Source organism: Hyaena hyaena, unplaced genomic scaffold (assembly GCF_003009895.1).
Source record: "Hyaena hyaena isolate Hyena2069 unplaced genomic scaffold, ASM300989v1 scaffold_316, whole genome shotgun sequence".
In the NCBI taxonomy this organism is placed as follows: Eukaryota; Metazoa; Chordata; class Mammalia; order Carnivora; family Hyaenidae; genus Hyaena; species Hyaena hyaena.
The window spans coordinates 1,487,766-1,555,864 of NW_024080946.1; the positions used below are offsets into that span (position 1 = coordinate 1,487,766).

Consider the following 68,099-nt stretch of genomic DNA (forward strand, 5'->3'; position numbering starts at 1 on the left):
GCCCAGGCTCTCTGAGGGGCCTGCATGCAGGCCTGGGCCGCGCCCGCGGGCCTCATGGCGGGGGGGAGAGCCCGGCTCCAGGCCGCAGGACCCCCGGGTGGGGGGGCAGACCAGGGCGCCCCGGGGGGGCGGGGGGGGCAGCCCAGGGTGCCCCGGGGGGCGGGGGGGAGAGCCCGGCTCCAGGCGCAGGACCCCCCGGCGGGGGGGGGAGGGGGGCGACAAGGCCCTGAGCGGCGGTGGCAGCACCTGGAAGCGCCCACGGGAGGCCACGTGCCCCCGGCCGGGGTTACAAAGCCCGAAGAGGAGGAAAACCGGCTCCTGAGGTCCGGGCGCTGTCCCGCCGCGGGGGGGGGAGGGGGGGACACGGCGCGGGAGGAGGAAGTGGGGGGACGCTCTGGAGGGCAACCTGGTCGCAGGTCACCAAAAGTTGGCCATTGAGAGGAAGCCCGCCTACAGGACGAAGCCGCTAGAGCTTTCGGGGCTGGCGGGGCAGGCTGGTCCCAGACGCGCTGAGGCAGCGCCGCCCGGGGCTCGTCGCCCGCCCTGCGCGTCCGGAGCGCGTCACACCTGGATGTGCGGGAGGCGCGGCGACGGGGGGGCCGCATCGGCCGCGGGCGGGGCCACCCTCCCCTCTACACCGTTGGGTTTTATACCACGAATAACTTGAGAAGAAACTAAAGTTTAACGAAACGGGGGGCACGGCGTCCGGGGGCAGGGCCGCCGGGGCGACGCAGCGCCTGGGCCTCCGTTTCCTGTGCCCGCGGAGGCCGGACAGAGGGAGGCGGCGCGACCCCGGGCACAGGCGCCGGTGTCCCCTCGGCCGCGGCCACCCCCTGCCTTCATGCGGCCCCCAACGGAAAGGGCGCTCGTGCCGTGGAAGTGCCACGAGGGGCAGGTTTGCTCCACGAGAAGAACCAGTTAGTGATCGAGACAGAGCCCGACGGGGGAGGGGCAGAGACACACGATCCGCAGCAGCTCCAGGCTCCAGCCGGCAGCGCAGAGCCCGACGCGGGGCTCGAACCCACGAACCCGAGATCCTGACCTGAGCCGAGGTCGGCGCTTCTCCGGCTGAGCCCCCCGCGCCCTCACCCACCTCCACGGTGGAGACAGTGCGGGCCGTGTCGGATCTCCAGGACCCTCCGCGGGGCTCGCGGGCAGCTGCGCTTCCGAGCCCGTCGCGCCCCCCGGCTCCTCCTCGACACCCCCTCGGCCCGGGGGCGAGCGGGCTCCCTCCAGGCGGGGCCTCCGGGAGCCCCAAGCTCTCGGTCCCCACGTCTTGCACCCTTTCAGCCGCAGCGGCGACCGGTCCACCCCTTTGATTTCAGTCCGACCCTCAGAGCCCTGGGAGCCCCGTGCCCGCCCGAGGGCTCCCCAGTCAGGGCCTCGCACCACCCACCTGCAGCTTAAAAGCGACCTTCCGCGCGCTGTCGCGGGTGCGCGTCCCTTTGCCCCCCGCACCCGCAGGACAGGCTTCCCGCCTCCCCCCGCGCGGCCGTGGCCACCGGCGGCCTCGCCGTAAAACACGCCCTGGGGAGACCGGTTCTTTGGGCCTCACCCGTTGCCCTCTGCGGCCCCCGGCTCAAGGCAGGGAGGCCTTCCCGGGGGAGGGGCCCCGGGGGGCGGGGCCTCAGGGGCTGGCGACCCCCCCCCCCCAGCTCTCCCGAAGCCCACCCGGGGCGACGAGCTCAGCGCGGGGGGGCCCCTTGCACGGAGGACACCGCCCAGGGCCCCGGGGCCTTGCTTCCTCCACGCAGGCCGGCCCCCTGCCGGCGCCGGGTCTGTCCCTGTGTCGCCCCGTCGGGGACAGACGGCCGTCCGTGCGGACGCAGACGCAGACCCGCAGCTGGGAGAGGGGCACGCGACGCGCACCCGACCCTTTTCCACACTCTGGGGAAACCGTGGGGGGCGGCGGAGTGCGGGGGTCCAGGCGCGAGGCTCCGGGCCACCCTCGGGGGCTGCAGCCGCAGGCAACGCCGCACGGGCCTCAGGCCGCGGCGCAGAGAGCGGTGTGGCCCGGCCCCCATCTCTTCTGACACTTTAACAGGAGCAAAGCGACACAACAGGGTCAGACGATGAGGGCGCTGAAGAGAAGAAAGCCGGGCGACCTGATGCGGGAATTCCGGGCTAGGAGGCTGCCCGGGAGGCACTCGTGGACTGCGGTGGAGATAAAGGCAGGCAGCCACAGCGCACGTGCAAAGGCCCTGAGGCGGCACCTCCCTGGGTCTGTGTTAGGAAACAAAAGGCCAGTGTAGGGGCGCCTGGGTGGCTCAGTCGGGTCAAGCGGCTGACTTCACTTCCGGTCACATGATCTTCAGCTCAGGTTCATGAGTTCGAGCCCCGCGTCGCGCTCTGTGGCCGGAGCAGATTCTGTGTCTCCGTCTCCGTCTCTGTCCGCCCCTCCCTGACTCACACTGCCTGTCAAAAAAATAAACATTAAAAAAAAAAAAAGGCCACGTGGCGAGTGCACGCTCCTCTCAAGTCTGATGAAAAGCCACTGGAGGCCTTTTCAACAGAAGCGGGAGGCAGGGACCAGACTTCACCTGCTGCCGCAGAGGACGGGGGGCCGGAGGGGAAGGATGGGGACCGCGGGGGGGGGGCTTGGGGAGGTCCTGTTGGGGGGGGAGGATGTGACGGGAAACTATGGGTGAAGGAGACGGTAGAGGAAGAAAACAAACGAGTCTGTGCTTTGGGGCCCGCGCTGCCGGGAAACCAGGCGGAAACCAGGGCCCTGTTCTAGCCGCGCCCCAGGGCACAGGGGTTTGGACACCCCAGCGGGGTCGCGGCGGCGGCTGGAGAGATGCAGAAATGAGGGCCGACAATGGGGGGGAGGCCCTACTCACCCCGATTCTGCCCCCGGCTTCTTGCACAATGACCTGGCCCTGGATGGACGCAGGGGGTGGGGGGTGGGGGGGTCGTCTCCGCTAGGCCCTGGCCACTTCCAGGGGTTTCTTTTTCCAAATTTGGTCAGTTTTCATTGGTTACTTGCGGCCTTCCCCACCTCCGTTTCCCTAGAGGGGCGACGGGGGTGGGGGGGTGGTTTGAGAGGCGTGGGGTTCGAGAAGCAGCCCTGAAGGCCGGCAGCGCCCCAGGCCTAGAACCCTGGCTAACTGGGCAAAGCCACTAACCTGTGTCTCCCAGGCCTCAGTTTCCTCATCTGTACAATGAGGCCACTGGGCAGAAACCACCTGCGTCTCCCGGGAGCCCTGGGCCGCACCCCCCGCCCGGGGCCTGGGCCGCACTCCCACCCCTGCACGTTCCCCCCCCACCCAGTTCCTTCTCCCCTGCAGTCNGTTACTTGCGGCCTTCCCCACCTCCGTTTCCCTAGAGGGGCGACGGGGGTGGGGGGGTGGTTTGAGAGGCGTGGGGTTCGAGAAGCAGCCCTGAAGGCCGGCAGCGCCCCAGGCCTAGAACCCTGGCTAACTGGGCAAAGCCACTAACCTGTGTCTCCCAGGCCTCAGTTTCCTCATCTGTACAATGAGGCCACTGGGCAGAAACCACCTGCGTCTCCCGGGCCCCCCCCCCCCCCCCGCCCCCCCCCAGCCTGAGCCACACGGCCCTGCCTGCACGTTCCCCCCCCACCCAGTTCCTTCTCCCCTGCAGTCAAGGCCAGGCCTCCCCCAGGGCTGGAGAACCTTCCCTCGGCCCGCCCTGGCCACGCTCCCGGGGGGCTGGGGGTCTAGGGGAAGAACTTGACAAAGCCCCCACTTCTGCCCCCGCCCCCCAGGGTGAATCTTCAGATTTTTTAAAGGGAAAGCACATTCTTCTCTGAAATCACCTGATTTTCTCTAACCCTGGTGTTCTGAAAACACTGGGCCAAACAGGCAGATAGGGGGGTGGGCGAGGGCTAGACGCTTGCGGTCTCCTCGGCCCCTCTGACCCATCGATCCGGCTTCTGAATGGGCCGCATCGCGACACACCAGCCCTTTCTTTCTTGAAACTCTCTCCTCTAAGCTTCTGCGCCCCCAGCCACAGCTGGTTTCCTCCCTCCCCTCGGCCCCCTGTGGCCACCCCTCCCCTCCCCCTCCCCCCGCGCTGACCCCAGGGAGGACCCCCTGGCCCAGCCTGCCCCGAATTCAGTTTTCCAGCAACCTCGTCTCCCGCGATGGCCTGAGGCTGCCCCGCCGGCCACTCGGGGTCCCCCAGGCCCCGCCCGCTCTCTGCTCTCGCTCTGACCTTTAGAGCCCCAAGCTCAGGGCTCTCCGGGCCAGTCACCTGGCTCCCTGCCCCATGTCCACGTCCCCTGGGCCACCTCCCCCGCGTGCCCTCTGCTCATTCTAGGATGGCTCTGGGTCCGGACAGACAGACATTCCTGGGGGGGGGGGGGCAGCTCCGTCTTCCTGCTTCTCGGTCACCGAGCAGCAAACAGCCCAGCCCGAAAAGCTCTGCACTTCCGGAACCTGTGGGTTTTGCTTAAGCTCCGCAGTCGCTGCAAGATCTTTCTGCTCCCGGGGCTCAGCCCGGGGCGCTTTCAGAAACCCACCCCCTGCCCCCCCCTCTCGGCTAGGAGACTCCCTCACCTTGGCCGAGGTCCGGCAAGGTTTTCCTGGCCCTTGATGTCCACTCGGGGGGTCCTCCTTCCTAGGAGAGGGGCCCTGGGCTTACCTGCCGTCTCACGGGCTGCACCCACTGCCCTGGGAGTGAGGCCCTTCCTGGCTCCGTGCGACTGACACCCCCTCCCCCATCCCCCCAAAAAACCCCACCCCCGTCTCACCTTTTCTAGCTTCAATTTCTTCACTGGCTTGTCCGAGGGTGAAGGGGTCAGTGCCCGCTCCGGGAAAAGGGCGCGCGGGGAGAGGAGGGGACTCTTGGGGCAGAAGCCCGGACACCCCTATCCTGATTCTGCGGACTTCGGGGCCTCCAGCCCTCTCCCCCTGGAACCCCGATTTTCGACGTCCCGTCCCACCCACCCCTCCATGCTCAGGCCTCAAATCGCTTACCCCAAAGGGGTCGGCTCTCCCCTCGGGTGTCTCCCCGTGGCCTCAGCTTCCCAAGTAGAGGTTTCTTCGGCTTCGAGAAAGACTGTCCGGCGGCCCTTCTGCACCCGCGACGCTGGACCCCGCCCAGCTCGGGGCCCCCAGACGGGCACGGGCTCTGCAGGGGGACTCGCCTGAACCAGAGTCGGGGGTCGCACGCGGGCGCCGAGAATGGGAGGGGTGTGGCCGGAGCGGCTCCCCTCCCCCCTCCCGACTCAGGACTCCCCCTGGGGTCGCACCCCGACTCAACCCGCTCCACCGCGGAGCCGCCGTCTGGCCTTGGGGACAACGGTGGCGGCTCGTGCGCACAAAATGGGGCGCTTGGAGCATCACGCCCGTGGGGGTGGGGGGGTCGGAAACGTCCTCGGGGAGACGCCTGCGGTCGTCCCGCGCTTCAGCCCCGGCGGTGCCCAGGCCCCTCGGGCAGGAGATCCGGGCGCACGGCGGGGGGCGCCTCGGACCCGGGCGGGGGTCCCCCTCGAAGACGCCCTAGCTCACTTCGCGTTGCCCCGGCCGACCGCGCGAGGGCGTGCCCTGTGTTAGTTCGGACGAATTAAAGCTGGGCCGGCGGGCCGGCCTGGGGCCCCCTGGACGCGCTCGGGGCGTCGGCGGCCGCGGCGCACTCTCGGCTGCCGGACGCAAGGCTCCGGGCCGCGCGGCCTCCCCCGGGGCCCGCGCTATTGGCCTCCGCAGCGGGGGCCCCCCTCCGCTCGCCTCCCGCAGCCGAGGGTGCGCCTCTCCGTCCCCGTCTGCCGGGCCCTTCCCGGGCGCGGGCCGCCTCCCCGCTGCGCCGCAGGCTCGGGCCCTGCCCGGGGCGCTCGGCCGGGGGCTCGGCGGCGCCCGGGAGGCGCCGTCCGGGGCGCCAGAGGCCGCGGAAGGGGCTCCAAGAAGCACAAGTTGGCGCTGGCTCCGCACCAGGCTGTTGTTGTTCTCAACGTGGTCCGCCACGGCGCTATAAAGGCGGAGCCGAGCGCCCCCCTCGCCAGAGCGCAGCGCGCACGCCCAGCGGCTCCGGCGGCGACGGCGCTCCCTCGGCCGCTCTCCCCGCTGCGCCCGGGCCCCGGCTCCGGCCCCCCGCGCCCCGGCCCCCCGCGCCCCGGCCCCCCGCCCCGGCCGGCCCGGCCCCCCGCCCCAGCCCTGCCGCCCGGCCCCAGGCCCGGCCGCGGCCGCTCCCGCCTGGAGCCGCCGCGCGCCCCCAGCCCCCCGGCGCCCCCGCGGCCCCTCGCCTTCCTCTTCCCGGCGCGGCCCCCGGGCTTCCGCGCCCCGCCCGCCGCCAACCCGCTCGCCACCATGTCCGTGGAGCTGGAGGAGGCGCTGCCGCCGACGACCGCCGAGGGGGCGGCCCGGAGGGCGGCCAAGGCCGGCGGCCCCGCCGCGCCGGCCGCGGCCAAGAAGAAGCGGAGCAGCCGGAAGAAGAGCCAGCCGGGCAAGTACAGCCAGCTGGTGGTGGAGACGATCCGCAGGCTGGGCGAGCGCGGCGGCTCGTCGCTGGCGCGCATCTACGCGGAGGCCAGGAAGGTGGCGTGGTTCGACCAGCAGAACGGGCGCACCTACCTCAAGTACTCGGTCAAGGCGCTGGTGCAGAACGACACGCTGCTGCAGGTGAAGGGCACCGGCGCCAACGGCTCCTTCAAGCTCAACCGCAAGAAGCTGGAGGGCGGCGGCGAGCGGCGCGGGGCCTCGGCCGCCGCCGCCCCGCCGCCCGCCGCGCACAAGGCCCGGAAGGCGGCGCCGGGGCCGCGGCGCGCGGACACGAAGGCGGCCAAGGGCCCGAAGCCGGAGAAGCGCGCGCACAAGAAGGGCGCCGCCGCCAGGAAGGACAAAGGCGCCAAGGCCAAGAAGGCGGCGGCCGCGGGGGGCGCGAAGGTGAAGAAGGCGGCCAAGCCCAGCGTCCCCAAGGTGCCCAAGGGCCGCAAGTGAGCGCGCCGCCCGGCCGCGCCCCCGGGTGCATGTAGGGTTCGTGCGCTCGCCCGGCCGGGTCCCCCGCCGCCCCCGCTCCGAGCCGCGCGGGGGGCCCGGGCCCCCCGTCCTCTCCGCCCCCCCGCCCCCCCGCCGCCGCCGGAGCGGGATTTTTTGTTGTTGTTTTCGCTTTAGATTTTTGAAACGGCCTGGCGACGCCTCCATTGGCTCGCGCCCTTGGCAACGGCTGTCTCCATGGTAACCGGCCCCCCGGCGCCAGTGGCCGAGGCCGCGCCCGCCAGCCGGGGCGGGGTCCGCGGGGCAGCCGGGCCACGGTGTCCCGATGCGCCGCCGCCGCCGCCCCCCCCCCGCTCCTCCCCGCCCCCGGGTGCGCGACCCGCAACCTCGGGGCGCGGCGCCGCGCGGCCTCCCCTTTCTCCCGGTGGCCTTTTTGGGGCACAATAAATTGTTTAAACCTTTGAGCCGCTTTCGTTTTCTTCCGAGTGGAGGAGGGACGGGCGCGGTCGCCGAGCCGCTTGGGTTGGACGGTGGGCCCCGAGGGTCTTGGGGGCCCCGGGTGCTGGCGGGGTGGGGGTGGGGGTGGCGGGGCCGGGGGGGGCGGTCCCGGAAGGCGCCTCGAGGCACCGAGCCCCCGTGCGCGGAGGTGGAACCGTGAGGGAGATGGGGGTCCGGTACCCCGGGAGAGGCAGCCATGGCCTTTCGGCCTTACGGGCCGGGGCCCCCCAGCACGGGCCCTTGCAGAGCGTAGTGAGCCCGAATTCGCGGAGCCTCGGGGTGAGGGCGCTGGGACGGGGGCCTCGCCGGCCCCCGGGGCGCCACCCGAGGGTGGCCGGTCCAGACCGCACACACCGGCCCCGGAGGACGACGGGACACGCTGGGAGAGGTGACCCTCAGCCCCCGGACACCCTGGTGTCCAGCAAATGGTACTTAAGCCCATTTGAGCCCTTGACAGATGTTCTTAGGAGGACAACCCTGCAAAAGGAGGGCTCTGGAAGCTAGAGAACGTTCTAGAACAGTGTGTGCACATGTGCCAAGCTGGGTAAGCCCGGGCTGGGGTGGGTGGCAGGTGGGGACGATGTCTGTGTTCCTGCTAGATTACAGGTGGGGGGGGGGGAAGGCAGGAGGGGAGGGGGCCCCCGCTGGAGAAGCACCCCCCCCCCCGCAGGGCCCGGCAGCCACTCCCCGCCCCCGGCACACAGCGGGGGGCACAGGATCCATCAGCCTGCAGAGCCTCCACACGGCACGTGGCCACTCCACTTGCTCTTCCAGTTTGGGTTTTTTTAATTTTAATTTTTATTTTTGAGAGAAAAATAGAGACAGCGTGAGCGGGGGACGGTCAGGGAGAGAGGGAGACACAGAATCAGAAACAGGCTCCAGGCTCCGAGCTGGCAGTCAGCACAGAGCCCGACGCGGGGCTCGAACCGGCGAACCGCGAGATCATGACCTGAGCGAAAGTCGGACGCCCAACCGACTGAGCCCCCCAGGCGCCCCCATCTCTTCCAGTTTCTCAGAGCCTTGCTGGGGGCCCCTCCCTGCTGCCTCCTGCCTCGGGGGCAGTTCCCAGACAGGAGGGTTTGAGGACACGATGCCCCGCCACCCACCAGCCTGGCTGTGACCGTTCTGCCTCTGGGGAGCCAGGGGGGTCCGGGAAGCAGGCAGGAAGCCGGGGTTGGAGACCGCGGGACCCTGGTGGCCCAGGGCTCAGCCACCCAGCCAGCGCCCTGCCCTGGCCCCCTGCTGACCGGTAACAGGGCACCCCTTCTGCAGCTTTTTCCGGGCGGCATGCCCAGTGCCCTGCTACAGGGCCGCCTGCAGCTAGCGGCCACCCGGGACTGGGGGGCCTCCTGACCCGCTGGACGTGGTCCCTGATTCCACGCCCACCCCGAAAGCTCTCCGAGCCCTTCAACCACAGCTTCCCCCCGGCCGCGGGCCCTTCAGCTCCTTCGTGTCCGGCGCCCCCTCTCCGAACTGCCCACCCAAGCCCACCCTCTTGCTCATGCCGTCTGCCCCCTCGGGGGCCGCCCCCGCCTCTCCGGCCTCCGGCGTCGGTCCCACGAACACGTGGGCCCCCGGGGGGCGGTCTTACCCCCCGGGCCAGCCCTCCATGGGCCACGCCTCCCACTAATAGTTTTCTGGTGGCCGAAGCCACCCTGCTCTCAGGCCACGTGGCTCCGAGGAGCTGCTCGCTCGGGACGGTCGTGTGACTGAGGACCTGGCCGGTGAGGAGCGTCCCCTTGGTCACCTGGCCGCAGCCATCGGGTCAGAGACGGTTCTCGGCGGCAGTGAGGCGGGCGAGCGTCGGCGCTGGCACGCTGCGGCCGCTGCTGAGAAAGGGGTGCCGTCTCCCCCAGGTCGGGGCGGGAGGCCACTTTCGTCGGCGCACAGGGAGGGCCCGTGCGAAAACGCCAAGACCGAGGAAGCTGGCACCGCCGAGTAGACGCGGGTGACCCGAGGACGTTGGCGGGGCCCCCGGATCCAGCCCCGCTGCCACGGAGCGGATGCGCGGCTTTCTACCCAAGCTCGTTTGAACTGGGTCCTGCCGCTTGCAGTCTGGTCTCGCTCCTTTGAGCCACTTTCCCCTCCATGGTCACATCCCGGACCTTGTCATCCCTTTAAACTGCTCTTCTCCGCCCGAAAGGACTTTCCCAGCGTCCCACTCTCTACCCACAGCCCCCCCACCCCGTGCTCACTCAGACCCTTCAAGCGAGCGTGGGGCCCACGTCCCTGCCCTGCACCCCAGCTTGCACCCCAGCCGTGGCCGGTGTGCGCCCGGCACTGAGGCCGCACAGCCTCCTCTCGGCCCTGCGACAGCGCAGCCAGGAGGGCGTCCCGAGGCTCGGCCTGCGGGTCTGGGGCCGCGACGGGGGAGCCCGGGTTTGCCTGCTGGACGCCCGCTCAGCTCCCGCGCCCCCGGGGAGGCTGGGCCCCCGCGTTTACCTACCGGGTCTTTCATCAGGCCTCGCATCCCAGGTGGCCCTCGGAGGCTCGTGACACTGAGGCCCTGGAGGCGGGTCCCCTGGGGCACGTGACCCCGGGGCAGCGAGGAAGCAAAGGGCCAGGTGTACTTGCCTGTCTGCAAAGTAGGGGCTTAGCAATGGCCCCAGCCTGGGCTCCTCTCTGCACCCCCTGATCAGGCGGGGGAGCGGGGTGCGCGGCGGGACCAGGTCCCCGGAGGCTGAGGCCAGCTCTTCTGTTCCGGGCAGAACTGTTCTCCCGGTTCCTCGGCTTCCTCACCTATAAATGGAAGCAAGAAGGATTTCTTTTACTCACCCATCGGCTAGCCGGGTCTCCGCGTGTTTTCCTGGCCCCCTGTGACCTCCTCGGGCACTCGGGTCTGCCCCCTGGCTCCCCAGAGGCGACTTCTTCCTGCTCCCGGGACAGCCGTGGGGCCTCCACTGGGTGAACAGCCCCCTGCGCCCGTCCCTCGGCCGGGGCAAGGCGGGTGCGGGCACAGAGCCTGGTGGGGGTGGGGCGGGAGCACTCCGCACGAGGTGGGGGCCGCCACCCCCGGCCCGGGCATCGGACCCCGGGTGATGTGGCCAGGGGGCCGGGGGGCCGGGGGGCAGGAGCCGCAGAGAGGCCCCGGGTCACTCGCGGGCCGGGCAGAGCCAGGGACCCGCTTCCCGCTCTTGAGGAGGACGGACGGGAGGACGGCGACACGGCAGCTGCGGGGGGTCAACAGTCCAGGCCGGGCCGCGCTGACACAGCCACCCCCCCCCCCCACCGGGGTGACCAGAGCTCATCTCAGTCTGGGGAAGGGGGGAAGCGGCAAGTCCGCTGACAGGCGGGAGGCAGGGGGAGTCGGGGCTTCGGGCCCCGAGTCAGCGCGGTGGGGAGCAGCGCCGGAGGCCCGGCGGCACGGGCGCACCCCTGCACGGGATCCGGGCCCCGCAGGCGGGAGCCCTGTGACGAGGCTGGAGGTGCCCGCCCAGGAGGGGGCGCTCACGAGCAGGCTGCGTCCGCACAAGCCGGAGCCCAGGGCAGACCGAGCCGCCGTGCGGGTTCTCGGTGCCCCTGACCTTGGTCGCGGCCGTTGTCCTGGGGAAGCTGAGAGCCTTTGCGGGAGCTGACCCCGCACACGCCGAGCGGGCCGAGCCGAAGAGAATCCAGGGCGCGCGGAGTCGTTGGTGCTGCTCCACACCGAGGGGCGAATCGGCACCCGAAGTGACGGCTTCCTTCCCAGTCGGGCCAGAATCCACCTTGCCTCGCCCGGTTCCCCGTTATAAAGCGGGTGGGCCTGCGTGGACGGGGTGAGGAGGGGCGGGACCAGGGGTCCCTGACACACACGTGCATCGGCGCCCGGCCAGGCAGGGGGTCCGGCCAAGGGGAGGGCGCACACCCCGCGGGCGGGGGCTGACCGCTCCCCGTTTTCTCAGACCGTGAAAATGTGAACCTGTGGCCTGGGCCGCCCACCCTGCCTGGCGGGGAGTCCCACCCAGCGAGTGGTCCCACGCGGGGCTAGGTCACCACAAGCATCTCTTGAGAATCTTTTGTGCAGAAACAATGCACTTTTTTGGTGTGAAACCTCCCACTCGTAAAATGCGGGCTTACAAGAGAGCAATACTCCACCTTACACGCACCGAGACTACTTGAAAATAAAGCGTTGGCAAGAATGCGGGGAAATTGGAACCCTCGTACACGGCCAGTGGGACCGGGAGATGGTGCGGCTGCTGGGGAAGATGGCACGGCGATTCCTCGAAAAATTAAATGGGCCGTCATCACATCATGCAGCGATTTTGCTTCCGGGTGGGGGCCCAAAAGAATTGAAAATATCAACTCAGAGAGATGCGCGCAGCCCCGTTCATAGCAGAATTTTAGTTTGGCAAGCTGAACGAGAGCCGGAGATGGGCCGCGCAGCAGTGTGACTATACGCAATGTTACGGAGATGGTTAAGATGGCAAATTTCATGTTCTGTGTGTTTTATCACAGTGGAAAACACATTCCACGCGGCCAAACTCCCGTGTGAGCTCCGTGCGGCCCCCTGCTGCCCGGCCCTTCTGGCTGCTTCGCAAGACAAGAAGTCCTGAATGGCGGGGCCCTGCTGGAAACTAAGCCAAGAGAAGCTATAAAGCGGCGAAAGCCAGAGACCCAGCCAGCCGCTAGCGCGGGTCTGCACCGGGGTAATGACCGCTCCGAGCAGAGGTATGTCCTGGCCTCCCACCGGCCAGCATCTGCTCCTCTGGAGTCCTAGGTCAACTGCGAGTACCCACTCTCCTGATTCGCAGATGGGCAAACTGAGTCTCTGAGGAGCCAAAGGACTGTGTCAAACATTTGAAAGCATTTCTTAATGTTTATTTATGGAGAGAGAGAGTGAGCACGAGTGGGGGAGGCGCAGAGAGAGAGGAGACAGAGAATCCCTGGCGGGCTCCACCCCGTCAGCACAGAGCCCAATGTGGGGCTTGAACCCACGAAACTGTGAGACCACGACCTGAGCCGAGACCGAGATTTGGACGCTTAACTGACTGAGCCACGCAGGCGTCCCTGGACTTCGTCAGAGTTTCACTAGGGACCCCCCCATACAGCGGAAGGCAAAAAGCTCCTCCCCACCCCCACCCCCCACCCCCCACTCCTACCACCTGCTTCTCACTCGGCTGCGAAGGGGGAGGGAGGGTATACAGGCCGAGGGGAGGACCTAGGAGTGCGGGGCCACCCGGTGTCTCTGGTTCCCACCACCCATCCCCGCTTTGCAGCAGCAACAGGAGCTTGTCCAGACTCCCTAAGTGTGAACGCCCGTCCCAGGCCAGGAGGCCCTCGGGTGCGCCCCGCACTCGCTGTGTCCTCGGCCAGGCCCTTCCCTTGCCCACGGCTCTTCCGCCTCTGGGCGAAGCACGCCGGCCTCAGGAACACGGGCTTTGTACCGGGAGATGGATCTAGATAGACTGCAGATGGGGGCAGATACCTGTCTGTCAGGTCCCGGGGTACCGGGGACCCCCTGCCTCTTCCAAGGCCACAGAGGAGAGGAGAGAATCTGCTGAGGCCCGGGTCCCAGCCTGCTCACTGCACTGGGAAAGCAGGGGTGGGGGCGCTGCCATCTGGGGCCCAGCCAAGGGACCAGACAGATGGTGGGGCCGCCCCGCCTGCCCCGGGAAGCAGCCGGGGCCCTGGGCGGCCTTGGCCACGCCAGCTGGCAGGACCCCCAGACTTATTCCTTAAAAGCAAAGGACAGGATGAGGCGCCCCACTGCCCTAAGCAAGCGAGCTAAGTCCTGGCAAAAGGTGGGCCTCACCCCCCCCCCCGATATCAGTGCAAATCTGTGGGGAGCAATTTGTCAGCACCTGGTAAAGCTGTTGACCCAGCTGAGAAAAAAATTGCAGAACGAGATGCCCAAGATGATACCATTTTTGTAAACCTGAAAATCACAAAATAGGTTCTCAGGTACAAGAATGCGCTTTGCACATCACATTCGTTTGCAAGTAAACCCGAGTGAAAAGGATACAGGCCCCTGAGGACATTCTGTCCCTTCAGGTTAAAATGGAAAGTCCCTGGGGCGCCTGGGAGGCTCAGCTCAGGTCGTGATCTCTGTGGGTTCAAGCCCCGCCTCGGGCTCTGTGCTGACAGCTCAGAACTGGAGCTGCTTTGGATTCTGTGACTCTGTCTCTCTCACCCTATCTCGCTCGTGCTCTCTCTCTCTCTCTCAAAAAAAAAAAAGCAAAAAGGGAAGTCCCTACCCCAGTGATTGCAACCCTGACAAATACTGGAGATGCTAATACGAAACGAAGGGGATTTCATTTTTGCTGCTTATTAAATTTGAAGCAAACATGACAAAATAAGCGTAACAGTCAACCGCTGGTAAGTTACATGTATTTTTAAGTTTCTTGGTAACACTAACAACCAAAACCCCGCGCAAACCAACCCAAACAAAACTGGAGGCGACAGTGAAAAGGCCCCCGCCTCCAGGGAGCAGGAAGCGGGGCGGGGGGCGGGGGGGGGGGCCTCCGTGGGCCGACCCCGCCCCTCGGCCGGAAGGGAGGGGCGCCGGGGAGGAATTTGCGGAGCAGGGGAGGGCGGGCCCCGCTGCGGCCCGGGTTCGACCACGGGGGCTGGCCCCGCCCCCCGGCCCCCCACCCCAACTCAGGGGGTGCCGGGCGCTCTCATTAGCGGAACGGCGCCGGAGTCCCTCTCTGATTGGTGAAAATTGCGATCCTTGATTTGCATAGGGCTCCGAGCCGGCGCCCCCGCCCGCCGCGGCCGCGTCTGCGCGGTGGTCGGGTCGCACTGGGGGCCCTGCCGCCCCGGACTTCCGGGCCCGGCCCGGCCCGTGGCCCGCGTCTCCCGGGCGCCCAGAGAGGACGTTGCGGAGCGTTCCCGGAGCTTCTCCGGAGCCCCCTGCTGCGCCAGGCCCGCCCCTGCCTCCCCCGCGCCCTGCGCTCGCCCCGCGGCCCTGCACCCTCTTCCCGGAGGTTTGCGGGGACTTCGCTGGAGGCGCTGCTGACCGTGGCCCTCGGGCTGTTCCCATCCCCTCGACGTACACGCGCGCATGCACACGCACGCACACACACGCGCCAGGTGTGTCCCCGGGTCAATGCCTGCGCTCCCAGCCCAGGGCGGGGCCTCGGGCTGTTCCCGTCCCCTCGACGTTCGCGCGCGCGCGCGCACACACACACACACACACACACACACACACACACGCACACGCACGCGCGCCAGGTGTGTCCCCTGGTCAATGCCTGCGCTCCCAGCCCAAGGCGGGGCACGCAGGAAGTGCTCACACTCCCGTAACCCGCACTCACACACCCACCGTTAACGGTGGCAGAAAAGAACGGTGAAAAGCGGCCCCTGCTTTCAGAGAACTGTGACCTGCGTGAGGCGACGTCAGGGAAGAACCGTGAATTACAACGTGGTTCGGTGCCGGGGAGGGGCCTGCACAGTAAATCGCAGGGGCGCCGACCAGGCTGGGCAGGTGGTCAGCCCGGCCCCGGTCCCCAAGCCCATGTCACCCCCTCTGCCCTGCCCTGCTCAGAGGCCGGCACTCGGACAGGGCCTGGCGGGCCGTGCCGTCCCGGCTCCCTGCGCTCAGGGCAGGGGTCTGGCCTCTGCACCGCATTGTCCCCCAGTCCCCGGTGTTCAGCAAGCGCTCAGGGTGGTTTTAAGCTACAGGACTCACAGGGGCGCCTGCGTGGCTCAGGCAGGTAAGTGCCCGACTTCCGCTCGGGTCATGATCTCACTGTTGGTGAGTTCGAGCCCCCGGTCTGGTTCTGTGCTGACAGCTTGGAGCCTGGAGCTGCTTCGTTCTGTGTCTGCCCCTCTCTCTGCCCCTTCCCTGCTCATGCTCGGTCTCTGTCTCAAAAGTAAATAAAAAAACATTAAAAAAAAAATTAAGCTAAAGAATTCACAAGACTTACAAGTATTAAGAATGAACAGAGACTCCATAAAGAACACTCTCTATCCCGCGCCGAACCTTCTTACGGTTTCCAAGAAAGCAGTTTTCTGCACAGAAAGCCCCCCGCGCTCTGTATTTGTACAAAGCCATGCCTTAGGACTGATCCCAGGAGAACACACGAAGAACCAGAACTTCCCCTCACGGTAGCATTTTCTGGAAGGTAGACAGTTTATCAAATATAATTTATTCGGAAAAAAATACAATGTTTTAAGAACTTAATTCCACAGGCTGGTAGCAAACAGCCTTCCGTGAGCGGTACCAGGTCAGGGCCGAGAGCCGCCAGCAGGGTCCTCCAGGCAAACCCGGAGGGGCCACAGCCAACGCCCCTTACGAGCGGCCAGGGGCGCCCCCCGCCCCCCAGGCTGCCCCTGTGCCTCCCTGGGGCTTCCTGGCAGGACCGCTGCTCAGCCCTGGGCCCGCGGCTGCCGGCTGCCGTGCCACCGCACCCCGAAGCAAATCCGCAAGCACCCGTCACCAGCCGCCACAGGAGCGCCGCGAACCGTGGGGACCGTCCTGTGTGCCGCTACTGGCTGTGAGGCCGCTTGGCCACGGGCTCCTCCCGCTTCAGCCACCGCGCCAGGAGGGCCGCAGCGCCTCTCTTGGGGGGGAGCGGGCTCTTGTGCAGGACCTGGCTGCGCCACTGGGGCACATCCGGCTCTGCCTTCTGGGGTGTTTGGGGGTCTTCCTTTGTGGGTGACTTTGTGGGTGACTTTGTGGCCAGCCACTGCATCATCTTCTGGCTGCTACGGCTCGCCTTGAGCTCCTAGAACAAAGAAGGAAATGCTCGAACCACCCCGCTCTGGCTTTTAGGGCCACGCCAACCCCACGGGAAGAGACCGGGTGGGGGCACCAGGTGCTGAGCCAGGCTTGGAAACCGTCGTGAAGAGCCAGATGGGGTGACAGGTCACAGGGACGGGACGGGAGGAGGAACTGCGTGCGCCCCGAGGGGTACAAAGGGGTGGGGGGCGGCGCTCACAGCGGGCTTCCCAGATCAGGCGTGTGGGGCCCGGAGACCGAGAGGTGGGAGGCGGCGACACTCCCGACAGGCGACAGGCGCAGGGAAAGCCGCACTCCGGGGCGGGGTGAGCGCGCTGGATGGATGGCGGGGAAATGGGACCGGAGGGTGTGGCTTCAGTCACTGCGATTAAAGGTTTGGGGCGAAGGCTGGACGGACTGACGCGCTTCCCCACCACGCAACCTCTCCGTGGCCGGCACTGCTCCCTCCTGCGCCCTCACACCCGCGCCCCCACGCTGAACTGAAGGTTCTGGGCTCGCAGGACCGCCTCTCCGGAATGGGGGTGCCTCAGCAGTACAGACCGTGGCTGAAACGAGGCAGTGTCTGGTGCAAGATGAGTGTGTATCAGGACACTCTCTGAGACATGGAATGAATCGAAGGGTCAGGGTTGCGGGAGTTTGCAGAGAACGGAGACAAAAGAAAAAAGATGACACCTGAGTATGGAAAATGTAGAAACCGGAAAAAAAATGGGGGGTGGCTGTTTCGTGTTCTAAGATGCCTGTGCCTGGAACCCTCTGTGCCACCTGGAACCAGCTGCTACTCCTGAATCCTCATCCCCAGATGTTGGCAGGGGCCACTTTTTGCTCTGGGACTTCCGTTCCCTCGGGAGCCTCTTTGGCTTGTTCACCTTCCCTTGAAAATACAGCTGGATCCTTTCCAATTCTAAAAAGTGAAAGTTCACGGCAGGAATATTCTCAAATCCTCCTGAAGGAGTACAAGGCTTGGAGCGCCTCCAGCTTGTAGCTGGGGGAGCGGAGGTACGAGACACAGGGAAAGCTACGCAGCTGCAGACAAAGATACAATATGGACAAGGATTCCTTGGTCTTTCTTACAATCACCCTGCGGATTAGGAATCTTCAAACCTGGCTTGTCAGATTTACTGAAGCAGCTTCGGAAGGACACAGAAGCCCAAGTCCAGCCCCGACACTGACTCAATAGGTCTAGACAGGGTCCAGCATTTACATTTTGAAAGAGCTCTGAGGCGTCTGAGTCACAGCCAGCTTTGAAGATCACTGCTCTGTTCAACCTTGTCCTCGGGGAAATACGAGCGCTGGGCGCGGAGATGAGCGCTAACGGCGGCGAGCCCGGGGGCAGTCAGTTAAGCATCTGACTTCGGCTCAGGGCACGTTGAGCATGAGCCCCACCTTGGTGAGCCCCGCTTCCCTCTCTCCTTCTGCCCCTTAGGGGATTCGCTCTCTCTCTGCCTCTCTCTCACTTGTGGGCCCCCCCCCAAAAAAGAAAAACCCAAAACAGGTAAAGCAGATTGTGAAAGGCCATATCCTAAAAGAAAATGACATGGCGGCAGAAGACAGAAAGCTCAGCAAGGGCTGGCGGCATCACACACCCCACCTTTCTGGCCAGCAGGTTGACAGGAGTCACACAGTCCGGAGAGCTGTTGCAGGCGTTGTTCACCACGGAGGAGACCGCGTGGAAGCGGATGTTCTCTGTGGGGCGGATTAACTTCAGGGCTTCCTGGGCTGAGACCTCACCGAAGTCAAGCCATCTGGACACTTCCTCCTCTCCATCTAGTATGGCAGGCATCCTAGGCAGCGAGGCAGAGGCGTTGGGTGGGAGGCAGAGTCGCGTGAGGGGAGGGACGGCGGGGAGCCCTGGGAGAATCCGTCCTCCCTCCGCACCTCACGCCCCACGGCTGTGTGACCACAACCGGGCAGGGCACGACATTACCACGAGGGGAACCGGCTCACGGGGTTTTTACGGCAAAGACCGGGAACGGTGAGTGTGTGACCCGACCCCGGGCACGCCAGCATGCCTGCTGACCAACTGGTGAACTGCCCACGGGGCCGCAGCCAGGGGTGAAAGGGAAACGGAAGGGAAGACTTTCCCTGGTAATCTCTAGATTCAGTTAGAAAGAGTGACTCCCAGAATTGTGAGCCACGCCCACGCCTCAGACGGCAACCGCGTAAGATGGGTCCCGGCCCCCGGGAAGATGTGGGAAGAGCACTGTCAGCAGCGATACAGAAGCTAAGTGCAGGAAGGGGCTCTGCACTGGATCAAATGGATCCCTATTATTTTTTAAGGGGTTCCTGACCCATTTTTAGGCGTTGCCCCCTAAAGCCCACCTTTCCCGTGAGGTCTCAGGTTTGCACCGTGAAGTTCTGCGCTGTGTGCTGACTTTTAGGAACGCAGGTCATCTTACAGCCACGCTAACCGTCACTATAGTTTGCACAACAAGCGCTACTCTCTCAATCTGCGCGCACGGAAACATGGAGTCAAAACGCTCCCTATCTACGAGCAGGAAATAGATCTCCCCCAGAACCTTCTGGACGCAGGGACGCGATACGTGACTTGCCTGTGGTGAATGTCACTCAAGCTCTTACAGGCATCTACCGTGATGACGGTGTAGGAATACAGGAGGCCGCCTCCTCCCGGGGGCTCCCAGCAGTCAAAGACCCCCGCCATCGTCAGCAGCCTCCAGCTGCCCCAGACTTTCTCCCAGAGCTCAAGGCTGGCTGTGACATCCACGCTGCCGGACTGGAAGCAAAATACACAGGCAGATGAGATACAGCAGCCCCTCCTGCACACAGACTCAACACGGCAGTCACTTCAGAGCTGCTTCAGCCCACGTGTTATTAACTCTTCTTGATCCACTGTTGCCAAAACAAAGAGGTTTGGGAGGAAGTACCCACTGAAGCTATGGATTTATGGCTCCTTGATGCTTTCACAGTTCAATCCGACACCATCAATAGGCATTCAATCTTCCGTGATCTGGCCCGTGATTCCCCTCCACCCTGACAATAAGAAAAAGAGCCAGGAGGGGCACCTGGGTGGCTCAGTTAAGCATCCAAATTGGGCTCAGGTTGTGATGTCACAGTCTGTGAGTTTGAGCCCTGCCTCTGTGCTGACAGCTCAGAGCCTGGAGCTGCTTCGGATTCTGTGTCTCCCTCTCTGCCCCTCCCCTGCTCACACTCTGTCTCCCCAAAGTCTGTCTGTCTCCCCAAAATAAATAAAAACATTAAAAAAAAAGTACTGAATCCAAAAGCAGCTATGAAAAACATGAGCAAAGGAAAAAAGAGCTAATGAAACAGAAAACTGGCAAAATAATGAATTTTTAACCCCATCAGATTGCTAATTACATCAAACGTAAATCTTCTAAACGCTCCAAAGTTCCCTCCTCTGGGAGGCCTTCTGAGACGCCCCGGCCTGAGTTATGTCCTCTGTGCCGCCATTACCTCACGTGAGCATTCGCCACTGGCCTGCCCCTGCTCACGGGCATGTGTCTTGGCAATAAAGCATCAAGGACAGAAATCCTGTCTCACTGAACTTCCAGGAGGCCAGTAGCAGGGCCATAAACAATGGTAAGTGGTTAACACACGTCCATTGAACAGGTGCATTGTTCTAGGTAAGAAAAACTGTATGGGACTGAAGGAAGTGCCATCCTGATCCACACGAAGGCCTAACAGCCTCTCTAGAAGAGTGTGCCAGAGGAAACTGCAACGTTAGGGCACACACTTCCTAAAGATGGAAAAGCTAAGCACCAGAAATCTTTTGGAGTGGATTCCTCTAGAAAGAAGCCCCAGAATTCTGACTTACTATTAACTTTAATTATTTTTATGGAAACTCTACATCCCATGTGAGACTCGAACACACAACCCTAAGATCAAGAGTCGTGTGCTCCACGGACTGAGGCAGCCAGGCAACCCCCCCATAATTCCCAAGTTTAATGACGCAAACTGCAGTGAGGATGCAAAGGCTTCAGCAGTGCTCGAGCCATCCATCTGATTAAAATGAAAACATGATGTTGGCATGTCTGATTTGTTTTCAATCTACTCACAATGTTATGCGAACAGGCTAAATTTATTATTTGTCTTGGGGGGGAGGGGGGAGATGGGCATGGAGGAGGGCACTTGTGGGGATGAGCACTGGGTGTTATATGGAAACCAATTTGACAATAAACTATTTGTAAAATAAAAAAAAATATATATATAGAAAAAAAATTTATTATTTGTCTTAAAATGAAGGTTCTATGAGGAAAATGTTAAATATAGAGTTACCATGTGACCTGGCGATTTTACCCCTAGGCATAAACTCGAGAAATTAAAACATATCCACGTAAAAACCTGTACGTGAATGTCCCGAGCCGCATTATTTATAACAGTCAAAAGTAGAAATAATTTAAGTGTCCATCAACTGGTGAATGAATAGACAAAACGCGGCCCTTCCACACAACGGACTGTTACTCAGCCACAAACAGGCAATGAAGCAGTAACACGTTCTATCACATGGATCAATCTTGAAAACATACACTGAGTAAAACGAGCCAGATAAAGACCACATATTATACGACTCCAAATACATTCAATGTACAATAAAGTCAAATCTATAGAGACTGAAAGATTAGTGGTTTCCAGGACTGTAAAGAATAGGGAATGGGCAGTGACCGATAACAGATATGGGATTTCTTTTGGGGGCGATGAAAATGTAACATTAGACAACAGTGAAGGCTGCACAACTTTGAAAATACTAGAAAAATCGCTGACTTGCATACTTTAAAAAGATGAATTGTATGGTGACTTATACCTCAATAAGGCAGTTATTTAAAAAAAAAAAAACAAAAACCTGGGGTGCCTAGGCGGCTCAGTCGGTTGAGCATCTGACTTTTGCTCAGTCATGATCTCAGTTCATGAGTTCGAGCCCCACGTCGGGCTCTGTGCTAACAGCTCAGAGCCTGGAGCCTGCTTCTAATTCTGTCTCCCCGCCTCTCTCTGCCCCTCCCCTGCTCATGCACTGTCTGTCTCAAAAATAAACAAACATTAAAAAAAACAACTCACGACTCTATGAGGAGAGAAACAAAATGTCCTTTTTTGCATTAGTTTCTCTGTCCCTTTCCAACCTGTGAATGCTGTCACAGTACCTCTTCGGTGATGGCCTGGGGGAAGTAGATGAAGTATGCCTGCTTTGGGGCTGTTCCCAGACATTTCTGCCACTCGTAGAATCCATCTGCTAAAATGACACAGCGTCTTCCCTTTTCAAGAGGTAGCTGAGGGAAAACATGAGCAAGGGACAGTGTTAGTGACAGAATAGTTTTGTGCTAAACCACTGTGTTCTGGCATCATGCAGGAATGTGTACGACCACGTTCAGCAGTATCAGCGACTGGGAACACACTTTCCAGAAGAACCTCATCTTATTTCTCAGGTTTATAAGATACTAACAGCTCTGTTGGGAAAAAGAGCAGAGTAGGCGCCTCTTCTCCAGACCAGCCACCTACCCTGAAGGACCGCTTCTCCATGATGGTGTCACTGCGACAGTTGGTAGTGTGGAACTGCAGCTTGGAAGGATCATCCTCTTTGAACCAAGATGGGACCAGGCCCCATCGCATGGGGGCAATGACGCGCTCTGATGAGTCTGCACCCTGCCGGGGAGGGGGTTAAGATCCAGTGAGGAGACCATAATGAAAGGTAGAAAACCACATGGGGCACGTGCATTATGTCGCTATTAATATCGAAACACAGAAAAATACAGAGAAAATTAAAAGGGACAGATCTACTTGAAAGCAATTTTAATGATTTATCCATCATGATGTGATTAACTTTAGGTCTTCAGCAATTCGTGTCCTTTAGCATTTACTGGAATGTAAGACAAACTGCTTGGGTGGGGGGGGATACAAAGAAGTTTAGTCCCTGTAAACTCTGAATTAGTGCCTGCTACGAGAGCGCGAGAGCGCGCGCCCTAGGCCTAGCAGTCACGTGGTGCCAGCTCTCAAACGGCACGTGCTACAGGGGAGCTGGGGTGGCTTGGCTGAGATTCCAATTCTTGATTTTGGCTCAGGTCATGATACCAGGGCTGTGGGATCAAGCCTCATGTTGGGCTCGGTGCTGAGCATGGAGCCACTGAAAGCTTCTCTCTCTTTCTCTCTCTCTCCTCCCTTCTCTACCCCTCATACTCTCTCTCTAAAATAAAAATAACGTAAATAAGCGAGCACATGTTACAGACAACAGTAATACCATGAGGCACACACTAGGATGGGGGATGCACAGGGTGCTGTGGGGGCGCACGGAAGAGCGCTTAACCTCAAAAGACTTGCAGGATGACACGTGAGGCCTCAAAGACATCAAGATATTAATAATATAAGATACAACAGGCTACGGGCCATAGAGGCGGTACATACAAGGAATGGCAAAGAAGCTGAGCGAGAGTGATCTGTGAGAGATGGAAGGGAGGGGTATCAGCTCCTTGGAGGAAGCAGAAAGGACAGGGGTGGGGTAGGTCTTCAACTGGATCCCATAAGAGGTACAAAATTCAGACAAAGAAGAGACTTGGAGGGAAGACCAGACAAAAAATGAAAAGAACACGGGTGCCTGGCTGGCTCAGTTGGAGAAGTGTGCAACTCTTGATCTTAGGGTCATGAGTTCAGGCCCTACATCGGTTGTAGAGATTACTAAAAAAAAAAATTTAATGAACAAAGAGGCAATGTCAAGAATGTGTAGGAAGTGGTTTTGCGCAGGAAAGTTACAGCAAGCCCAAAGATGCTATTTTTAGAAGGGCCTGCTAACGAGGTTGGCCCTCAGCATCTGGGGGCTTGGATTCTGAGTGTTCCCTTTTCTTAACTGATAAAGGGGCTTATGCTGAACATCTTTCCTTCGGAGACTCGGGAATTTAGGCAGTTGCTAGGCAGAGTGCGTAATAAAAACCTTGGGCTCCCAGTTTCCAACGGACTGCCCCAGGCAGAGACACTGCACGTTACTACGTTTCTCATTGCTGGAGAAGGCAATGTACATCCCCTCACAGGAAGGAGAGAACATAAGGGAGCCTATTGGTGGACTTTTTTCCCAGATTCTACTTATGTCTCCGTGCCGTGCAAATACTATTGCGTATCCTTCCACTGTAAGAAGCCTTAGCTATGATATGCCTTGTATGCTGAGTCCGTCCAACCAAATCTGCAAATATGGGGGTACTCACTCTTCGGGGTCTTCAACACACAGTTGTTAAACTTTATTGGGGTAACTGGCCCCTTAAGAATATGGGGGCGTCTGGGTGGCTTAGTCGGTTAAGCGTCCGACTTTCGCTTAGGTCATGATCTCGCGGTTTGTGGGTTCGAGCCCCGCGTCGGGCTCTGTGCTGACAGCCAGCTCAGAGCCTGGAGCGTGTTTCAGTCTGTGACTCCCTCTCTCTCTGACCCTCCCCTGCTCACGCTCTCTCTCTCTCTCCTAGAAATAAAAAACATTAAAAAAAAAGAATGTGATGAAATCTACAGGTTAAAATGCACGTGCGTGTGTCCACACGCACTATTCTATGCAGTGTGGTACACTACAGGTTGGAAGAGACCATGAGCAAAGAGTGAATTCTGGGTGCTACTATAATGGTTTGGGGGTAAGGATATCGGGGGGGGTGTCTCATGACAGCAGTGTAAATAAAAGACACAAAATATAGACTAAAAATAAAATCGTGATGGTGAATTGAAAAAGGAAACAGAATTGATCAAATTCTCAGCCTACAAGGCTGACATAATGATGGTACCACGGAGCAAAAGACTCACGTCTGAAGAGGCGTCTGATTTGGAGAAGGGTCACGTCTTGAATTTCAGAAGAACACTGGGGGGTCTGTGGCCATTTAAGGCAACAGTTGGAAAATCTCTGACAGTCCTTGCACTGAGGTGGAGGGCTCTGTTCCCTCCTCCGGGATCTGCATGGGCTTGTGCATAATGCGGCACAGGTGACACTATGAGATTTCGAAGGCTCTGTCAGAAAAGGTGTGTCAGCTTCCTCCCTGCTTGTGGAGACAGTGCTTCTGAAGCCCGGAGCTGCCGAGTAAGACACCCAGCCGTCCTGAGCCTGCGGGGCAAGGGAGCCCAGGCAGTGCGGGGAAGCCACATGCGGGTGTTCTGGTCATCGGCCTCAACCGAGAACCCGTAACAACCACCAGGAAAGTGAGTGAAGATACCTCTAGATCAGAGGTTGGCGTACTTTTCTGGAAGAGGCCAGATGGTAAGTAGTATAGATTTTGCAAGCCATATCACGTCTATATGCAGAGACTACAAGCAGCTATAAGAACTCTTGTGGGGACAAAGCAGCCCCAGACAATAGATAAATGAATGGATACTGCTGTGTTCCCTAACCTTTCATTTACAAAAGGGTCAGAGGGCCCTACTTTTCTGATTCCTGCTCTAGATGATTCTATCCCAAAATGCCACGTCTACTCAGTTGAGGGCCCAGACTGCAGGGAAGAGATACACCATATCTGTAAGACCTTGTCCTCATCCCTCACTGGTGAACATAATAAAAGGGTTGTTGAAAGTCACTAGAATAAAATCCAAGTACACCTGTTCATTATGGCCAACAAGCAATCAGAGATCTGGAATTAAAAGCTTAGAAAAGAGGCAGCGTGGTACAAAGACTGGGTCGGCAGATCAAGACCTAAGTCTTGATCTCATGGTTCATGAGCTTGGGATTCTCTCTCTCCTTCTCTCAAATAAAGGCAGATAGTAGATGTTTTTGGCTTTGTGAGTCCACACACCCTCTGTTGCAATAAGTCAAGCAACTCAACTCTGCTGCCATTGGTAGTATGAAAGCAGACAGAGAATGAATAAGCATGTATGTGTTCTAATAAAACTATTTACAAAAACAGGTAGTAGGCTAGATTTGGTCTGAGGACCACAGTTTGCCAACCCCTGGTTGGCAAGAAAGAATAACGCCTTTATGAGAAGACCCTGGTTCAAAAATCCCTTCTCTGCTACTTATGAGGATGGATTAGTCTCAACTTCCTGAACCTCAACTTTCCTTACCTATAAAAACACAGTGAACAATACCCACCTTGCAGGATCACTTAAATGTGTGGCATGAAATAAACACACAAATTACAGTTTAATATTTTTCAAAGGTTAGGAGTAAAAACAAATAGCATATTTTCTATGGAAAGCTGTTAAAGTCATGAGAATAAAGTTTCTTAGAGAATAAATCAAGTACAGGAGTTAACCCGGGGGTACAAAAAGAAAACAGAGAAATGAAAGAAAAATACAGTTCAAGAAAAAAATCCCTAGAGAAACAAAAGCACAATGAGACAGAATTGGGGGCACCAGGGTGGTTCTGCTGGGTAAGTGTCTGACTTTTGATTTTGGCTTAGGTCTTGATCTCATGGTTGATGAGCTTGGGATTCTCTCTCTCCCTCTCTCAAATAAATAAATAAAAGTTTTTTTAAAAATGAGAAAGAATGGAGGATGAGAAAAGTCAAGAAAATGCAATTTTAAGAAAAAACAAAACAAAACAAAAAAAAACACCAGGAGTGGCACTATCTCCAAAGGGCTTCTTTTTTGCTTAAAGCTAATCTTTCCACGGTGCTCCTTGTAAAATCCTGTCCTGTTTCTTTCAAAGTCTTGCCTGTATCAGATAGTCCCCCACCTCTCTCTTTCTCACTCACACACACACTCCATTCTTGTTACGCAGAGCAGTTAGGTTCCACAAAATCACTGTAAACACTGAATTAGTGAACACCGAACTGCTGCTCTTAGGGAAATACAGGGTTAGGTTCCCACCTGCCTAGAGAGATAACATTTTCATCAACTGATCAATATATAACCTTATTTGATGTGTATTTCAGTTTATTTATTTTTTAATGTTTTTTTATTTACTTCTGAGAGAGAGAGAGAGAGAGCGCGAGCGTGTGCGAGCAGGGGAGGGTCAGAGAGAGGAAGACACAGAATGTGAAACAGGCTCCAGGCTCTGAGCTGTCAGCACAGAGCCCGACGCAGGGCTCGAACCCACGAATCGTGAGACCATGACCTGAGCTGAAGTCGGACCCTTAACCGACTGAGCCACCTAGGCGCCCCTGTGTATTTCAGTTTAAAGACACTTTATTTTATATAGTTGATTCATTAATGCTGAATTCATGACCGACAGCACTGTAACAGATGCCTGAATGGTGTTTATACCTATAAGGTATAAGGTGTAATATACCTATAAGGTATATTACAACTTCCTTCACATAAGAATACTAGCCAGCATGAGATGCCTGGATGGCTCAGTCGGTTAAGCCTCCAACTTCAGCTCAGGTCATGATCTCTTGGTTCATGGGTCTGAACCTTGCCTTGGACTCTGTGCTGACAGCTCAGAGCCTGGGGCCTGCTTCAGACTCTGTGTCTCCCTCTCTCTCTATTCTTCCTTTGCTCATGCGCTCTTTCTCTCTCTCAAAAATAAATACACATTAAAATAAGTAAATAAGAAGAATACTAGCCAGCACTTTAGCACTATGTTGGAAACAATTTTTTTTAGGTTTATTTATTTATTCTGAGAAAGAGAAAAAGCCCAAGTGGGGGAGGGGCGGAGAGAGGAGGAGAGAGAGAGAGAGAGAGAGAGAGAGAGAGAGAATCCCAAGCAGGCTCTGCACTGTCAGTGTAGAGCCCCATGGGGGGCTCAAATTCAGGAACCCTGAGATCATGAGACCATGAACTGAGCTGAAGTTGGACACTTAAACATCTGAGCCACCCAGGCGCCCCGCTTGGGGACAATATTAAACAGTGAAATCACCAACAAAATGCAGAGAAATGCAAAAAACAGTCCTAAAGCAACTGTAGGAAGAGTAGTGGTTTGCAGCGGAGGAGGTGAAACAAGAAGGTAGAGGTCTGTCTTACTCAGTGTCGGCCGGGAAGGTGTACAGCAGGTAACTCGAAATTTTTTCCATTCTCTACGTCAATGAAAAACTTCAAAAGCAACATGAGTATTATTTTGGGGGAATATAAATAATTTTAGCAAGCAGGCAAATCTGCAAACATGAAATCTACTCATAAGGAGTATCAACTGTGTGTGCGTACATACATATACGTATGCGTGTATATTTTCCCCTCTGAAGACACAGGCAGCCTGGGTATACTGTATGCCAAGAGGCAGGAAAAACAAAAGCAGTAATGAGCGTGCAACACAAGTACGGAAAAGACTACCCTAGAAGAAACGGTAGCATAAGTGAACTACCAGCTGAGGTGGCTCCTTGCTGAGTTCCAGATAGAGACTATCCCAGGGGCAGCTGCCACGCAAAGGAAACTGTTTGCGTCACATAAGATGGGAGGAGAGACTAAGATGGGGGGAAGTGGAGGTGGGGGGCTGGTGACCGGGTTTCTGTATTTTAGGGTTAGGATGAACATTCAGAAAGGGGAGCTTTGTCACTGCACGTAACGGGACGTGAGGCTGCCCAGGCACACTCTGGGAACACGCCTATGCGTCCTCCGCTACCTTAATGAAGCGCGTGCTCCTTATAAGGAAGCGGAGGTACGCGTAGGGCAAGGGGAAGGGGCTCGGGGCAGGCTCCGGCCCGCAGTGTGTGAACCGGGTGGGGCTTGGGCTCGTTATTTCAGGTAAGGAACGCAGGACCTGTTTACTTTTGAAACTGCACTGGGAGCTTTACCCCTGATTTACTGTCCCTGCTAAGGTCAGGCCACTTCCTGGACTCGTAGAGAGTGTTAGTTCTCGCATTCCTTTTTTTCCCCTTAAAATCCTTAACTACGGGAGGTTTCTGTATTTGTAATTCTGACACCTCCTTTTGGGCTTCGGATCATGGAAAACAGGCGGGGCCCTAAAATGACTTCTCTTGTGTCACCAAAGCGATGTCTCATCTTTCTTTTTCTGGGGGCCCCTCGCTCTTTCAGTTTACAGTAGGGCAGAGAATGCAAACCCAAGTGTTACTCTCACCTGACACAGGAGGAAGAGAACGAATGTATGGAAACTGAGCTTTTGTAAATCCTCTTTTCCAGAATCAAATGTGTCTTCCAAGTAGAAGAGCCCCCCACCCAAAGCATAAATGAGAAAACATTATCCAATGGTCAACTAAATGGTCCCTCATCAGGCATGCGCAAGAGAGAACAAGACTCTAAATTTGAGGTTCTCAACATGTGGCAATTTTGACAACCCTTCCCCACCACCAGGATCGTGGGGGTAGAAATGTGGTGGCTGGAAGCCAGCAATGCTGCTAAACACTCTGCCAGGCACAGGACAGCTTCCCACAACAAAGAATCTGGGGGTGAGAGGCCAGCAACGCTGTTAACCATTCTGCAAAGCACAGGGCAGCTTTTCACAGCAAAGATCTATCCCACCCGAAATGCTCACAGTGCTGAGGCTGAGAAATCCTACCCTTCCAAATCCCATGGACCACCTGGAATGCTAGTGTGTTCACCGGACGACTGAAAAACAAACTTAAACGTGAGGCTGCCCCCTACTGGGAACGATAAATAGAAGGTGGCTGAGAAGCCAGACGACTGAAAACACTGCTCAATATTAGTCATCTTTTCCTCTGCCCTTTTGGACTTGTGACCAGAACAGCTGGTAGCGCTGGGGTAGGTAAATGAAAGAGGAAGTTATCTGCAAATCAGTGGTTTCAAATGCAAATGCTGTAATCTATGCACGTGCAGGCGGCCGTTGCAGGTAAGGTTTAAAGGTTTAAAGAACAGCTGAAATGATGCTAATTTTGTTTTATAATTTACAGGTCTGAGACAAACAGAACCTCAAATTTTATCAAAATTGGGAAACCCCAGCGATTGTAACAAATTTATTAGAGATGTGGAATTAAACCACCCCATCAGGAAATTGATACTGCTGATGGAAGAGAGGGCTGCTTTTGCTAGGGGCTCCCCCTTCTCCATTCTTAGTTGCGGGAGGCACCCACTGGAGTGAGAAGAGTGGTTTCAACTTCAGTCCCCCCCCTGCCCCTCACTGGCCGGGCAGCCCAGCAGAGGTCACAATATCTCTACACTTCTTTAGATCTGTTAAAACAAAATTTTCTTCCAGCTAACGTTCATCCTAGAATTTTAAAGAGCTGATATAAAGAGAACCATGGCTAAAAAAGAATAAGGCTCATTATACATTTAATCCGTCTCTCTTTTCACTTCAAGTTAGGCCTTCTTCTGAGACACGTTTTATTCTTTCCTTTCCCAGTTAAGGTCTCCTATGATATTTATTTTTATTTCCCTCTCATAAAAAAAAAAAGTTTTCAGTTTCAACAGGGAGGTATGCACCCAGTAAAAATGGGTCAAGCATAAACCATTTACTATTTCATGTAAATAGCTTCATTCAACCAAAAAAGATCAGTGCTGTTTGGTATGCTTATTTCTTCTAAATATTTTAGTTTTCATTTCTGAGACAGAGAGAGCGCACACGATGCGGGGGGGAGGGGGGGGGCTAGCAGAGCGAGAGGGAGACACAGAATCTGAAGCAGGCTCCAGGCTCTGAACTGTCAGCAAGGAGCCCTACGTGGGGCTGGAACTCCATAACCGCGAGATCATGACCTGAGCCAAAGTCGATGATTAACCAACTGAGCCACCCAGGTGCCCGTTTACCTCAAATAATCTAGAAATGAATCCTAACTACAATATTATCACAAGCGTTCTGAAGAGTAAGTAGCAAGGGTATAATGGACTTTATAAAGTGATTTACGCATTAGGGGTCAAACAGAATAAATATCCACAATGGAAAACAATCATAATTTTTCATAACCTCTCAAGGGCATTTAAAATGCTTAAGACCTGAAGAAACCATTCATTTCTACAGTTAAGCATTTTACTTACCACATGCTAGCACTGGCACACACATGCACGCACACGTGAACACACGCATTCAGGAGATCAAGCAGAGAACCAAAACATAATTATGAATTACTGGTCACTCCAACACTACACAGGTAAATACTAGAGAAACAGTGAGGTGCAATTAAACTTCAGAGAACCAAACCAAACACATCTGTTTCCAGTTTCAGTAAAAGACCAAACATAAACAGACTGAAAACATAGCAGAAAAAAATAGAAACTTCAACGTTCAAGAAACACCAGAAGTGTTTCACATCAGTTAAGTCTTAATCCTGCCCTCAGCCTAGAGATTCTGGTTCAACAGGGCCGGTAAGGGGCATGGAAACCTTTTTTTTTTTTCCCCCCCCACTCAACTGACCCTGATGATCAGTGACAATGGGATCTTAAAAATCACATTCAGGGCGCCTGGGTGGCTCAGTCAGTTAGGCTTCCAACTTTGGCTCAGGTCATGATCTCCCCGTCTGTGGGCTGGAGCCTGCTTCGGATTCTGTGTCTCCCTCTCTCTCTGCCCCTCCCCTGCTCACGCTTTGTGTGTGTGTGTCTCTCAGAAATAAATAAAACATTAAAAAATTTTAAAAGAAAGAAAAACGTATTCAAATGGAGGGGGGGGGGGTCAAGTCAATTTGGCATGCATCATGACTAGCCTTCCACCGAGCCTGAAGAATAAACATGGAATCCTCTTGCTAAGAGAAGAAAAAACGGATACAACTTCTCACAAGTGAGGTCCAGAGTGGTTCTCGGCTGGGGATCAGACTACATGAGCGGAGGCTGGTTTTCAAATTCAAGGTCAAACCCAGGTGAGCCGCCCGGTGCGGGGCCGAAGCTGGTTACCTTCTCGAAGTGCACTCGCGACAGGAGCACGGGGCTGTCGGACTGAGGGCTCGTGTTGTACGAGGGGCAGTACTTGTCGGGGTCCTTCCACTCGGGGAGCCGCTCCCGGCCCTGCCGGTCGCGATAGGCGCACGCTCTCGCGAGCACGTCTCTGGGCAGGTGGCAGGAGGTTCGGCCGCACATCGTCCTGCGAGGCCTCGCACACCCTGCAGACGAGAGCCCACGTCTGTCCACACCGCCGGCACGCTGGGCGGCCTGACGCGCCCCCTCCCCCGCCAGGGGCCATCCTTCAGCTCAGCCGTGCGGCCGAAACTCACACTGCGGGGGGGAGGGGGCGCTGGAGGGGGGCAGGGCGCTGCCGGGGCCACTTCCTCCGCGGGACCCTTCGCGGCCCCGCTCCTCCTCCCCCCACAGGGCAGCGGCCCGGGGCTCCCGCCCGCTAGCCCGCCTGGACGGCGGCCTGCGCCCCAGGTCCAGGGGCCCCGCGCCCCCGGCCGTCCCGCCTCACCTCACCTCGCCCCACGTCCGCCTCCGCCCGCCTCGCCTCCCGTCCGCCTCGGCCCGCCCCGCGTCCGCCTCGGCCCGCCCCGCCTCCCGTCCGCCTCGGCCCGCCCCGCGTCCACCTCGGCCCGCGCCTCCTCGCCTCCCGTCCGCCTCGGCCCGCGCCTCCTCGCCTCCCGTCCGCCTCGGCCCGCCCCGCCTCCCGTCCGCCTCGGCCCGCCCCGCGTCCACCTCGGCCCGAGCCTCCGAGCCTCCCGTCCGCCTCGGCCCGCCCCGCGTCCACCTCAGCCCGCGACGCCTCGCCCCCCGTCCACCTCGGCCCGAGCCTCCGAGCCTCCCGTCCGCCTCCCGCCCGCCCCGCCGCGCCTCCCGTCCACCTCCCGCCCGCCCCGCCGCGCCTCCCGTCCACCTCCGCTAGGCGGTCAGCGACGCTCTGCGCCCGCGGGCGCTCAGACTCAGCGGGCCGGCGTCCCCGGCGTCAGGCCCCGCCCCCCAGCGGGGTCAGCCCCGCCCCCGGCGCCGGCGCCTAGCCCCGCCCCCACGTTCCCGCGGCGTCCCCGCGGTCTGCGTCTTCTGACAGTAGCCCGCGGGGAGGCTACGACGGGCTGTGCGGACTCGCGGCTTGCGGGTTCTAGAAGCTCAGCTGCCCTCCGTAGAGGCCCACGCCCTGCGGGGTTAAGCCCCAGGGCCAGCCGCAGGCATGGGGTGGGGCCCGGGAGCCGGAGGCGCCCCGGTCTGTATGGGGCGCCGGCCGCTGGAGGGCTGGCAACAGGCGACATTTGACCGACCTCGCACTGAGGCTCGGAGTTTGGCGCGGACATCGAGAGGCCCTCAGGGAGACAGGTGAATCATACAAGTGGCTCACAGACTGGCAGGCACCGGAGTGTGGCCTTCGAGACCCTTCACCCCCCCCATCTGAATTCCTAAGGGTCAGGCCTAGATTTAAACTTTTTTAAATGTTTATTTACTTAAAAAAATTTAATGTTTTTTATTTATTTCTGAGAGAGAGAGAGAGACAGCGTGAGCAAAGAAGGGTCAGGGAGAGAGGGAGACACAGAATCTGAGGCAGCTCCAGGCTCCGAGCTGGCAGTCAGCACAGAGCCCGACGCGGGGCTCGAACCCACGAACCGTGAGATCATGACCTGAGCTGAAGTCAGACGCTTAACCGACTAAGCCACCCAGGCGCCCCAATGTTTACTTTTGAGGAAGAGAGAGAGAGAGAGAGAGAGAGAGAGACAGCGCGAGTGGAGGAGGGGCAGAGAGAGGAGGAGATGCAGAATCTGAAGCAGGCTCCGGGCTCTATGCGGGGCTCGAACCTCCTAACCATGTGAGATCATGACCTGAGCCGAGGTGGGAGGCTTAACCGACTGAGCCACCCAGGCGCCCCTAGATTTCCAAAAACAGGCTTTGCAGGCCTATTTTGGCCATGAAATTAGCAAAGCCACGTGACTGGACTTTTCAAAAGCAGGCCTCTGAGCCTGCTCCGTTGGGACGGGAACCAGGGAGCAGCGAGTGCCCCCCGAGGGCTGTTGTCCTCGGTGCGCTCACCGAATTGGGAGCAGGCAAGGCCCAGTGCACACCCCACCTCAAGCCTCATGCTAGGTGCTGCCCAAGTGACCCCCCCACCCCCCGCGGCCTCCATGCAGCATCTGGGGGGGGGGCGAGGACGCAAGTACAGGTGCGTGACCTCAGTGCCTGCTGTCACCCCTCAGCAAGGGCCCCTCAGCTCTCGCTCCTGCCGCTTGCATGGAGGGGAGTGAGGGCAGTCTGGCCCCCAGGTTAAGTGCAGGAGCCCAAAGGCTGTGGGAGTGAAGGGGCCAGAGGTGTTCCCGGGGGAGGCTCAGCGGGGGAAAGGGGAGCCCTTAAGCATGAGTCTGCAGAAGTAGTCATTCAATAAATACATGCGGATTTATTTATAGGGCTAAGACGGTTTCCTTGGGGACAGATTCAGGAGGAGGTGCGTTTTATCCATCTGCGATGCCCCCACCCTGACGGCAGCAGGCGCTAGGACCAGCTAAAATCATCCCCTATTTTAAAAAAGAAAAAAAGCTACCCCCGAGGAGTCCTGGAGCAGGGGTTAAATTTAAAAAACAAAATTTTTTTTTCAGTGATTCCTGTTTTTGAATACAGAAGACTTCGGAAGGAGTTTCCAGTGCGTCAGGGCGAAGGCGTGGCTTCTGCGTCGTGCTGGGGGGAAGCGGGGAGGAGGGGCCCGCGCGGGCTGGCCTCTTAGCCCACAGACGCCAAGATGATGTCTACCGGCAGCTCCTCCGACCCCCTGGCGGTCACCTGCATCGTCACCGTGTCCAAGAGCAGGAGCCGGGAGCGCACCAGGATGTCGTGACCCCCCCGGAACACACCTGGAGGGGGGAAAGCGCAGGTGTGGAGGCCGAAGCGGGCTGCGGTGGCTCGGCTGACGGCAACCGACCTCGGCAGCTGTGCTGCAGGGAGTGGGAGCTGGGCTGAGAGCCCTGAGCGAGGTCACCTCGCTGGGCCACAGGACTGCCGATTACAGAGTAAGGAGATCACCACGCGGACCGCTGTGCAAGCTTCTGCCAGGCACGAATGAGTTAACGGACGTACGAGGCTCTCCCTGCGTGTTGGCTAAGTCTGAGAGCACCTGTGAAGGGACAGCCCCTCCGTGACAGAACCGCACAGCAGGTGTCTGCCAGACCCGGGGGACTGGGTGGCTTCAGTGCGGCCGGAAATGCTTTGCCTGGGGTCCGTCAGCTGTGAGCAGGGCACTGAAGCAGAGCTGCGTCCCAACCCTGTTTATAAACACTCGGAAGGGAGCGAAAATCCCCCGCTGCTTCTGTTCGTTGTTCTGGGTGTGACGATTGTATTGCCCTCACCCCTTTATGGATTTATTTTATTTTTAAATTCACTTATTTATTTAAATGTTTATCATTTTTGAGAGCGAGAGAGTGCACGCTCTGGAAGGGGAGGGGCAGAGAGAGAGGGAGACAGAGGATCCAAAGCGTCTCCCACATGGGGCTCACAAACCGTGAGATCATGACCTGAGATCATGATCTGACCGGAAGTCGGACGCTTAACTAAGTCACCTAGGCGCCCCTTCCCCACGCCTTTAAACAAAGGCTTTAAGGGAGCCTGGGTAGCTCAGTCAGTTAAGCATCCGGCTTCAGCTCAGGTCACAATCTCACAGCTAGTGGGTTCGAGCCCCACATCCGGCTCTGTGCTGACAGCTCAGAGCCTGGAGTCTGTCTTTAGATTCTGTGTCTCCCTCTCTCTCTGACCCTCCCCTGCTAACGTCTCTCTCTCAGAAATAAATTTAAAAACTTAAAAAAAATTAAAACAAAAAAACTAAAGGCTTTAGCGACATCCAGATCTAGAGACATTTACAAACAAAATGCTATGTCTGGAATTTTCTTTAACCTGGGGCGGGGAGTAGAATGAGGAGCGGTATAGATGCTGTTAGTTGTTGAAGCTGGAAGATAAGCACATGAGGGTTCATGACACTATTCGGTTTCTGAGAATGGCTGAAAATTTCCATGTTGACTTCTTATTAGAGAAGACCAACCAACCCAGTAGAAAATTAGAGAAAGGATGTGGAAATAATTCACAGGGAAAAAAAATACAAATGGCACACGCATCTCAGACACTGAACTTCATTCGAGATGTAAGAAATGTAAAAGAAGAATGACACTAAAATGCCATTTTTCACCCAGACTGCAAGAAATCATTTGCTAATGATGTGATAATGTACCGTGTACAGTACTGGTAACATATACTGTGCTGTCCAGTGTGGAAGAGAAGGTATACAGGCCCTGGAACTGCCTGGAAGGCAACTGGAAATTTTTATCAAAATGAGAAATGTGCTTTACCCTGGGAACACCTTGGGAAGTTTTCCTATAGACCCCCTTCGGGCACACATACAACATAAAGTCTGTGTGTCTGTGTGTAGTGTGTGGTTATTCACTGCAGCACTGTTTGTCACAGCAAAAGCCTGGAATCTTCTAAACGGTCATTGGTACAGGTGGATTCTATAAAATGTGGTACAAGCTACAAAAAAGTATGAGTATTCGCTTTGGGACGGTAAAGTCCTGGGGACGGATGGTGTTGACAACCGTGCAATAACGCGGATGTACGTAATGCCACTGAACTGTGCACCTGACGTTGAAATGGCAAAATTTTACTTTATGTACATCTCACCTCAATTAAAAAAAGAAAAAGAGGAAACTCTATTTTTACCGTAATCTCTATCCCCCTCCCCCACTGTGGGGCTCAAACCCACGAGCCGTGAGATCATGACCTGAGCCAAGGTCAGGTGCTTAACTGACTGAGCCCCCCAGGCGCCCCACACTGCTGGGCTTTTTTAACTTTGTAAATTTTCAACGCTGTGAATTTGAATCCCTGTGTTCGCAGTGGCTGCCCTCAGCCCGGGAGCCACCCAGCCCCCCAACCCTGCCAAACGCTGCTTACCAGCCAGGAGCAGTGTGTGGGTGTTCTTGTTATCCGGCACTTTGTCCGACCTCTCACAAGGGTGCATTCCCAGGAACTTGACGATGTTGCCCACAGCCTCTGTAGGGAGGGACCCCGGCATCGTCAAGCCACACCTCGTTCCCTTTTTGTGTCACTGCTACTGCCCCATCCCCAGAGCCTGCTCTAAAGGGCTTTTTTTTTTTTAAAGCTTATTTATTTATTGCGAAACAGAGAGAGAACGAACAGGGGAGGGGCAGAGAGAGGGGGCCAGAGGGTCTGAAGTAGGCTCTGAGCTGACAGCAGAGACCCCGACATGGGACTTGAACTCATGAACCGCAAGATAATGACCTGATCTGAAGTCAGATGTTTAACTGACTGAACCACCCAGAGGCACCCCCTTTTTTAGTTTGTTTAGTTAGTAATCTCTACACCCAGCCTGGGGCTCAAACTCACAACCCCAGGATCAAGAGATGCATGCTCCTCTGACTGAGCCAGCCAGGTGCCCCTCTAAGAGGTATGTGCTCGAGCCATGGCCTTGGCTCCCTGGGGAGCGAAAGCTGGGAGGGATGAAAGGGGAGGGCACACAAGGATTTTACCTTCAAGGGTCTTGATGGTAGACAAGGTGAATGTCTCTTCCTTCTCAAACTCGTCCCCTACCTCGTCCCAGGCTGCCTCAAAGTTCAGCTTCAGGACCTTTTGGATGTGATCAGCGACAGTGACTTCCAGATCTTCCAGCTGGGGAGACAGAAGTGGAAGGTAGGCACGCACCTCCAGGGAAGTGAGCTCCTGGTCTGCACACCTCTGGGCCTCTGCTCTGAACTCACTGCTCATCTCCCCCGAAGCCTTCTTTTTTAAACGTTTGTTTATTTTATTTTTAAAATGTTTTATTTATTTCTGAGAGACAGACAGCATGAGCAGGGGAGGGTCAGAGAGAGAGAGAGAGGGAGACACAGAATCTGAAGCAGCCCCAGGCTCTGAGCTGTCAGCACAGTGCCCGACGCAGGACTCGAACCCACGAACCGTGAGATCATGACCTGAGCCGAAGTCGGACGTCTAACCGACTGAGCCCCCCAGGCGCCCCAAACATTTGTTTATTTTTGAGAAAAATTATTTTTGAGAAAGCATGGAAGTAGGGGAGGGGCAAGGGAGGGGCAGAGGGAGAGACAGACAGAGAGGATCCGAAGTGGGCTCTTTGCCAACAGGGCTTGAATCCACTAACTGCACGATGATTACTGGAGCTAGAGTCAGATGCTTAACCAACCAAATCTCTATATCCAACATGGGGCTCAAACTCATGACCCCATGATCAAGAGTCACATGCTCCTCAGACTGAGCCAGCTGGGTGCCCCTACACTATGGTTTTAAGTGGAAACCAGAAAATGTGTAACATACACAATGACCTCAGTTCTGTAACTCCTGCCTACCCCTCCAAATAACTCACTCCCAAGGATCATGAGGAATGTTTTCCTGTTTGTTCATACTTGGTTTTTATAGTTCCCAAGTGTTTGTTTCTTAATTTTTTTTAATGTGTTATTTATTTCTGAGAGAGAGAGAGACAGCGTGAGCAGGGGAGGGTCAGAGAGAGGGAGATACAGAATCTGAAACAGGCTTCAGGCTCTGAGCTGTCAGCACAGAGCCCGACGTGGGGCTTGAACCCACGAACTGTGAGATCATGACCTGAGCCGAAGGCGGACGCTTAACCGACTGAGCACCCAGGCGCCCCAAGTTTTCGTTTCTTAAAGTGTGTCTTCTTTTAAGTTTAAAAACGGTTTCTCAAATAATCCGGTGAAGAAATGGGCAGAAGATATGAAAAGACACTTCTCCAAAGAGGACATCCAGATGGCCAACAGACACATGAAACGATGCTCAGCGTCCCTCTTCATCAGAGAAATACAAATCAAAACCACACTGAGATACCACCTCACGCCGGTCAGAGTGGCTAAAACGAGCAAATCAGAGGGATGCTGGCAAGGATGTGGAGACACGGGCACCCTCCTACACTGCTGGTGGGAATGTAAACGGGTACAGCCCCTCTGGAAAACAGTGTGGGGGTTCCTCAAAAAGTTAACACTAGAACTCGCCTATGACCCAGCAATAGCACTGCTAGGAATTTACCCAAGGGACACAGGAGTGCTGATGCCTAGGGCACATGGACCCCAATGTTCACAGCAGCACTCTCCACAACAGCCAAAACATGGAAAGAGCCTAAGTGTCCATCAACGGACGAATGGGTCAAGAAGATGTGGTTTATCTATACGATGGAATCCTACATGGCAATGAGAAAGAATGAAATCTGGCCTGTGTAGCAACATGGATGGACCTTGAGTGAAATAAGTCAGGCAGAAAAGGGCAGCTACCATGTTTGCACATATAGGAGGATTAATAGGAAGCTAACAGAAGACCATGAGGGAGAAGAAGGGGGGAAATGGTGGGGGAGGGGGAGGGAGACAAGCTATGAGAGACTCTTGAATGCTGGGAACAGACCGAGGACTGATGGGGGTGGGGGGGAGGGGGGGTATGGGCATAGAGGAGAGCACTTGTGGGGATGAGCACTGGGTGTTATATGGAAACCAACTTGACAATAAACTAGTAAAATAAATAAATAAACAAACAAACTTAAAAAAATGGTTTCTTTCAAAGAGCTAAAAGCAGCAAGAAAACCTTCAGGTCTAGCTGTTAGCTCCTGGACAGGGTCGGGCTGCGGCCTCAGGCACAAAACTGAGCCTCCTGACACCAGCTTCTTACCACATATTCATCTTCATAGCCTTCGTCATCGGTCTCCCCAGTGGTGGGGTCACAGTCCTTGACGGTGAACTTCATCATGCAGCTGAATGTGCAGGCCACTGCGGCGAGGAAAGGCTGGATGGTCAGGACGCCCCCCCTCCCCAGGACGGCCGGCCTCAGCCTGCTCCCCGGGCCTCTGCTCTATTCTCAGTAGCAGCAGCCCCACAAACGGCCATCTGACTCCACAAATCGGGACAGAAGACCCCACCTCGGGAAAGGGCAAAGGAGTCCTGGGTCTGAGGGGTCCCCTCCGGGAGAGGGAGAGAGAGGACGACAGGGGCGCTGCCGGACGGCTAAGCCCATGTCACAGTCACACGTCCACCGTCCACGGCCTGCGGGCAGCAGCCGGTGGGTCCCTTGGAAGCAGCGCGGCTGGGATGTTTCCCTTGTTCATGGTGAAGGGACGGGACAGGCTGAGCGCCAGAGAGACCCAGGCTGTGCCCCTCCCCAGCCCCATGCACTCAGGGGGTCAGTCAACCTGGGTCTCAGCTTCCTCGTCTAGGAAGAGGGAGCGGCACTCAGCCCCACGGGCCTTCCGTGAGGGTGAAACGCGATGACGTGTGACAAGTTCCCCGGGCCTGGCCTTTCCTCTCCTCAAGGTTAAAATCAAGGGGTTGAGGCTCCCGTGGGAGACGAACAGCTGGTGCGCACCCGGCCCACCCCGTCTGGGTCCCAAGGCCTCCCGGGAGACCAGGGTGGGCTCGGGAGGGGGGCTTACCTGCGGTGGGGTCTTCCTTGGGCAGCGCCACCAGCGTGTAGCAGGTCCCAGGCTGGTTGTAGGGCAGGCTTCGGGCGGGCACGTAGCACAGCACCTCATAGGCCTCCGTGGGCTCCATCTGCACCGTGACGTTCTCCAGAGTCTGGTCATTGAGCGTGTTTGTGCAGTCAAACTGGGCCAGGGAGGGAGGGACGGCTCAGACACTGCTCGAGCTCAGAGCCCTGCTGCGAGGAGAGCCAGAGGTCCTACCCCACCCCGCAGGACAACCCCCCTCCGAGCCCGGTGCCCCCGCACAGGCTCCCTGACCCCATGCCGACGCACAGCAGCCACAGGGGTCCCAGGTCAAGGCTGCGAGATACACGCCAGCTGGTGACAAAACCGATCATCGGGTCGGACTCCCGACCTACCGAGCCATCACACGTGGGACCACTCTCTGGGCCCGAGCCCCAGCCCTCCCTGCTCACCTGGAACACCATGTGGTCGGTGAAGGTGTGTTTGGTGCAGCGGATGACGTACTCGGTCTCTGACTCGGTGAGCGCCACGGGCTCCGGCGACGACTTGAAGAGGGGCCCCAGCCCATGGAACTCTGGCACCGCCGCCAGCTGCTCTGAAAGCCACAGGCCACACATGCACTCAGCCTTTCGATTCTCAGACCAACCGGGGATGGTTTCTAATACGTGCTGGGGCCAATTCTCCAGGTCTCTTCCCTACTGAGATGGCTGGATGTGTACACACGGTGACAGCTGACTGCCATTTCCCAGACACGCCGATCACTTTCTCCTCTCGCCAACTTTCCTCACACGTACCACCCACCACGAACACTCTCTTCCCTTCTGTCTCCCAGAAGCCGCACGACACTGACTGGGCGATCGCCAAAGGCCGAGGCCTAATCCGCCTGGAGACTCCCCCAACTTCAGAAGCTCAGCAAGGATTCGTAGAGACTAGGAAGACTAAGGATGAGATGAAGTCGTCGCCACAGCATCAGGCAAGAGAATGACCTGACCCTCCACATCTGTCAGTTAAGATCCGAGGCCAGTAAGGAGGCCATTCAGATTCACCACTTCAGCTGGTCTGAGGGCGCCCCGGAAGGTCTATCCGTACGCCCCAAAGACAGGTGCCAGCACTGGGCTGGGTCGAGTAGCCCGCAGGCCCCCAGCCCGGCCCATCCCGGGGAAGGAGACATCTGACAGCCGTCTACACACGATGTCTGCCTATGATGGCGTGCGGCCACCGCTCTCTTCCCGACTGTTCCTCAGTGGATCACCGGTGTCAGAATCACCTGGGGGTCGGGGCTGATTAACAACTCAGATTCCTGGCCCATCCTAAATGTGCTCTATCAGAATCTTTGCGTTTGGGACTCAGGAATCTGCACTCTGAAGAAATTCTCAGATGATCCTGATGTAAGGGACCAGGCGTACTTGCAGACCACTGCTCTAAGATTCTTAATTGAACAGAACTCTCTAAGGACAGAAATTGTGCCCTGAGGCCAGGGATCTGGTATCTTGCCCTGAACGTAGTAGGTACTCCATTCAACGTTTCACTGATAGAGACAGAAGGTAGGCATTATTATTATTATTCTTTGGCTTTCTCTCCCCACGAAGAGTCAGGCTCTGTGACCCCTGCAGCCCCCTGCCGCCTGCAGGACTCCATCCGGTGAACGTGCAGGCAGTGACCCGCCCAGAAAGAGCTCAGAGATCAGGAGGCACTTCTGGGCCATCATGATCACTGGCCACCAGAGTGCTTTCCCGTGGGCATTTATTTCACTGGGTATCAAGTTTCTAGATCTGACACTTAACTACCCCAGGAGATTCTGCTAGAAGCTATCAGTTAATGCCTCTGAGTTCCCAACTCTTCACCAATAGAATAGATACAGTAATCTTGTCCACAGGACTGTTGGGAAGATAAGCGAGGCAATAAATGTCAGGATCTAGCAAGGCTTCTGAAACTGAACAGGTGATCAATAAACGGTAGGCCTTGGAAGACTGCTTAAAGATGAAATTGATACCCTCTTAGAGGCCTAAAAGGAGACTTCCTTGGAAGCTGTGGCAGAACGGCAGCCCCAAGATATGCACGAGCTAATTCCCAGAACTGCAAGTGCGTTACATCTCGTGGTAAAAGGGACTTTGCAGATACGATTAAATTGGATCCTGAGATGGGGAGATTATCCTGGATTATCTGGGAGCCCCAAGGTCCTTATAAGAAGGAGGTGGAAGGCTCAGAGTCAGATTTGAAGAGGCCGTGCTGCTAGCGAGACGGCGGAGGAAAGGGTCACCAGGAGAGGAATGGAGTCCTCCGGAAACTTGAAAGAGCAAAGACCTGATTCTCCCCTAGCGCCTCCAGAGGGAGCTCAGCACCGCCAATCCAGTGAAACCCGTTTTGGGCCTCTGCCCGCACAATTGTAAGATCATAAACGTGCTGCCTAAGGCAATGACTTTGCGGTGATTTGTGAGAACAGCAAAGGGGAAGTGATACAGAAGGAAAAGTTTTGGGTTAGAGCAATCCCAGTAAGCTCAGGATTCAGATTTTGCTCAGTCTGAAAGAGATGTTGATAGAAGATAGGATTCTCGAATGGGACAGAGTGCAGGGGTGGGGGTGGGGGGACTTAATTAATTTTTATAGTTTATTCTCATGAACTGTGAGATCATGACCTGAGCCGAAATAAAGAGTCTGATGCTTAACCGAGTCACCCAGCTGCCCCAGTGCGGGTGGTGGTGGAGGATTTAATTTAATTCAACAATTACTGGGAGCTCACTGTGAGGAAGGCAGGAGCCGTGCTAGGTACTACAACGGAGAAGATCAAGGACAGAACCTGCGAAGAACCACACAGAACTAGAGAGAAGACAAGAGCTGGAGAAGCCATGAGCACAGGAGATTCTCCACGAAGGACGAGGGGCACGTGCTGGTCCTTCATGGTGGGAATTCAGGAGGCGACACAGTCTGTAGTTAGATACGCAGCCTCTGCCCTTAAAAAGATGCGAGGCCAGAGGGACAAACACCCGTGTAAGACCTTACCAAAGAACGTGGACTGAAGGCCTGTGGAACCCAAGGAAAAGAACCAGCGTCTTTGGTCCCCAACTGTGCTGAATCTGACATCAGGTAGCAGCCTGCGCTCCAGGGACCTGAGCCCTCAAACCAAGGCCGAGCGGCAGAGTCGAGCCGGCTTGATGTGGATCTTAATTCCAGCCCCTGGACTTTCTTGCTGTGCAACCTTAGGCAGAGCACTTTCTCTGAACTTCCGATTCCTCCAATACCAAATGGACCGGGTAACTTCCACCCGGGGGTCAAATGTGTTGACTAAAGTACTCTCAGGACTCTGCACTTAAGAGAACTGTCGGTGATTAGATCTCTCCTGATTCCCCTGAGGAGAGCGACGACCCCCCCCCCCCCCGCCCCCGAAGCTGAGGAGGCCACGCCCAGGTCCCCGAGAGCCCCGCAAAGCGTTGCTCCTCACCCTGGAAGATCTCTTGCCGCGTGGCCGCCACTTTCTCCGGCTGCTTGGCGGCCGTGATGGGGGTACTTTCTGCAAGAGCAAACACACAGGGTGACCAACGACTCCAGCGACGGGGCAGTGTGCGCTAACCCCAGTGCTGTTACTTAGGGACTGTAACCTTCAACCCCCCGAGGGAGGGTGACCGCTTGCGGGGGTGTTTGTGCGCACGCGTCCCCGCGTCCTGGAGCCCGCTGGAGGAAGGCTTACCCCGTCCCCTTGGTCCAAGGCCCCCGCCCTCCGACAGACGCCTGGACGTGCAGGCCTCTCAAAGGAGCGCAGACGCCACTCACCTGTTCTCTGCTCTGCCACGGGCGCGGTGGCCAGGGGCACAGACCTGAGGTCAAAAGGTTTCTCCGACGGTTCTAGAGTGTACTGCTGCAGAGCCCTCTCCAGACCAGGGATGGAAACGGTCAGCCCTAGAGGCCAGCGGGACAGAGGCACTGCCTGAGGGCACGACCGAGCGAGCAGCACAGGGCAGCACAGGGACCCCCCACGGCAGGCTGCGGCCCTAGGGTCGGGGGACGCTAGACCACTGCGGAAACCACTCATCCACATCCTCCTTCACGGGGCTGGTATGGTGACATGTACCCAAGAGTGACTTACGTAAAGTACCGTGCAAAGGGAGAGTTTTATCACTGACTAGGGTTTCAATTCACTGAGCTGTTTCCACCCACGCTGGTGTGAGCCGCAGGAGTCGAGGTTTCCTGAGGTCACGGTGATGCCATGAAGTTGCCATGGAAGCCCAGCCCGAAGCGCCTGGCCTCAGACTTCCCCCATCCAGGGAGGGGCGCCTGCTCTGAGCGGGGAGAAGGGTCACAGCTCTGGGCCGGGGCCTCGTCAAAGACAGCCAGGGAGACTCACCATTTAGGATGTAGCCTGCATTGAGGGCCTTCTGCTTCTGCTCCAGGACATTGAGATAGAAAGTGGCTCGGTCCCTTACTTCATTGTCGTCATCCATCACACACCTGCAGCCAGAACTCATGGTAATCTTGTGTTTTTTTTATTTATTTATTTTTTTAAGAATAGTTTATTGTCAAGTTGGTTTCCACATAACACCCATTGCTCATCCCCACAAGTGCCCTCCTCCATGCCCATCCCCCCTCCCCCCACACCCATCAGTTCTCAGTTTGTTCTCATCTTTTTTTTTTTTATGTTCATTCATTTTTGAGAGACAGAGAGAGTGTGCGCACCCACAAATGGGAGAGGGGCAGAGAGACAGGGGACAGAGGTCCCAAGCAGGCTCTGTACTGTCAACACAGATGTGGGGCTTGAAACCACGAACCACAAGATCATGACCCGAGCTGAATGGGGACGCTTAACCGACTGAGCCTTCCGGGGGCCCCGGGAACCCAAGGTAACCTTGACTGGGCCCCACAGGGGCAGGCGGGAGGGACACTGCAAGGTTTTATTAGAGGGCAGTAAGGGGAAGCAAGTCCTTGAAGCTTAGTCCCCGGATGTAGGATCCAGGCATCAAACGCAAGGAGGGGCCTATAAAATGCCAGCAGATTACCTAAGAGGTGCCCATATTCATCTTCGCCAGGCCCACTCCCTAAAGCCCACCCAGTGAAGGAGGTGCTCTCCTACATCCGGCAGTAGAGGTCAGAGAAGAATTTACTATGACCCCACACTTGCACTGCTAGGTGTCTCCTCATGAGAACTGGCGGCATACGTCACACAGAAACTTGTACGTGAACATTTACAACAGCAGGGCTCATGAGAGCCAAGAAGTGCAGACCAACCCAAGTCTGTTGGGAGGCGAAGAGCGAAAACGTGGTGTGCTCGTGCAATGAATTATTTGGCCATAAAAAGGAAGGGAGTCCCGGTATATGCTGCAGCACGGACGACTGTTGAAAAACACATCACGGAGAAGCCAGACACCGGAAAGGCTGTATGACTGCATTTGTAAGAAATGACCAGAATGGACAAACGCACTGGGACAGAAAGTAGATGAGTGGCTGTCTAGGGCTGGGGGAAGGAGGTATTGGGGAGAGGGCAGTGACTTCTCATGGATATAGGATTTTTCTTTATTACTTAAACAAAATTTTTTTTTAACGTTATTTTTGAGAGCGAGACAGAGACAGAGCATGAACAGGGGAAGGGACAGAGAGAGGGAGACACAGAATCCGAAGCAGCCTCCAGCTCCGAGCCGTCAGCACAGAGCCTGATGCAGGGCTTAAACTCACAAACCATGAGATTATGACCTGAGCCAAAGTGGACACTTAACCGACTGAGCCACCTACACGCCCCAGAATTTTTATTTTAGAGAGTGAGTGGGGACGAGGGGCAGAAGGAGAGACAGAATCTGAAGCAGGCTCCACGCTCAGCGTACAGCCTGATGGGAAGCTCAATCCCACGACCCTGGGATCATGAACTGAGCCGAAATTAAGAGTCAGACGCTCAGTGTGGCTCAGTTGGTTAAGCGTCCAAATTCAGCTCAGGTCATGATCTCACGGTTCGTGGGCCTGGAGCCTGTTTCAGATTCTGTATCTCCCTCTCCGACCCTCCTCTGCTTACGTTGTCTCTCTCTCTCCCTCTCACAAATAAATAAAAACATTAAAAAAAAAAAAAGAGTCAGACGCTCAACTGACTGAGCCCCCCAGGCAGCCCTTGGACAGTTTAAATGGGTGAACTGTATGGCTCGCAAACTGTGGCAATAAAGCCATTTTTAAAAAAAAGAAAATAACTCCAAAAAAAAGGTAGAAAAGAACTCAACAAAAGTCATGCCCAGGTGGAGGGCTGTTCGCACGGTATTTTTTCATGCTTTACTACATTTTCTATTTTTCCCCCTACAATCCACTGTAGCATACCCTCTCCCCCAGGGACCCCTGTCACCCATCAGGGACCCCTTGCCTGTAACTCACCTCTTCAGCAACACCAAGATACTGGGTAACATCTCCTCATTCTGGGCTCCAAACTTGGCCAGAGCACTCACAGCGCCTGTGTTTATGAAGCAAATAAAACTTACTTAACCCACCTGATGGCTTGCGGCTTGGGCACTGGCGGCACTTGGGGTGAGTCTTTGCGCAGGAGAGGCCTAGAGCCAAGCAGTCCCGAGCCTAGAGGCCCCAAATGACCAGCAATGCAGTGAGTGGCCCTAGGGGGCCCTCCAGTGGGCCTCAACCCCCTCATCCATTTCAAGGAGAAGGCAGCCCCATTCTTGGGTCCCAGGAGCCATTTCAGCCTTGACCACGAAGTGGCCATGGAAGCCAGACACACACATAGGCCTCTCAGCTTCTGTACCCAAATGGCCTCAATTCACAGTTAGCCCTTAGATTATATACATGAGAAAACGAACGACTACTTAATGAACATCAGTGGCTGAAAGAGGAAAAATCTGTCCAGTGGGGGCCTGAGCAGAACAGTAAGTTTAAAAATTAAGAATACGATGGTTGCACATTGAACTGTATACTCGTTCAAGAGTGAATTTTACAGAATGTGAATTCTTATCTCAATACAGCTGTCTAAAAAAAAGCAAAACACTTAAAAAAAAAAAAGCAAGAGAGAAAAAGGTAAACACCAACATATAGCAAAAGTTAAAAACCAAAAATCAAAACTCCGTAATACGAACACGAGCTAAGGAACCACGGAACTGGGTGACACGCCAGCATCTAAGGTCCTTCCCCTGGAGCTCGTGAGGCTGGGGCGCCGGTCCCCGTGCGGGTCACCAGCCCCGGCTCGGACCCACCTGCCCGGACCTCCTCGTGCTCCAAGACCACGCGGTTATAGATGAAGCGGATGTACTTGGAGGGGTGGCTGGTCTTGGGCCCCTCCTGGCCCAGCAGGTGCAGGATGCGGGTGGCCAGGACGGTGAACTCGCAGTCCTCGATGAACTCGCACAGGTGGGACAGCCCGGTCTCCTTGCTCTCCGTGTTCTCCTCAATGATGCTGATGATGCAGTCCACGATGGCCCGTTTGTACTCGAAGCCGCCCTGCGGAGGGACGGCCGGGCTCAGTGAGGAGGCCGCCCTCTCCGGAAATGAGCTGCGAGGCCCGGCACCTCACCAGAACCAGGGAGGATGGCCGTGCCGACGGAGCAGGGACGGAAGGGGCCTGGCTGTCTGGGCTCTACCTTATTCTCGTGCGAAACGTAAGGCCTGGACCGGACGCTCGCTGGGGCCCCTCCAGAGCTAAAACGTTCTGTGTCTTGTTGAGAACTTTTTCTTTTATTTTAGAGAGAGAAGAGAGCGCGAGCAGGGGAGAGCACCAGACCTGGGACTCGATCCCAGGACCTTGGGGTCGTGGACCTGAGCCGAAGTCAAGAGTCAGACGCTTAACTGAGCCGCCCAGATGCCCCGATTTTTAAAGGGAGAAAACGATGTCTGACAAGACTTGCTGGGCGGAGGGCACTGTGTATGCCGTGTGGTGTCTCCTGAGGGCTGGACCCACTAGCTGGGGCTCCCTGGGCCTCCGCGCCTCCCGCCTCTGATGTCTCAGGAGACCCGACCACACCCGAGCCAAGGGCTCCTTGGCCCAAGGGCCACTCTGCTGGGCCGAAGGGGCACAGCTATCTAGGGCCCAAATCTACTGCAAAAACCCTTTGCTTCTGCTCCTCTGAACTGCCTGGTTTTGCCCAGACATTCAAAGAAGGTAGCAGGTGAATCACCAACGTGCGTGAGAAACAAAAACAGAGCCCCGCGTCAGCTTATTAACATCAACTGGAGAAGAAACCACCCTGGAGGTCCCGGAAAGGCCCAGGAAACCTCTACACTAGATGCCAGTGGAGAGCACGGGTCTTCCTGCCGCGGCACAAAGCATCGCCTCAGGGCATCTGCTGCTGTGCCTTCAGAGCCAGGGTGGTAAGTCATTAGTTATCACTGTAATCGCTAGCACTCGCTGCTGGTTTGTATCGTCAGGTCCGCAGGCACCGAGAAACAAACTTGGCTCACGGGCTGATCTGCACGCCCTCCCAGAGGGGGCTCCCGGCTGCAAACTGAGAGGGGGGCTCGCACCAGGTCACTCCCTGCACCAGGAGACCCGGCGTGCCCCGAGGGGCTGCTCTTACCTCTTCCCGCAGCATGGTGAACAGGAAGTTCATGAGCACCGCGTGCTTGCGAGGGTACTTCTGACACAGGGCACTGATGGCCTGGACCACCACCACCTGAGTCAAACAGACACGTGTGAGCAGCAGCCGCGGCCACCAGGCTTGAGTCACCTAGGTCACTAAGTGGCAGCCAAGTCCTCCCTGCGGCTCAGCCAGGCCCCGACCCCGGAGGGCACGGAGGTGAGAGGAACTGCCTCTCTGACCCGCAGGGAGCACGTGACCCCGAGCCCAGCCGAGGAGGGCAGCAGGCACAGCAGTCCCCACGGCCCCAGGCCCAGACGCCGGGTCCCCAACTCCGCTCTTCTACTCAGGCCTCAAGCGAGGTCCATGGGCCCCCGTCCAGCCTGTGCGCTCTGCTTCTCCTCCCACCTCCACCTCCAGGACCCCACCCCGGCCGCTCGGGCTCCCCCTGCACCTCGCCTGGGGCCCTCTGCCCTCTGCACACAGCCTCCTCGGCGTCCCACCTCCTCCCGCGGTCTTATCCCGCCTCTGCCACGCCACTCACTCCCAAACCCTTGCCTGGAGTCTGAGCTCAAGACCAGCATTTGCAAACGTCTACCAGCCAACTCCACCTTGGACCCACGGCACTGCCCACTCAACACGCCCGCGATCACCGGCCTCACCTGCCGGCTCCCCTCACCCAGGACCTGACGACCCTCCTTCCCCCAGCTGATCAACAGCACCGCCATCAGCCCACACCAGAAATCCGGAGACCTCTACAACGTTTGCTCTCTCAGCCCTCACCCATGCCCTGCCACCTGGCCTCACGAAGGAACAACACGGACAGAGACCCCCAGGCTGGACGTGCACGTCTCCCAAGGCCAAGCCCCGTGAAGGGCGATGCGCCACCTCTTCCACCGAGTCCTCAGGCCCGGGCAGCCCCAGGTCCCTCCCGGCCCGGGGAGCGTGGGGCGGCGGGCACAGAGCAGCTCCCGCACGCCGGGCACGGTGGGTGTTGCAGGCCTAACCGGGCACCTTGAACTCATCCGAGATCTCCGACATGAAGGACGAGATCTGCTTCATGAGGCGGTCGATGCTGCTCTCGCTGCCGGTCTTGAGGAGCGTGGTGATGGCCAGCGTCGCGATGCTGCGGTTTGAATCTGTAACCAAGTTCTCCAGGTCCAGATTGCAGGCGGTCACTGCTGACGGGTGCTTCATGGCCACCTGTTTTGGGAGAACAGAACAGAGATACAAAGGGACTTCTGTCATTCCGCTGGATGGCTCCGGCCTGCGCGGAGGCCCTTAGGCTGGGCTCACCGCACCATCTTGCGGAAAGCAACCGTGATCAGTGCTGCAGCTTCAGTACAGGCCCCGAGGCGCCTCCAGCTGGGATCAGGCCACCTCCCCAACCCCCTCAGAAGGCCAGGCTCTCCTCGTGCCCACCCCTAAGCTCTCACCTTATTGAGGGTGCGGACAGCAGCATAGCGGAGAGCGGCCTTGGGGGAGCTGCAGAAGAGCTGGAGCACTGTGCAGGGAGACATGCGAGTGTCAGGCTTCCCTCGCCGCTTGGCAGCTGGGGCAGCTCTGGCCTCCAGGGAAGGGACAGGCAAGGCACCAGGCGGGGGCGGGGGAATGTGAGGGCTGCTCGGACCCAAACCCTCCGCTCGGCTCCTTTCCCTGCTGTCACCCTCACCCCAGCCAAGGAAAAGAGCTCATAAGCAGAGAGCCTTCAATATGCTTACGAGAGCCCGGTGGGTCCCATGAATGGCAGCCACTGCTCACCGAGCGCCCGCTCTGCACCAGACGCTGTGCTAAGCAGCCGTGGTGCCCCATCTCACTGATGTCTCACAACCCCACGAGGGAGCTAGTACTATGATCCCTGTTTCACAGATGCGAAGACTGAGGCCCACGGGGTAAAACTACTCCCGTAACTCTGCACCAGCTACCAGTAAATGGCAGAACCGGGATTCAAATCCAGGACTGCCCACACCTGAAGCCTGAGCCCATTAACCCGAAGTAAAGCTCTGCTCCTGTCTCCTGGGGCGTGTACGGAATCCTGAAGAACTACCTCGGTCCTGCCTCAGACAGCTGCCCTGGTTCCTACGATCCACGGCTGCAGGTCGGCAGAGCCCTCCCTGTGCTTGGGCTGCAGGGAAGCCAGGACTGGCACCCAGGCTATCGGGCTCCGGTATCCCGGCTCTGAATGGCCCCTCTGAACTGCCTTCTCCTTGGCCCGAGACTGCTTGGCCCCTAGCGAGCGTGTCCTGGTTTCATAAGTTCTGGGTTCTTCCACCAGGGCCTCCTGCCATCACTGGCCAGCCCAGCGGGCTGCAGAATGGATCCGAACCCCACCTCTGCCTCCCGCCGGAGCCCCAGCCTCTTTCATGCGACGATGGAACCCACAGGACCCAAACACAACGAATGCGCGAGACCCTGGCACCAAGCTGGTACTTTCTAGGTTCCGATGCCTTTTCTTAACACCCGCCATGGCCTATCATCTGACGGCATTTTCTTTTCTTTCGTCCCTCCAACGCCCAGCCCAGGGCCCGGAGCCCAGCAGGCCCGAATGGGTGGGGGTGGGAGTGGGGCGGGGGCGAGGGGAGGTGCGCGTGTCACCTGACACCGCCGGGGCCAGCTCTTTGGCGCTGCAGCCGGGCAGGTTGACGATGGCCGAGGCGGCTTCGTACACCACCATCTCGTGCTTGTTGCGCAAGCAGCTCTCAATGAAGTCGAACAGCGGGCTGTCGCGGCTACAAAACGACACGGTGGCAAGAAGCTGGGGGTGGCCCCGCACTGAAGAAGGCATCGTCCGACCCAGGGAGGCTGGGGCCAGTACCTGCCATCTTCTTCCTCCAGCTGTTTGCTGGCCACGCGGATCATCATGCAGTAGGCGAAGGGGGACTTGAGGCCGTGCCGGGTGAACTTGCTGATCATCTTACTGACGGCCAGGCGGTCGCTCTTCCGCACGTGGTACAGGAGCCCCAGAGCGTGGTACTAGAGAGCGGGAGACCGGGCAGAGGACAGTGTATGAGCCCAGGTCCACCAGCCGCGTGGCCCTCGGCAGGCCCCTGCACCTCTCCGGGCTTCCGCCCTCTCGTTTCTAGGACGGGCGTCACGGCAGCCGCCTCAGAGTGGCTGTGACAATCTCCCCAGATGCTCTGGACAGACGGCCCCTGGCACGGGCCTCAACTAACCACGAGTGTTACGTGAGGTCTAGCTCCTGCCCCCGGTTCCCCCAAGGGACCCGACAGGCATCATGAGCGCAGATGTGGCGGGGACAACAGAGGCCACCCGATGAAAGAATGGGAGAAGACCAGGCGTCTGTCGACGAGAGAAAGTGGGGGCCAGGCCCCGAGCGTGGACAGGTGGTGTAAAGTGTCAACCTCACCACGCCCCCGAAGGTAGATATTCTGAGTCTTGCTGACCTGCCCAAGGACACGTGGCTGGTCCTGGCAAAGCCAGGTCTGGAGGGCCCAAAGTCAAGGGATTACCCTTCTGGAGGTAGAAGGTGCACAGAGTTATTTCCTGTCCCCTCTGCTCTGTTTCTTTACCAGGGTGGCATTCAAGGGCTAAGTCAGGAGGCCGTGGGTGCCTTGTATGGGAGAGCCTTCTCTGACACTGGGAAATACCTCGAGGGGCCACAGCCGGCCCTGGAGACGAGAATCAGCACAAGGGGTGAGGAGAAAGAGAACAAATAAGCACACAGGGGGCGCCTACAGGTATGCACCTGACAGGCCAGATATTCTAGATGCTCTTTGGTATTCTCTTCACAGCTCAGTGAGGCAGAAACGTCCATTCCCATTTTACAGACCAGGAGACGGACACTTACAGAGGTAAAAGGAATTTCTAGTCTAGCTCACTGAAAAAGCGTTAAGGAGCTGAAAGCCCCACCAAGGTATTTACATGCATCACTCAAAGAGCCAGCTCGGCAAAGGCTCTCTGGCTTCCCCGGGCCAGGTCTGCCATATCCCATGCCCCGAAACACGACTCAGCTGGTTATCGTACTTGAATGTTTTAGTTCCACCGGATAAGCAGCCCCTGACTTAAACCGCCCCAAGTGGTCCCCTGGATTGTCTCCCCAAGCATCCCCACAATCCGGTGACAAAAGATTATTAAAGCCTGCTCCCGCTAGGGGACCCCAGCATCTCCAGGGGAGCTCCATTTCTGCCTCGCCAGGCCTAGGTCCCGTGCGGAAGAAGTGGAAGTACCACTGCTCTGCTAGCGCCTCACCTGGACCATGATGTTATCACTGGATGCCGCCTCCTGCGCCTCGTTCACCCAGCGCTTGACCACGTCGAAGCTGCACTTCAGGAGGTGCTGTGGGCAGCGGAGCACAGTAAGAGGCAGGCAGGCAGTCCCACCCCCGCCCCGCGTCCAGGCCGCGACTCGCGGTTCAGTCCCGACACGGCCCAGCGCCTCTCCGTCATGACATCGTGACGTCTGACGTGGCGCCCGAGGACGGCTCCCCCCCGCTGCCCTGGCGGCAGATCCCCCACCAGGCCCAAACTCCCACAGTGTGTCACCCCAAGGGAGGGGTCGGGAGTTCCCCGGGCGCTCTTCACTGAGCAGGTGGGTGGGACTCTCAGATCCGGGGAGGGACACAGAAATGCTTTCTCTTTCCCACTGAAGAGCAAGTCTGATAGTTTCTTCAGGGTCCCAATCTGCTGCCCCACGCCCCCCGGGGTCCCCAGCTGCGTACCAGGGAAGACACCAGGGCAGAGCTGGAGACGCTGGGCACCTTGTCCACGATGGCCTGTTTCATGTAGCGCTCAATAGCCTGCAGCATGGTGCTCTGGGGGACAGGGGTGCGGCGGACGGGGGCCCAATCACTCTTTGGCAAGCGTCAGGAGTGCAGGTGGGGAAGAGCGAGGGCACGCGGGAAGGAGGCGCACCTGTCTCTCCTGCTCCCCACCCCCACCCCCACCCGGCCTGGGTCTGTGCCTTGCTCAGGAGGCACGGACGACCTGGCTGAGCCTGGCGGAGGAGCAGGGAGGGAGCAGCGCGCGTAGCGGAGGCAGCAGACTCACATCGGTGATCTGGCAGAGGGCGCGCACAGCCGGCCCGCGGTAGTTGTCTTCCTTCCCAGTCATGTCCTTCGTCAGGCTGCGGGAAGGCGAGGCGCTGTCCGCACGCAGGGGCCCAGCCTGCCCTCCCCAGGCCCCTGACTCCTCCCTAGCTCGTCACCCACCCCCCTCGTCTGGACTACTGCACAGTCTAACTGGTGCTCTTGCTGTATTCTTACGCTTCCCCGGTCAACCCCCAAGCAGCGACCAGAGATTTTTATAAGACTCTAAAGTGGGGCATCTGGATGGTTCAGTCGTGAGGCATCTCACTTCAGCTCAGGTCACGATCTCACGGTGGGTAAGCCCGAGCCCTGCTTTGGGTGAGCTCGAGCCCCGCTTTGGGTGAGCCCCCCCCCACCTCCCTCTGCCCCTCGTGGGATTCTCTCTCTCCCTCTCGGTCCCTCTCCCACTTGTGACCCCCCCCCCAAATCAATTAACCTCCAAACTGACCAGGTCTCTCCCCTGCTTGGAATAAAACATTCCCACGGCTTCCCACTGCCCTTTCAGCATAAACTCCTTAACAGAGAGGTGCCCAAATACGCCATGCTCGCTCCTCTCCTGGCCTTGACGTAAGCTATTCCGTCAGCCTGGAGCGCCCTGGCTCTCTCCACCTCTGTCCTGCCCTTATCTTTCTTTTTTAATAAATTTTTGAAAGAGATTAATTTTTCAGTGGCTTCTTTCATCCCTCTTCTTCCTTTTTTTGTTTTTTTGGAAAAAACATGGAACACTTCCCAAATTTGCCCGTGATCCTCGTGCAAGGGCCGTGCTAATCTTCTCTGTGTTGCTCCAATTTTCGCATACGTGCTGCCGAGGCGAGCACTGTCCCGCTGTCCCCTGCTCAGCCTTCAGCGTTTTGCTCAGACAGGTCTAGGGGGCCTTTCCTGACCCATACCCAAGTTGGATATCCTTCCGGTCTGTTCTCCTGGCCTATCATACCTCCCATGACAAACTCTGTTATATCCTAACGCCCGTCTGCTCGGCTGTTTCTCTGGGGCTGTGGAGGCCACGTCTACCTCACTCGCCGCTACATTCCCAGCGGTATACACGACTGGTAGACGTTCAATCAGTATTTTCTCAACCAACCTACAACGGGATGTCTCCCCAGCCCCCACAGACCGTGGCCAGAAGAGAACTGAGCTCCAGTACTTAAGGTCAGGGTCCTATCTTAGTCACACTTTTCCCATGAATAACTCAGTCTGTTATTCATGGGAATAAATAACATTTATTTATTTATTTATTCCCACATTCTCTGTTTTTCTTGCGTTCTCTCTCGGCACTCACTAAAGTCCGAGTGAAAGCTGGCTCTGTTGACTGAGCAGATTCAAGGCAAGGAAGGGTTTGTGCCACAGGTAAGGCTAGGGAGACCGCACACTCTAGAGCCTGCCACAGAGCGGGGAACAGAGACTGAAAGGTGAGGGAGACCAAAGAGGAAAGGGCGCCTGACGTTACGTTAAACAAAAGTCTCATGAGTAAAAACAACCTCTGTGTTAATGGCACCCGTGAAAGGAGCCATCCGCGGACCCCAAAACTCACCTGCTGGTAACGATAATGACGTCCTCGGCGATGCCCGACATCTCCTTGATGGTCAAGTAGCACATCCGACGGAGGGTGGGCTGGGAAAGAGACAGGAAAAGCCCTGTGACCCCTGACTCAACAGGAGGGCCAAGGCTGGGAAGACTCCAACCCCCGCAAAGGTAGACTGTGCCGACTGCGGGCACTTACGTCGTTGGACTGAAAGAGCTTGGTCATGGCAAAGAAGGCCTCGGTTGCTTCCGTGGTCCCTAGGTGCTCCCCCTGTTTCAATCAAAAAAGAAGTCTCAGCCGGGGACGGAGGGGCCAGAAGGCTCTTCTTGCCAGATCTGCCCAGGCCACATCCTCAGACCCTGCAGAGGCTCCATCAAGGGCAACACATCACAGTTAGACCCTGAGGGGGCCCAGAGCGGGGCTACCCCCATACAGGAGCCCTCAAATACCCTCAGGGCTATCTGACTTATGCAACCCCCCCCCCCCCACCAACTCCCAGCGCCATTTTCCCTACCCCCAAGCTTCATTCTCTTACCTGGTTTATGAGGTAAAGGATCTTGGTGAGGATGTGGGCACATTTTCGAGGGTTGATGGGCGTTTCATTAAATACCCGGGCCTAGAATGAAGGAAGCAAGAACATTACCTTCTGGACTGGTTTATTTCCCTTCCATTGACTGCCCCTCAGGCAGACCTCAAGGCCTGAAAAGCCCCAGGGTAAATACAGACATTTGCCTGGATACGCTTATTTTCACAAAGGAAGGTTTGTTTTGCCTGTTCCCTAATTCATCTATTAATAACTCCTGAAATCTGCCCTAAATATTAGGGATACGCCCATTTACTAACAGGTACTTAGTGAACACTTGTTACCTAGAAAGAGAACCACAAAACAGCAGCGATAATTGCAAGCCCGCTGAACCCGCTTTCCAGGAACAAGTGTTCTCCCCCCTTGTCCTGTAAACCACCCCCTTGAACGTGTTTGTATCTTGAGCACGTTGACTGTGAAGACTCAGGACGGCGGACGACAAATGACACTTGCCTCCTGGAGGACCGCACTCTTCTCCAGATGCTGGAATGGGTTGGAGCCTCCACCTGAAGTGGGAGAACACAGAAGAGCGACTATAGGCTGTAAGCCCGAGGTGCATAGACAGAGACACAGAGAAGGGAAAGATGCCGCTACTGTCCGCCGAGTCAAGTTCAAACTACTCCAGGAGGGCACTCAAAGGTCCTACGGCTCCACCTCCAACCCCTTACTTAAGTCACCTAGCAACCCTGGTACCGCCCTTCTGTGCCTCTAGTAGCATGGTAGCATCGTATCTTGCGTTCATTTATGCAACTTGGACTTAACCGAATCCCTACGACGCGTGGGGACCACCATCCAGTGACTAGGATTTCTTCACAGCAAATGTCACTTTGTAGTTAATTACACGTGTCATTTTCTGGTTGACATCTCTCTTCTCCACCTCGCCTGTGACCATTTTAATCTTCCCAGCTCAGGCGCTGGGTGTCTCATTTGTTCTGCCAAAGTATCAGGGCGCAGTGCAGTGCCTGGGATACAGTAAGCGCTCACTACGTGTCTGCTGAGTCGCTAACTTAAAGAGGGTTCTCAGCGCAGAACCCTGGCTCCACAGATTACGCCCCACTTTGGCCAGTAGCGACGCGGCCCGGCGAATCCCAAGAGGTCGCACCGAGAAAGTCACAACGGTGCATCTGGCCCGGCCCCTTCTCCTGACAGCGGGGGAAACTGAGGCCCACAGAGAAGAGTGACCCTCCCAAGGTCACCTAGCGAATCGCGGTCGGCGCCTCCGGAGTGGCGGCGGCGGGGCACGCTCGGCTCCCCGAGGCCCGCCTCTGACCAGCTCCGGGCCTGGCACAGCCCCTGCCCCGCACGGGGTCTCGGCTTCAGGTCTAAGCAGAGGCCCCGAAGGAGGCGCCCCAGGAGGACGCAGAGAGCCTGTGGGAGCGTCCAGCCTCCCCCAGGCCTACGCCGTCTCACCCGATTCCTCGTCTTTCTTGTCGAATTTCTTCAGCATGGCGGTGCCGGCGGGGCCCGAAGCAGCAGCCTTGCGCTAGCCCGGGGCAGCGAGCGGCGGCTGTCCGGCGGCGGTTCCGCAGAGACCACTTCCGGTCGGCCACGTCGTCCGGACCTCTGCGCAAGCGCAATGCGCGCCCTGCGCATGCGCACACCCTCCGGCGCTGCGCCCGGCGTTAACCATTTCCCTGCCGGGGCGGGGCGTGCCCAGGGCTGGGAGTCGAGGGGGAAGGGCGGAGGCTTTAGACTCGGGGCTGACCTGCCCCCCAACTCTGCACCGTACGTGCTCCTTATCTGGGTAATGGGAGCAGTCGTCGCGGCTCACTGCGTCGTGCCGTTATTTTACACGGGCTTTCGCAGGTGAGGTCCTCGCCAGACCCCAAATGTTCCTGGGACTTTCACCTTCTCAGGGCGGCTTCGCTTTGTTTCCGTACCTTGCCCGATTTTTCTCCCCGGCGCGAGCCACCATCTAACACACCGAGTTTTTGCTTTGTCGCTTTTATTGCCTTTTATTCACTGTCGTGGTTCGTGTCGGCATACAGCAGGTGCTCAAGGCAATTCTTGTTCCCTGAATGAATGCATGAACTTTCTCTTAAAATCCCTTCCTGTCCGCCCTCCCGCACCGCCCGCCGCGGCCCATCCTGTGCAGGCTGTCTCGCACTTTATTAACGTCCAGGGATCGAGAGTAAAAAACCAGCGTAGGAACGTCAACGCGCTTTGAAGATACTTGGGATGTGTATCGAGCGCCGACTGGATGCGCCGCCGCAGCGCCGGAGGCAGGAATGGGCACAACGGGGACCGAAACGCCGCCCGCCGTCGGGCTTCCTGGGCCCCCGCGCGGGACGCCCCGAAGCGCAGGTGAGGGTGGCCGCCGGCGTGCCCAGCTGCGCGTGCGACGGGGTGGCCGAGGGCTGCGACGCGCGGCTCGCCGGGGGGGGCGGGGGGGGGAGGGCAGACGAGCCGCGGGAGTCGGGGTTCCCCGGCGGGGCGCGGTGACAGCTTCGCGGGGGGAGGGGGGCAGCCTCTCGGGTCTGGCTCCGCGGAGCCTGAGCCTGGGGGCCTGGGGGTCGCAGCGGGGGCTCTCGCGCCAGGGTGACCTTGTTACGAGCCGGAAAGACGTTCGGAATCCCTAACCAGCAACCCCACCCTCACCTGGTGGAAAGCAGCCCCAGGAGATAAAGCTGCCCGCTGCAGCAGCGCGCAGCTGGGAACCTTCTAGATGGCCAGCAAACAGGCGGCCGTTAAGGGGGTGATGGCACATCTATCAGATGGAATATTCCACACCCTCTGTAAAGCAATACTTCTGACGACTTGGGAGGCGATAGGCTAAAATGCCCTTGTATGTTTTAATATTAATTCTGTAAAACTATATACCAAGGCCTAAATGTACAATTGTTACAAATACATTTCTGAGAATGAGGATTTAGGCGGTGGGCTTATGTATATATATAATTGTATGGGCTCTAAATCTGGGCTTCTAAATAAAATTGTAGGGTTTTGATTATTTTTAAATATTTGTGTGTGTTTTTATTTATTTATTTATTTTTACAAATAGTTTATTGTCAAGTTGGTCTCCATATAACACCCGGTGCTCATCCCCACAAGTGCCCTCCTCCATGCCCATCTCCCCCTCCACCCCCCAGCCATCAGCCCTCAGTTTGTTTCTCAGCATTCAAGAGTCTCTCATGGTTTGCCTCCCTCCCCCTCCCCCCCATTCCCCCCCCTTCTCCCCCATGGTCCTCAGTTAAGTTTGATTATTTTTAAACATTAACATGCATTCTTCGTGATAATTGCTAAGTCCTTTATGGAAACACAGAATACTGTAAGTACAAGAGAAACAATGCATAAAGTTGGTAGATTGTACTGATATTCAATACACCGGTTGTGATACTATGTTTTATTAATTTTACTAGCTTAAAAAAATTGAGCTTTTAAGTATACGATTTTTGGTTTAGTGTATTCAAAGAGCTGTGTGCCCATCGCCGCTAACGGCAGACCTCGCTCCTAAAAGAAGCTGGTATCTCTTAGTAGCCGTTCTGCATTCCTCACTCCCCTCCCTTCCCCACTATTAATCTACTTTCCGTCTCAGTGGATTTTCCGCCGCTGGACATTTCATATAAATGGAATCATACACCATGTAGCCTTTTGTGTATCTGGCTTCTTTTGCTTCGCATAAGGTTTTCAAAGTTCAGCCACATCGTAGCCTGAATCAGTACTTCATTCTTTTTTTTTTTTAATATTTTTATTTATTTCTAGGAGAGAGAGAGAGAGACAGCGTGAGCAGGGGAGGGTCAGAGAGAGAGGGAGACACAGACTCTGAAATAGTGTCTGTGCTGTCAGCACAGAGCCCGACGCGGGGCTCGAACCCACGAACCGCGAGATCACGACCTAAGCGAAAGTCGGACGCTCAACCAACTAAGCCACCCAGGTGCCCCATACTTCATTCTTTTTTTACTGCTGAATAATATTCCATTTTATGGATACGCCACATTTCATTTCTCAGGCATCAGTGGACGGGCATTTGAGTTCTCTCTCCTTTTTGGCTCTCATCAGTGGTGCTGCTGTGAACATTTGTGTACCAGGTTTTATGCGACACATATTTTCATTTTTCTTGGGTGCCTTCCTGGGAGTAGAAACGCTGGGTTCTATGATATCAGTTTAACTTTAGAAACGGTTAATTTTCCAAAGCATCAGCGCCGCTTGACAGTCCCACCAGCAACTTCAATCGGCTGCAGATTCTCCACATCCTCACCAACACTTATGGTCTTTTTGATCTTTTGATTGTCTTTGGATTATACCACCCTAGTGGGTGTGAAGTGGCATCTCACTGTGGTTTTGACTTGTATTTCCTCAATGGTTAATGATGTGTTGGGTTCATACAGGCCTTTGTATTCTACTGTGAAGAATTGCCTATTCTAATGCTTGACTCATTAAAAAATTTTTTTTAATGTTTTATTTATTTCTGAGAGAGAGAGAGAGAGACACAGAGACAGCGTGAGAGAGAGACAGCGTGAGGAGGGTCAGAGAGAGAGGGAGACACAGAATCCGAAGCAGCTCCAGGCTCTGGGCTGTCAGCACAGAGCCCGACGCGGGGCTCGAACCCATGAACGGTGAGATCATGACCTGGGCCAAAGCTGGATGCTCAACTGATTGAGCCACCCAGGCACCTCTTTTTAAAAAAAATTTTAGAGTTGTAGGATATCTTATATATTCTGGATACTAGATGCTTATCAGATACATGATTTGCAAATATTTTCTTGCATTCTGCGGCTTGTCTTTTTGTTATTTGTTTTACAGTGTCATTTGAAGAAGAAAACTTTTGTGGGTTTTTTTTAAATTTTGATAAGATCCAGTTTATTTATTTTTTCTTTTGGTGCTTGTTCTTTTGGTGCTTAAGCCAAGGTCGTGAAGATTTACCCTTATGTTTTTTCCCAAGAATTTTATAGTTTTACCTCTTATATTTCAGGTCTTTGGCCCATTTTAGTTTCTGTATATAGTGTGAGGTAGGGGGTCCAACTTTTTTTTTTTTGATATCCAGTTTGACGCCAAAACTATTCTTTCACCCATTGAATTGTGTTGTGACCTTTGTCAAGTATCAGTTGGCACTTGGGGTGCCTAGGTGGTTCAGTCCGTTAAGTGCTCGACTCTTGATTTCAGCCAGCTCGGATCATGATCTCATGGTTCATGGGTTCAAGCCCTGCATTGGGCTCCGTGCTGACAGTGTGGAGCCTGCTTGGGATTCTGTCTCCTTCTCTCTCTGCCCCTCCCTTGCTTGTTCTCTCTCTCTCTCAAAATGAATAAATAAACATTTAAAGTTTTTTTTAAAAAATCCACTGACAATAATGCATGGTCTTATTTCTGGCCTCTAAATTCTGTTCCATTGCTCTACATACTATAGTTTCACAAGATGTTACCATTGGGGGAAACTGGGTAACAGATACCTGGCATTTCTCTGTATTATTTCTTGCCAACTGCTCATGAATCTACAATTATCTCAATAATAATTTAATTTTTAAAAAGTAGAGATTATTTTTAAGGTACATTCTTACCACCCCCCCCACACCTGTACCCCTGAACTGAAAGATGTTCTAAGGATTTTTCTAGCCTGTGTCTGAGGTGCCTACTCTCACCCTCCAGGGGGCACCAGCTCTCTCTCCTTACCTCTAGTTTTGCACGAGCAAAAGTCGGAAAAGGCCCTGCCAGGGTCTTCTGACAAATTCAAGGCCCCTTGCCAGGCTCTGGCGGTCCACCAGGGCTGTTTCAGAGCTCTGGCCTGCCCTGAAGTTCCCCTCAATTTAACAGGGAGATTCAGACCTACTGCCTACCTCTGCCTTAGGGGCAGCTTCTTGCCTCACACAATTAATTCTGGGGGTGCCTGGGTGGCTCAGTCAGCTAAGCCTCTGAGTCTTCATCTCGACTCAAGTCGCCATCTCACGGTCCATGAGATCGAGCACTGTGTTGGGCTCTGTGCTGACAGCGCTTGGGATTCTTCCCCTCCCTCTCTCGCTGCCCCTTCCCTACCCACGCGTGCTTTCTCTCTCTTGCAAAATGAATAAATAAAGCTTTTTAAAAAGTTTATAAAACGAATTGCCAAAAAGAAGCAGTCCACGATTTCTTCTCTCATTACACCCACCTTTGAAAGCATTTATTCATTTATTCCATCAGCGTTTGAGGGTACCCACTATTATATTATTCTTATAAACATAGCAAGTACTCTGTACATGTAAGGTATTATTTTAATAAAGTTAGGCTTTTTTGTTCAGGATCACATAATGAACATAACTCCCCACACCCCTTTGCCACCTGTAAAGGGCTACACTGTAATAAGGTGCCATCATTACTGGGGCGGGAGGGTCACGATGTAAGTGCTGGCGTTTATCAACAACCCACCAGAGGACAGACACGTCATGTTTTATCCTTAACCCACCCAAAGAAAGCTCAAAGTAAACAGCACTGTGTTCTTCCAGTCACAAAGAAACCAAAGCTCAGAGAAGTTATGTGAATTGTCAAAGGACACACAGTGCCTGAGTGACAGAACTGGCATCCAAAGCCAGGTTCCCAGGTTGCCAGAGACTCATGCTTCTGCTGCACTCCAGGCCGTCAAGTGAAGGGAAATCTCAGGGTGGAGCCGCCATCAGGAAAGTCTGTGCTGAGCACACAAGGTTGTGGGTTTTTAAAAAATTTTTTAACGTGTATTTACTTTTGAGAGACAGAGAGAGACAGAGCGCCAGCAGGGGAGGGGCAGAGAGAGAGGGAGACACAGAATCCGAAGCAGCTCCAGGCTCTGAGCTGTCAGCACAGAGCCCGACGCGGGGCTCGAACCCGCGAACTGTGAGATCATGACCTGAGCCTAAGTCGGATGCTTCACCGGCTGAGCCCCCAGGCGCCCCATGAACACACAGTTATTAAATGACCAGGGAAATCGGTCAGCCTCCTACATTTGCTTTTCTTACACCTTTTCTTTCAAATATCCTAACAGTTCTGTTTATAAATGATGCCTAATTTAGCAAGAGACAGTTCCCAGGTAATGTAATAATTCTTTTTTTTTAATTTTATTAAAATTTTTTCATGTTTTTATTTCTAAGAGAGAGAGAGAGAGAGAAAACGTGAGTGGGGGAGGGTCACAGAGAGAGGGAGACACAGACTCTGAAACAGGCTCCAGGCTCCGAGCTGTCAGCACAGAGCCCGATGCGGGGCTCCATCCCACGAACCGTGAGATCATGACCTGAGCCAAAGTCAGATGCTTAACCAACTGAGCCACCCAGGCGCCCCAATGTAATATATTTCTTTTTTTTCCTTTTCTGATTAGGAAAAAAAAGCATATATATTTGGGGGGAAGAAATCTTAATACAGCAAAGTAAATGAAAAGGAGACAACTAAGTATTCCCTTTTTCTTTATTACATCTTTATTTATATTTGGTGCCTACAAAGGACTTTATGTAATGTGTGTGTAAGTTTGGGGGCATGATAATAAATGCAGATCTAGAACATCACCAATAACCAGAGTCCCTCTACATTATCGTGCCCTACCCACCTCCAGAAGTCACTACCACCCTGAATTTTTAGTCTCTTGTTTCCTTGCCTTAAAAAAGAAAAATCAAGGGACTCCTGGGTGGCTTAGTCGGTTGAGCGTCCGACTTTCGCTTAGGTCATGATCTCGCGGTTCGTGGGTTCAAGCCCCGCGTCGGGCTCTGTGCTGACTGCAGCTTAGAGCCTGGAGCCTGTTTCAGTCTGTGACTCCCTCTCTCTCTGACCCTCCCCTGCTCACGCTGTCTCTCTCTCTCTCTCTCCTCTAGAAATAAATAAAATATTTTTTTAAAAAATCATGTATGCATACTTAAAGAATGAACTTTGTAAGTTTTGTGTATTTTTGAGCCTTATAAAAATAGTAGCACACCGTAAGTAGTGTTCCAGGATTTCAGGTACTTGGTATTATCGAAGATTTATCTTAAAGTTATGTAACTGTAGTTTATCCCTTTCACTGTTGTATAATATTCCATTGTGAACATCTCACAACATACTTGTCTGTTTTCCTAATGCTGGGCATTTAATTTGTTTCCAGCTTTTTTTTTTAATTAAAATAATTTTAAGAATTTTTAATGATTATTTACTTTTGAGAGAGAGACAGTGCAAGCAGGGGAGGGGCAGAGAGAGAGAGGGAGACACAGAGTCTGAAGCAGGCTCAGACTGAATGCTGACAGCACAGAGCCCAGTGCGGGACTCAGACTCAGGAACTGTAAGATCATGACCTGAGCTGAAGTCAGACACTTAACTGACTGAGCCACCCAGGCTCCCTCCAGTTTTTTTTTTTATTTATTTTTTATTTATTTCTAGGAGAGAGAGAGAGACAGCGTGAGCAGGGGAGGGTCAGAGAGAGAGGGAGACACAGAATCTGAAACAGGCTCCAGGCTCTGAGCTGGCAGTCAGCACAGAGCCCGACGCGGGGCTCGAACCCACGCACCGCGAGATCATGACCTAAGCGAAAGTCAGACGCTTAACCGACTAAGCCACCCAGGCGCCCCACCTCCAGTTTTTTTTTTTAAGTGTATTTATTTTGAGAGAGAGAGAGTGAGAGTGAGTGAGCATGAGCAAGGGGGAGAGAAAGGATCCTAAGCAGATGTCTGTGCAGAGCCTGATGCGGGGCTTGATCCCACAAAACCTGAGGTCATGACATGAGCCAAAATCAAGGGTCAGACACCCAACCAACTGAGCCACCCAGGCACCCCTATGTATTTATTTTTTGAGAGAGAGAGATAGTGTGTGTGCAGGGGAGGGGCAGAGAGAGAGGGAGAGAGAGAGAATTCCAAAAAGGTTCTGTGCTGTCAGTGTAGAGCCTGTCGCGGGGCTCAATCTAACGAGCTGTGAGGTCATGACCTGAGCTGAAACCAAGAGTCAGAGGCTTAACCGACTGAGCCCTCCGGGCGCCCCAGGACTTGTCCTTTCACTTTCTTTATGGTTTTGATAAATACAAGTGTGAATATTTCATGTTGTCAAATTATCAACATTTCCCTTGGTGGATAGAATTTTTTTTTGTCTTTTCAGAGAAATACTTCCCTTTCCCAAGGATGGAAAGATATTCTTCTATTTCAGAGTTCCATAGGATTTTCTGCAGTGATGGACATGTCCTTCATCTGTGATATCCCGGACAGTAGCCACCGGCCACATGTGGCCACTCAACACGTGAAATGTGGCTGGTGTGACCCAGAGACTGACTTTTAAATTTTATTTAATGTTAATTTAAAAATAATTTGAAGGATGCCTGAGTGGCTTAGTCGGTTAAGCGTCTGGCTCTCAAAATAAATGAATGAACAAAAAATGAAAATAATTTATTATTTTTAAAGATTTATTTTATTTTTTTATTTTTGAGAGAGAGAGAGAATGTGAGTGGGGAGGGGCAGAGAGAGAGACAGACAGACAGAGAATCCCAAGCAGACTTCATGCTGTCAGCACAGAGCCCAATGCAGGGTTTAAATTCACGAACTGTGAGATCATGACCTGAGCTGAAATCAAGAGACCGACGCTTAACCGACTGAGCCACCCAGGCGCCCCCCAAAATAAAAACAATTTAAAATAGCCATATGTGCTTAGTGCCTGCTGTATTAGACGGTACAGTTCTACGTTTTCTTTGTTAGAAGAAAGTTTGCCTTTCACATTTAATTTCTGACTTCATCTGAAAATTTTTGGTACGGTCTGAGATAAGAAGCCAATTTCATTTTTTCCCCAGTGTGGAGAATCTACTGCCCGGCACAATTGACTGAATAGTCCTTTCCGTCCACCCTGGTCTCTCAGCCTTTCCCTTATATTCTGTTTCTATGTCCGATATCAACGCCCATTTCTGTGCGTGTGTTTCTAGGCTCCGTTCATTGTCAGTGTCGATCCGTCTGTCCCTGTGTCAGCTCCACGGTGCCCTAGTCGTCACAGTCTTAGAATAAGTCCTGAGGCCGGTATCTGATAGAACAACACCTTCCATATTATCCTTTTTGGAGAATGCCTGGCCCTTTGTTGGGCTCCCCTTCTCCATAGAAGTCCTCCAAATAAAGCTTATTCCATAAACAAACTTGCGGGATTTTAATTAAACTTGCATTAAATCTGTAGGTCAATGTAAGTAATCGGAGGCATAACTATTTATTTTACATATGTACGTAGCTTTTGGCTTTTTAAAAATCAACCCTGTGGTCCGAGCTGTCAGCACAGAGCCCGATGCAGGGCTTGAACTCGGGACTCATGAGATCATGACCTGAGCCGGAGTCGGACACTCAACCGACTGAGCCCCCCAGGCGCGCCTCACACGCGTTTTTCCATGTCATCGTATCACAGCCCTCGGTGGCAGGGATGCCTCTGTGGTCTCCATTTTCCAAGTTAACTGAGGTTTACAGAATTTGATGACTTGCCAGAAGTCGTCCAGGGAACGCCCCTGAAGAGCCACGTCTCTGACTTCAAAGCTCTAGCCGTTCGTGTGCCAAAGTGCCTCTCAGCCGCCCCCACCTCGGACGTTTCGTTTTGTGTCGTTTTCCCGTGTAACTGACATTGTGAGGAGCGTCTTCGGTATACCTTTCCTCCTCGTCTCCCCGGGCCACAGGGAGGTAGTCCCTTGTCAAAGGGCGTGCCGATACTGCCTTCCAGAAAGTTCATGTCAGTTCTACTTTCCCAGCTTGTTTAGTGGCAGCGTTTCCCAGTCATTGCCCCTCGTGAACAACCGGGAAAAGAACCTGACTTGTCGACTGCCGCTTCTGTGGGCCGGACGCAGCGCTAACGCGCTCCCTTCCATCGTCTCATCGGGTCCGCGCAGTGATGTCAGGAACCTCAAGCTCAGAGGGGAACGTTCATTTGCCCAGGACCATACAGCAGGCTAGGCATGCAAGCAGCCAGAGCGTTACCCTCCTCCTTAAAACCCTCCGAAGCGCTACCCCTGTACTAGGAGTAAAATCCAAACTCCCGTCTACGGCCTGCGAAGGCCTGATGCCTTGCGTCCCCCCCCCCATGCTCCCCCCAGCCGTACGGTGTGCCTTCCGTCCCTCCAGCTCGCCTCTCGGCCTTTGCCCGGCCAGCCCCCTCACCTTTTACACGGCTGTTGCTCTCCCAGTCCGGCTCAGCTGCGAGGCCGCCTCCTCAGAGAGGTGGTCCTGGCCCCCACAGCCAAAGGACCACCGCCCCCTTTCCCCCGATCTCGTCGTATATTCCTCACAGCGGTTTGTCACTGTCAGATGGATCACCGATTTGCTTGCTGTACCTGCTGCCTGTTCCAGAGGAACAGAAACGACAGGGTGTGTGCGTGTGGAGAAAGAGAAATTGATTTGCTGTGAGGAAGTTTCTCGCGCAGTCACGGATGCAGGAAGGTCTGGCGATCTGCAGGGTGAGCTGGCAAATCCGGAGACTCGAGAGAGCCGATGACTCAGTTTCAGTTCGGGTCCAGAGGTCAGAGGCAGGGGAGCCGCTGTGTCATTCCCATCCAAAGACTGGCAGGCTCGAGGCTCAGGAAGGGCTGACGCTTCGCTGCGAACACAAAGGCAGAAGAAAAGCTGATACCTCAGTGCGAAGGCAGTCGGGCAAGTAGTTCCCTCTGATTCAGCATTTTTGTTTCATTCAGGCCTCCGACTGGTTGGATGAGGCCCGCACACGTCGAGGGGGGCAATCTGCTTTACTCGGTCTACTGATTTGAGTGTTCATCTCATTCCAAAACACCCCCACAGAAATACCTGGCAAAACATTTGACCAGACATCTGGGCACCCCACCACCCAGTCAGGCGGATGCAGAATTAGTCATCGCACTTGGTTATTGTCACCTCTCCACCTTTAGCTGCTGAGGCAGCTCCCTGGCCGCCCTGTCCCTGGCACCTGGCCCACCGGAGGTACTCAGGGACAGCAGCTGAATGAATGAATGGCAGAACCTAGGTTCCAGCCCTGAGCTGAGCAGTCCCATGAGTATCCTTTTTCTGTAGTAAATTACTTCGCTTTCGTCACTGGTGGTTTCCCGAAAAGAAAATCATGAGGTAAACTCTCAAGTCAAACCAATGTCCGTGATTTGTGCGTGTGCCATGGCAGAGCACTGGGACTCCCAGGCCACTAGGCAGCTCCTTGGGGACCCTTGGATCCCAGGCAGCAGGTTGACAGCCATGCTGCTCTTCTCTGAGTGTGTGACCCAGAGCCAACCGGAAGCCCAGGAGTCCTGTAGCAGAGCCTCAAGGTCACTGCGAGATGACCTCCGGGCCCTGGGAAGGAGGAGGAGAAGCATCGCAGGAGGGTGGAGTAGCTGAATACTTGTTAGCGATTCCCTGGGAGCTGGCGACTGTGAATAGGAAGGGTTAGAGCATCTCCACCCATCAGACGGAAGAGTAATGACCTCCCAATATATCCAAAGGGAGTATCTGCGACAACTCTGACCCCCCCCCTTCGACGACTGTTTTATATCAACCACAACATCTGGGCCCAGTAAACATTGGATTGTGCCTGGGTCTGGGGATTCTATAGTGAGAAGGCCCCCAGAAGAAGGCTGTCTGTACTTAAACAGGTAATACACATGCGCGATGTGGTGGGGTGTACACAAATCCCACTAGTGCAAATAAAGGAGGAGCACACTTCGTGTGCAAGGCCCTGGCTCCCGCATACCCCTGGCGGGCGTTTATGGTACACTGTGTGAAGGCCCTTTGACTCTGGAAAACCCCCAGCAAGTTTAGCCATAGGGGTGAGTTTGTTTTCTCTTTCTAAAAACGTCACTGGGGACCTACTATGTATTTGCATCGTGCTTTCCTTGGAAGAGACTCGCACAAGAGCTGGCGCGTTGGGTGGGGCAGGAAGGCTACGGAGCTGGAGGGCCCAAGACACGGGCTGAACGTGTATTTGCAACCCGGCCAGACAGGGGCACCAAGAAGAAAGAGAGAGGGAGATTCCTCGAAATGATTAAATATTTAGTATTTACCACCCAAAACCACTCAAAATAGTCAACCAAGGGGGAAAAAATGAGACCATGGCTGCCTTACATTGTCTTCATTTTTTGTTTTAAATTTTGCTTCAGAATTGGGCAAGCAAGCAAAGCATTTTGGTAAATGTGCAGGCTCGGGGGCCACTCAGGTTGGGTTCGAGTCCCGGTCCCACCGGAAGTGCCACTGCATTTAAACACCATCAATTCTTTCCTATTTGAGAAAGAGAAAGAGAAGAAAACCCTCCTTCTGACTAGGCCATCTTCCATTTATCTCACCCTCTCAGGAAAGACCATAGACAAGCCGTAAAAATTATACAGACGACGACTTCAAAAGTCGTCCTTATTCTTTGCCTTCAGGCTTGCTGCTGCCCAGCCCCCCCCACCATGGAGGGCGCTCTGCCCCCCCCACCATGGAGGGCTCTCTGCCCTGCCCCCCCACCACGGAGTGCGCTCTGCCCCCCCCACCACGGAGGGCGCTCTGCCCCCCCCACCATGGAGGGCGCTCTGCCCC

The 68,099-nt window shown here is 55.9% G+C and overlaps 3 protein-coding genes, 2 long non-coding RNA genes and 1 other non-coding gene across 8 annotated transcripts in view; 1 reads left to right on the forward strand and 5 right to left on the reverse strand.

Moving 5' to 3' along the window:
- Positions 1–2,387: 2,387 nt before the first annotated feature.
- LOC120242706 lies at positions 2,388–4,662 on the reverse strand. Its single transcript, XR_005531144.1, has 3 exons — positions 4,518–4,662; positions 2,841–3,008; positions 2,388–2,415 (listed from the first exon to the last, which is right to left on the reverse strand). It is a non-coding gene; the product is annotated as an uncharacterized LOC120242706 (long non-coding RNA).
- A 1,467-nt stretch (positions 4,663–6,129) lies between these two features.
- LOC120242699 (histone H1.10) lies at positions 6,130–7,354 on the forward strand. Its single transcript, XM_039248608.1, has one exon. The coding sequence runs from the start codon at positions 6,264–6,266 to the stop codon at positions 6,891–6,893; it is 630 nt and encodes a 209-aa protein (XP_039104539.1). The 5' UTR covers positions 6,130–6,263; the 3' UTR covers positions 6,894–7,354.
- Positions 7,355–15,434: 8,080 nt separating this feature from the next.
- Positions 15,435–31,630, reverse strand: HMCES (5-hydroxymethylcytosine binding, ES cell specific). Of its 3 annotated transcripts, none has more exons than XM_039248603.1 (7): positions 31,550–31,630; positions 30,640–30,845; positions 21,517–21,660; positions 21,162–21,287; positions 18,600–18,781; positions 17,639–17,831; positions 15,435–16,036 (listed from the first exon to the last, which is right to left on the reverse strand). In XM_039248603.1, the coding sequence occupies exons 2-7, from the start codon at positions 30,820–30,822 to the stop codon at positions 15,797–15,799; spliced, it is 1,068 nt and encodes a 355-aa protein (XP_039104534.1). In that variant the 5' UTR covers positions 30,823–30,845; positions 31,550–31,630; the 3' UTR covers positions 15,435–15,796. The 3 variants fall into 3 exon arrangements, with proteins under 3 accessions (XP_039104534.1, XP_039104533.1, XP_039104535.1); XM_039248602.1 differs by lacking the exon at positions 31,550–31,630 and adding an exon at positions 31,424–31,495; XM_039248604.1 differs by lacking the exon at positions 31,550–31,630 and adding an exon at positions 31,263–31,293.
- A 1,399-nt stretch (positions 31,631–33,029) lies between these two features.
- Positions 33,030–56,170, reverse strand: COPG1 (COPI coat complex subunit gamma 1). The gene is made up of 24 exons (XM_039248600.1): positions 56,134–56,170; positions 55,177–55,229; positions 54,676–54,756; positions 54,339–54,410; positions 54,150–54,229; positions 52,581–52,656; positions 52,253–52,345; positions 51,784–51,870; positions 50,390–50,547; positions 50,170–50,303; positions 49,011–49,078; positions 48,589–48,777; positions 47,575–47,670; positions 46,258–46,501; positions 45,434–45,509; positions 43,434–43,537; positions 42,863–42,988; positions 42,534–42,602; positions 39,547–39,689; positions 39,083–39,254; positions 38,326–38,423; positions 36,177–36,315; positions 35,581–35,679; positions 33,030–33,500 (listed from the first exon to the last, which is right to left on the reverse strand). Exons 1-24 carry the CDS (start codon positions 56,168–56,170, stop codon positions 33,370–33,372), a joined length of 2,625 nt encoding a protein of 874 aa, XP_039104531.1. The 3' UTR covers positions 33,030–33,369.
- On the reverse strand, positions 53,330–53,436 carry LOC120242738. The gene has a single exon (XR_005531153.1). It is a non-coding gene; the product is annotated as a U6 spliceosomal RNA (small nuclear RNA).
- Positions 56,171–64,883: 8,713 nt separating the features above from the next.
- LOC120242705 overlaps positions 64,884–68,099 on the reverse strand; it is a 5,593-nt gene continuing 2,377 nt past the window's right edge. Inside the window, exons 3-4 of the long non-coding RNA XR_005531143.1 lie at positions 65,727–66,162; positions 64,884–65,518 (exon numbers count right to left, since the gene is read on the reverse strand). This is a non-coding gene — a long non-coding RNA (uncharacterized LOC120242705). The remainder of the gene's footprint in view (positions 65,519–65,726; positions 66,163–68,099) is intronic.

Coding starts and splice junctions, on each gene's coding strand:
- LOC120242699 (XM_039248608.1), top strand. CDS start 6,264: ATGTCCGTGGAGCTGGAGGAGGCGCTGCCGCCGACGACCGCCGAGGGG.
- HMCES (XM_039248603.1), bottom strand. CDS start 30,822: ATGTGCGGCCGAACCTCCTGCCACCTGCCCAGAGACGTGCTCGCGAGA. Junction 18,782..21,161: donor CCCAGGCCATCACCGAAGAG/GTACTGTGACAG, acceptor TTTTGCTTCCAG/TCCGGCAGCGTGGATGTCAC. Junction 17,832..18,599: donor TTGAGTGACATTCACCACAG/GCAAGTCACGTA, acceptor CTCGCTGCCTAG/GATGCCTGCCATACTAGATG.
- COPG1 (XM_039248600.1), bottom strand. CDS start 56,170: ATGCTGAAGAAATTCGACAAGAAAGACGAGGAATCGG. Junction 54,411..54,675: donor TCCTTTACCTCATAAACCAG/GTAAGAGAATGA, acceptor TGATTGAAACAG/GGGGAGCACCTAGGGACCAC. Junction 52,346..52,580: donor CCCTCTGCCAGATCACCGAT/GTGAGTCTGCTG, acceptor CCTGTCCCCCAG/AGCACCATGCTGCAGGCTAT.